Source organism: Brassica napus, chromosome A2, assembly GCF_020379485.1.
Source record: "Brassica napus cultivar Da-Ae chromosome A2, Da-Ae, whole genome shotgun sequence".
NCBI classification, from domain to species: Eukaryota; Viridiplantae; Streptophyta; class Magnoliopsida; order Brassicales; family Brassicaceae; genus Brassica; species Brassica napus.
The window spans coordinates 16,717,952-16,790,040 of record NC_063435.1 but is presented as its reverse complement, the minus strand read 5'-3'; the positions used below and the strand labels follow the sequence as shown (position 1 = coordinate 16,790,040).

The window sequence follows — 72,089 nt, the reverse complement described above, 5'->3', positions numbered from 1 at the left end:
AACCGGAGGAAAACACTATGGAATTAACACAGAGTTACCCGCATTGTCGGTACTCTCCGAGTCTAGGAGACTGTACAGTCATCCTAGTTAGCCTTCCAACCAAAGTAACTGAAAACCAATTTTTTCCGCAATCAAGAATCTATCCAATCAATAGACTTCACAAAACCAGAATAACGGGAGAGAAGGGCACTCATCCACTGAAATACCTATACACCGGTTGGTCACCACACCTTCCGAGCAAAACGATGGGCTCTGAGGAGACAACATCAAAAACCCGAGCTTCAGGACCTGCATAAGAGAAGAACGCGACATGCCAGCTTAACCAAGCAAATAGATCAAACACTTGATGGACGCATTACAAGTAAGCCTCCATCGACGAGAACGGCCCAATGACATCAGAAGTGCATAATAACCGATGACTTACTCTGAAGAAGAGAACCTACTCAAGTCTCTATTGCGTTCCGATGAGAACCCTACTGGAGAGGCGATACACTGGACGAAAACAGACCTGAAGAAGCACAAACCTCAATGCAAAGAGGCATCCAGAGCTACTCGGATTGATACGAGAGGCTGAAGACCAATGGGAGAGCAACCGCAAAGAAGAATGGGATGCTGCCATAGACGACAACACTGTAAATAAGCCACCAATGATGCTGACGAAAACTCACAAAGACCCGATAACCACACAGCTACACGAACCCCTGTGTATGAACTAGAAGCCAAAGCCACCACCTTCCTTGAACCAAAGCTCAACCTCCCTACAATGCAAGACACCAAGCACCAGGAGTAAAAGGAAGCTTTGAACTCCACCCACATCGAAGACCAAACCTTCGCAGATGAAAGTACAGAAATAACGACCACCGTTGCCGATAAGAGAACCAGAGGGCAGATATGTCCAAATACAACATGCACTACCTACTTGAGAAGCTCCTAAGCGACCTGCAAAGTAAAATGAGATCCAATCGGAGCTTCAATCCAGAATAGCCGACTTCGATCGCTAACTGCCAAGACCACCTCGCTTGTACTCTAGATCTGGTACCACCCTCCAAGGATCCAACCTCTCTGGAGAAGATCGAAAGCACCACGGTGAGGCACCAACCCACAGTACAGAGCATATCGACGAATAGGAACCAAGAGGCGATACAAATCTAAAAACAAAGAGAAGGAAGAGAGTAAGAGGCCTTCAGTGACAACGCGCGCAACTGTCGGTCACCAGAGCTAACACGCGCTCGAAGACGAAGAAATGGAGGAGAGACTATGGAGAGAAATATAGAGGAGACAGATTTTTAAGTTCCAAATTTCATGTATTGTTTGCTATACACTTGCACTGTACTTTATATAATGGTGCAAAACAAGTTTTTTTATTGTAAGTAGGTTAGTTGATTTGTCTCGTCTCAAAAATATAGCACTTGTAGCTGTATGGTCCATTCACATATATGAACCATATGGATGATATATATAGACTATTTTTAATATTATGTTTGGAAGAAAGTTTTTTAAATAAGAGTACTTTATTACACACATACAAGAAAAACTGAATGATATTGGGTCTTTGTTGCATTCTACCTTTAATCCATTCGCCTCTTCAACAGCTTCATCTCGTGAGGCAGACGTACCACTCTCCAGTAAAATGGGAATAACTTCTGATCTAACCGTTGGATTGACCTCAAACCAGTGGTATTGGAAATCTAACTCGAAGCTCTATTGTTTTTAAAAATATGGGCTCAATCCCACCAGGGGAAGGTCTCCATCTATATCTAAACATCTGACGCGCATGTGCAAGTTATGCACCTCAAAAGACTCCAAAGGTCCCAAAATCACCAAAGTTCTCCAAAACGTACCTGAACCTAAAAATACTCTAAATATACTCTAAACCCATATAATATACAATAAACAATCATATACCATGGCTAAAAATATGTAAAATGCATGGGATATCAACTCACTCAGACTTAATCTTTTGTTTGTCCTCAAGCAAAACACACAGAGTAGCATTATGAAAGAGGTTTGAAAACAGCCGAGACTCACATAATTTTGAACTCATTATCATCACCTCTACAATGTTGCAAACCACATCAGATCAATTCTAACTTTAAAGGTATATTATATATATACGATATTCTAACTTAGCAAACAAATCCTTCTAACCAGCAACTTCACTACTAAAAAGTGTAGGCTTTACTAACTCCTCTACTGATCTCATTTATTAGATATATAAAAAGTGTAGGCTTTACTTTTTGGACTATCGATTAAAAGACACATAGACTCTTACTCAAGAGAGTTTCTGAACACACATGTAATCTTATATGATCCCTTTCTTCTCTCTTTCCCTTTTCTATGAATCTTTATATCTCAATTCTAATGAACAATGATGCTGATACAGTCCATCTTATTCATCTTCTTTTTGGGTTTTTTTTCTCTATTCTTTTTTTTTCTTGACAAAGTGTAGACGAATAATGGGATCACATGAGACACTCCTACCCCTCGCTTCCAACGATGTGTGATCATTCCATTAGAGTAGAATAATGGAGTCACATGAGATACTCCTACCCCTCTAAACCGCAGGAAATGATTTCAATCTTTTTATAATTATAGATGCCGAAGAGAGAGAGAAAGAGAGAGAGAGAGAGAGAGAGAGAGAGAGAGAGAGAGAGAGAGAGAGAGAGAGAGAGAGAGAGAGAGAGAGAGAGAGAGAGAGAGAGAGAGAGAGAGAGAGGAATCAGAAACACACATACATTTACCTTTCAGACTTGCAGGAGGAATCTGATCTATTGTATACCAATCCCCAAGACAAGCAGATTAAGCTCAATTAAGTTGGAGGTCAGCTTTGGTTTCTTCAAACATTCTCAACAAGTGTGGATGATTGGCAGGTGATCCCCTTTAGTATCTCTAATACACTCTGCAGTCAATAAATCTAAGAGTGGTGCTAGAGAGTGGTTAGATAATAAGTAAAATTGAAAAATTTCATTGTCCCATTCTTGACTCAATAAAAAACTTATTGAAAACACGCATTACCGTGAATTGTTCATGCGGTACGGAACAAGGTCACGAAGACACGATGATGGGGTCGCACCCTGGAGGCCATGTAACTGCATGCATCATTAGATGTTTGATCTTGGAATATCTAATGGAGATGATGGTTATATTTATTTCCCCACTAGGCTCGGTTAGCCTTGGTAGTTTTCCCGGTTTAGTATATATATATATATATATATATGTTATAAGTATGAGTGAATGGCTGGTGTCGTGGAGAAGATGTTTAAGATAAGATTCACATCGATGGAATGATAAGGCTTCTATATGTATTTTTATTAGTTATGGAATACAATTCCACTGCATACAAATAGAGTTGATTGCTTGAGATATTATTAATATACGTTGGGGTGCGGGACTAGGCTCACTGAGTAAACTAGTTACTCATGACTCATTTGTGATGCAGGTAACCAGTAGACGGGAGACCTTACTCTAGGACGGGAAGGAAAATCATTAGCCAGCGGTAGTTTTATTATCCTTGCAAAGTCATTTTGATATATCTTATGTATAAGATTTGTGGACCGAAATCCTTGAGGTTAATTTATAACAAATTTTGAAAGATGCTTTTAAATGATATATAAAGAATGTTTTTAAAGTACAGGTTCCATATGATATTAGTCCTTGTCCGGACGAACTAACTATCGGGTATTGCTTTTTCGGGTTGAAAAGCCTAGAGTGATATCTGATAGGAGCGTTGGTGTTCTTTGGTTGTTAGTCTAAGGTGATCGGAAGTATTCTGAGAACCTCGGATCGACCATCGAGGAACATCGGCCGTGTCATTTCCGGTCATCTACGATCGGGGGTGTCACAAAGGTGGTATCAGAGCATGGTTATACGATGCTAGAATGGGACTTGTTTCAAATGTTTTTCGAGTCAAAATGAGTCGCAAGGATAACTAGGATATGTTGGGTGGTTCCTTCATTTTAGGATAGATAGTCATGGGTAGTTACCTAACAGTGATCTTTCATAACATAAGCACCGAGACAAGATTGAACGAGTGACTGTATTTACCGATGTTACTATCATCAGGATCGAGTTTGCTACCCTCATGGTGGGGTTCACTACCGTCCTGTTAGGAGTCAATAACCTCATGCCTTCCTGCCGTTCTTTTGAGTTCTAATGGGGATGCCAATTCTTTAGAGAGATATATAGGACATAGTTGACACATCAAATACCTCTCTGGGCTCGTGTGTTATCGAAGTCAAGTCTATCCAGCTTATACTGAGACGTACAAGCACCAGAGCCGTACAAGCCTGAATTGTTCAACATTTGTTTGGATCTTAGCGTTGGAGGAAGAGATGGTTCGACTGTAGTACAAGACAATGGACACACATGCACCTTTCTGTTGGCAACAATACATCCTGAATCTTATGATGGAAAAAGTAGCGGGACCACAAGATATTGAAGAAGGACTAAACCGTTCGAGGTATACTTTGCTTGAGGCAGATTTGGGATGCAACACTTAGAGGAGAATATTGACGTGGCCGTTGTTCAGAGAATTACAAGAAGGATTTGGCAGCAAGGTATTTGAAGATGAATGCTATGAGTTGTTGGTCAAGAATTACTTCAAAGAGTTGAGATCATGTTGGATAGATTTCAAGAGTTTAAGAAGTAGTATTTCTACACAAGGTATGGGACCGACTGAAGATTCAGTTTACGGAGTTGGTACAGTGAGATGTTTCCGCCAGGTGGTTCAGGTCGAGTTAATCATATACAACAATTTCAGCATCGAGATACGTGGTCGAGTGAATTGGATTCATCGATTATGGTTTGGAGAATAAGCCAAAGATCATACGGAAAATCTTTGAAAACTTAGCCAAGAATTTTGGAGTAGATAAAAGACCATGGAATTTCAAAGCTTCCAGGAGATGTTAGAGTATGACGTGAATGTTAAAGAAGCTATTATTGCTGAAGAAGTTAACCAAGTCATGGAGACCGTTTATTTTTCAACCGGTGCAGATCAAAGGTCATCAGATCAAGATTGAAGACCTTGAGCCGTTATGGTTGTGACTAGCAAGAACAAAATGGTCGTGATTGTCAAAGTGTGGAAAATTCAGGAACGTTTACATCATTCACACTTTGATGGTTCTTGTGAAGAGTTAGGATCTTAGGTTGTTACTACCACTGCATAAATAAAAGTTATTTTGACCGCAAAAAGTAATGGAGGTGAAGGCAACAATTAACAATAATATTAAAAACCCCAATAACAAAGAAAGACTAAAGGGCCCATCGCTGAGTGGTAGAGCATTCGACTGTAATTCACAAGGTCACCGTTCGAACCTTGTTAGGTCCTTTAACCATTGTTTTATGCTTTGCAATTGCATTTATCTCATTTTAAAAACAACCCCCGTGATCCGTGAGAAGGTGAACCAGATGATGACGGCTGAGTTAATGAATATTACTTCTATATAAGGTCACGGGATCTCATTTCTGATATCATTTCCTACCGACAAAAGCAGTCCTAAACACACACAAAATAATAAATATTATCTCTAAGTTGACAGTAAGAAAGTTAATAACGATAATACTGCTACTGTCCGCTGTTGGTGGTGCAACGCTAAAATTAATAAACGGAAATCAAACACATTATTGGTGACAACCTCACGGGTCATATTAACTATTTGTCCGTATGCAATGCAATACGTATATTCCTTGTATGATGATAATATTTTGTACACATACTATATTTTGTATATTAGCATATACATAATAATATACGTGTATATATAATAAACCCAACAAGAACCAACAAGCAGTCTTATCATACTCTACGTTTTGTTTCCCACTCTCTGTTTCTTCTTTTTTTCATATTTAATTTCTGTGAAGATGGGGAATTGCTCTCAAAGAGCAGCTTCCGACGCTGGTGGCTCTTCAATCATGGAAGAATATTACAGAAGTCGGAGTTGCAGGTCGTTGCAGCCAATAAAGAAGGAGGAAACTCTAGGGTACCTTGTTAGACAAGGTACACTAAGCCCTAGAAGAGTGGGGGCGACAATTCAAGTGTCACCGCAAAGAAGAAACGGAGTTTGGAAAGCAAAGGTGGTGATCGGAAGTAAACAGCTGGGAGAAATTCTTGCAGTTGAAGGCAATACACATGCCTTGATTGATCAACTTCGAATTGCCGCTGCAGAGGCTTCAGCGTCGGAGATAGTCGGAGGTAGAAACTTATCATCCCGAAAAAGCAAAGAGAGTTATTTCTGTTAGGTTTGATGATGGCACGCTGTTATTTTGTTTGTTTATGTTCTACTTTGTAAATCCTTGGAAGCAAAAGTGTATATCGTACAAAAGGTTGAGAATAAATGTACCGATTCTATACTTTACTGACCGTTTTAGGGTGGGTTCGTTATTTCTTTTTAGGACAATTTTGCTTTTGGTTTTGTTATAGAAAAATATGGTTTTGTTGGAATTGGTTAACCGATATGGATACTCCTACAAAAAACAGTGGCTCGTTTGCCAGGTCCTCTGACAAATATATTACGACCAATTCTAAAAAGGAAAGAGAGAAAAACCAGTTGCATATGAGGATAACATTCCCATTACAGAGATTTAGCAGACACTGACACATGTTTTAGAAAGGAGAATTAATCACATGTTGTTCAGAGGGGATATCCATATACTGACGGCATTTTCGATGGAATTTGTTTAGAAAGTGAATGCACCACAAAAGATTTGTCATTTTATATGATAATTAATTTTATGGAAGGTAGCGTTCACAAGGAATTTGGTACGTCGCAATATGCGATGTGATAACTACTGTCCAAGATGTGGTCAGCCAGAAGAAACTATTACTCATACGATCTTCGAATGCCTACTGGTCTTACAAGCATGTGCATTATCATTAACACCGCCAAGTTCTCAAATTTTTCCTATCTCGAGTATCTAATCAAACATGGACTATCTATTTTGCAGGATGAATAGTATTATAGAACCAGCAGAGGATATAGACCCTTATCCTTGGATTATCTGGTACATTTGGAAGACAATGAACGACAAGCTATTTAGAGGTATTGACAGGAACCCATTGGAACTAGTTAGATATGCAGAGAGTGAATGTCAAGCCTGGTACAATGCAAATGATACTATATATGATCCTCCATAGGCACAAATTATTGAAGAAAGCTTGGGTAATATTTGTATAGTGGACCTCCACAAATCAATTCAGTGGAATTGGATTGGTTTAGAAGGATAGCATGGGAAAGATCCAACTCATGGGGACACGAAACTTGAGGAGGCGTGAGACATCACTACACTCAGAACTAGAAGAGTTAAGATGGGCAATAGAGAGCATGTTACAGCATTCGACCTGTCAGAGATTTGGGACATATTGCAAGGATCTGATTACAATGATAATGGACCTACAAGCTTGACCAAACTTCTCGACTGAGCTGGAGATCATTAAAATTCTCCATATGTTTTTTTCTGGATTTCAAGACCAGCTACTTCCCAAAGGTGCAAAATGAAATTGTTGATTCGCTAGCTAAGAATGCCCATTTTTTTCATAGATCTCTTTGTTTTATTATTTTTTCTATCACGGTTTGGTTACCTTGACCACCTCAAATTTCAGTAATAGAATGGCCGTTTGTTGCCAAAAAAAAAAATTCCGAAAGTTGATCATTGCTTATCTTTAACTTTTATACTATAAAACATAAGTCAATTGATAATTATGTGAACTAACATGTGTCCTTTAGATATTTTTTAATTGTTTTGTTTTTATTTCTAAATGAGAGTTAAAAGTTAAAGTTAAAAGTGAAATTTATCTACAACAACTACTTATCTATCTCCATAACTACTTTTAGTCCCAACTCTTTTGCTCATCGTGTGAAACTGTATATAAGGTAAGAATTTTTTACATCAATATGCACTTTACCACTTTTCAATTACATCTTAGACCACAATACACTTGCAAGACACTTTCTCATGGAACCTACAGAGAGAATATATACATATTTGCTCTTCTCATCTTTCTTAGACAAGATGAAAGAGAAAGTATGTTTCTTTATTATTATTTACTCTACTAGTTAATATTTTGTTTTTGTATATTTTTAAATTAAAAATACATATAGCAAATTTTGTTGATATAATAAATTATATTTTTTATTCTCTATAATTTGATATCTACTTTGATATATATTTTTGTTATATTTTAAAAGATATACTTGTACATGTATTCAATGATTGTGTTATGGATGAGTGATATGTGGATGTTTGAAAAACATGGATAACTACATCCCCTAGACTATATTTGCGAAGTGATTTTGCCACATGTGCTCTCTACAACCATTTTTACAAAAACAATGATGACATGGCTAACAAGATTGATGACATGACTTATAGTTAATATGACATAGACAATCACATTTATTACTGACATATATTTTTGGTAAACTTTATAGAATATGACAATAACTAATACATATGTTGATTTATATTTTTGGTAAACTTCTTAAAATATGGTAATAATTCATAAATCATCACTAAAATAAATATATTGAAATATGCATTATAAATTTTGAATACATTATTTAATTGTATTTTTATAATTATACAATTTTTATTACTAATATTTTCAAAATTTTCTACATCTTTTTAAAAATATTGATAAATTGTTAATCGTAATTTCATTAGTTTCTTTTAGATATCTACAAATTTTATAAATATTATTTAGTTATAATTTTTATTAACTATACAATTTTTATATGATTTTTTTAGTAATTTTATACAAGTTAATTTAATACATTTAACCGAAATAAATAGATAAATTGTTTATCTAAGATTCGAATTTTAAATAAATTACATATATATTATTAAATGTAATATAAAATAAACAAAATTATGTTTTTTTGCTTAATTTATGCTTAAATAATCAACTTTATACTAAATACTAGTCAAAAATAATAAAATATATGATATTAATATATTTCATTTTAAATATACTTTAACTTTTAAAAATTTATCACTGCACATGGTGCAGGAAAACACCTAGTGTGTAATATAAGCATGGAACGACACATGTGGATGGGTGTGGGAAGATAAGCGTGGACATGTAAACATGGACGGGTAAACATCGATGGGTAAACATCGATGGGTAAACATCGATGGGTAAACATGGTCGGCTATTTGTGGACAAGTAAAATTATGATTAAAATTCAAAATTCAGCATACTACATATCTCATGGTGGAGGACTGTGACAAGCTCAAACCACCGCAGCTTCACAGAGCTCATCCACGACGATGTTGAGCTCAGAATCCATGGTGTGGCTCACCGGGAAGAGGAGCTGACTCGTTTTGACCGGGGGTTTTCGAGGAGAAGATGACTCGTTTTAACTTTTTGGTTTGTCTAGTTTTGTTTTCATCACTCAAGCTTTTTTTTTTCTCGACATGTACGTTGTAGTTATTGGTTTGAACTTATTAGTTTGTTCATCCTTGAAATTGTGGAAACATTGGCATCCATAGCACAGTCTTTCAATATGTTACATTTTAATATCTATGTTTAGTGTTTGGGTTACTACTTTATCCACTATATCAAGCTTCATGGTTATATTAGCGTCTATATCCACAACATAATCAAAATCTTCTCGTCCCCGTCCCCACAGACAAACATTACCGTTGGAGTTGTGTCCTTAAGTTCAACTATTATGGAGGTTTGCTCTGATGAAACTTCTGGAATTTTTAAATTCATTTCCATCCACGTATCATCCGTCCACACATTAAATATCTATTAAGGACAAAGTTGTCAACGGTTTATTGCTGGCTCACAACAAAATATCTTACATGTATGAAATTAGACCTGGGCATTCGGGGTCCCAAACGGGTTTCGGTTTTATCCAATCGGATTTTGGCTTTTCGGATTTATCAAAATCAGTCCCATTCGGATTATATTAAAGTTCGGTTCGGGACCGGTTCGGATCGGGGTTAGTAAATCTTCAAAGAACCGGTACAACCCAATATACTTTCGGGTTCGGGTCCCAATCAGTTTTTTGGTTTTAAAATACCTGATTTTTACCTATTTTTCAACCAAAACATGAGTAAAATCTGTTCTTTAGTTTTAAAATACCTTATTTGTACTTATTTTGTAACCAAAACTTAAGTAAAAATCGATTCAAAAATAAGGAACATCAACCGTGATCATTCAAAATCAAACAAAAAGTAAACATATTTACTGATAAAAAGAAAACCAAATAAATAAAAGCATAAAATGAAAACCAAGTTCTCATGAAATGAGAAACATTGTTTAACGAAAACAAAATCTAAATATAAATACTTCAAAATTCAACGGTCATCTTCAACCATCAACCTTCATGTAATAGAACCATCAAACTTCATGCAATTGAACCACCAACCTTCATGTAATAGATAAGTATTTTAGATGTTCAATATTTCTTAGTGTATTTTGGATACATATTAAGAATTGAGATCATGTTTGGTACAAGATCTTTTCGAGGTTTTGAATGTTTCGGGTTCTATCGGATATCGATTTAGATTCGGATTCGGTTCGGATATTACCCATAACCCGAAATACCACAAAACAAGATCCATTCGGTATTTACATCGGGTTCGGATCAGTTCGGATTTATTTTCATCGGATCGGAATCGGTTCAAATTTTTGGATTCGGTTTATTTGTCCAGCCCTATATGAAATGACTCTTGAGTGTAAAGAAAAGTCAAAAAATGACCTAAAGAGTAATCAACTCATAAATATAACAATTTCTTCTCCAAAAAAAAAAAAACCCAAGCTAATATCTAGAATCTTCCTTATTATTACTTGTGCTCTGATAACTGAGTTCCGAAAAAAACAAAAATTTAAGTATCCAATAATTTCATTCTCATACTTATTATTACTTGAGCTCTGATAACTGAGTTCACCGGGAAAATACAAAACCCGGAATGTGTTTGTATCAGTAATACCTGATTTTTGTTTTTATTGTTTGGGGGGTACGGAACAAGAACAATTTTATTGGATGTCAAAAAAAAAAGAGAAAGAGGGATTTAGTTATCGCCATAGATCCACTTCTCAGCGTTATTGGTGTAAGAGACAAGTTCTTGAGGCTTAAACCACAAATTGATCTCATCCTTTGCAGTCTCTGGTCCATCACTTCCATGGATTATGTTCCTGAACCAAATTCACATTTCAAATACAAAACCAAATTTCGATAATGTACTAATACAAATACCAACAAAAAACAGACATACCTCCCAACAACAACAGCAAGATCTCCTCGGATTGTGCCAGGCTCAGATTTCTGAGGATCGGTGGCTCCAATCAGTTTACGTCCGTATCTGATCACACCTTCTCCTTCCCATACCTACAACAAATCAATATCATGTTAGTCTATTTCTTCTCGAGTTTGCAATCAAATTCCAAAAGCTGAGGAGGAGAAAGAGTTTCTCTTACCATGGCGATAACAGGCCCAGAGCTAAGGAAGTCACACAAGCCATTGAAGAATGGTCTTTCCTTGAGATCATGGTAATGCTTCTGCGCGAAATCTTTGGAAGGAACAACAACCTTGATACCAACAAGCTTGAATCCCTTGCGTTCAAATCGAGAAATGATCTCTGATATCTGTTGGTTCACGAGATTAAATTTGCACACATATGAATAACAAACTACACATACACATGAGAGATACCAATTCAAGACTAACAAGAAACCGATACTTTTATTAAGAAAAAAAAAAGATTACCAGTCCTCGCTGGACTCCATCAGGCTTGATCGCAATGAAAGTGCGTTCCATCTGATTGGGACAGAAACGTTCAGAGATATATAGGAGAGGAAAAATACAAAAAAAAAAAATTGATGAGTATAATTACCTCAGCAGCAAAAACCTCCTGATCTTGAACCATGAAGGCTATAACAGAAACAACATATGTCAATAAGTTTCATCATGAACTAATAGAGTGCCAAAGTGTTCGTTAAACCTGCAGCAGGAAGAGCCAAGAGTCCAGTGATCCAACTCTTTGAAGAACCTGATGATCTGGCAAAGTTAGATGCATAGAGAGGCATCTTTCCAGATGCAGTAACCGCAGCCGCCGCACCAATGGCTCGTCCTTCTGAGAAATTAACATATAATAAGACAACATTAGATCTTCAAGTCCAATTTGGCCTAAGTATGAGATCAACAGAGCACAGTTCTCTAAATCCATCAGATCGAACAAATCTCTGAATCCATTTTCCCCAGATTAGCTTAGCAGATTGATAAATCTAAAGGGGCCTCATGAGAAATTAACACTATGATTTATATCCGTTTTCTCAAATCCATAAACGAAATGAATCGGGAATCAAGCAAAACGGTTCTGAACAAGAAGGGTTGATCAGTAAATAGATCGAGGGAATCTAAGAGTAGGCAGAACAAAAGTGCGATTTAAGAAACAACATCTCTAGAGATTTCACTTACTAACAAAGCGTATCTTCAAATAAACTAACGGAGAGAGAAAATGAAACGTACCGGAGAAGAAACGAGCATTCTTAGCTGAAGAGAGAAGAGACCTTGCTGCTTTCGAAGCAGATCTGCAGATTTGGGAGCTCATTTTTTCTTCTTTGTTGGGAGAGAGAGAGTGATAAAACCCGGAAGTGAAACTGAGAGAAGACTCGGGAAATGTGAACGTGATGAGATTTGTTTGGTGGATCTTATAGCCACGTGATTCGGGTCAACCAATCGGGTCAGAAACCCTACCCAAGACAAACATTGGTTTTTATCACGTGTTTTCAGAAAATTAAAAACAAGTGTTGTTGATTGTTATCCAATTCATTAACACCAAAAGGGACTTTCAAAGAATAGCCATCATGAAGCTCCTAAGAGATCAGCGGAAGATCAAGCTCCCCAACCAAGAAATCAGATACAGTAGAGACCCGGACCGGCTCAATACTGTTAGGATTCATAGGACAAAAAAAAAATTTGTACTCTCTAAAATTTATATAGAGATAATGTTTAAAATATTTTTAAAATTTAATCAGTAATATTTTGTACATTTTGTAATGAAAATAAAACTAAATACATATCAAATAATTTTGGGCCCTTTTCAATTTTATTTATTATATTTATAATAATTTATATATATAAAAATATAGATTTATAAAAAATTGGGCCCCTTAATCTATATTATTAAAGTTGAAGTACACATTGATATTGTTTGGCAATATGGATAGTAGTTAAAAAAATAGTACTGTTTGGAAACATGGATAGCAGTAAGTTAGAAAAAAAAATAATGAGCTTATGCTACTAAAAAATTGGAAATCAATTACATTATATTAAAAAGTAATGGGTCTATGTTGCTTGATATATATATTTAAATCAAAATAATAATTTAAAATTGATTTATATCAAAAATTCTATCAAAAATAAACATATATTCAAAATTTGATTTTTACTAACATATTTTCCAATAACTATTATAAAAATGTTTTCAATATATATAAGAAAAATATAATACAAAGCCCAATTTCAAACACCGACTTAAATTATGGTTTTTATATTTCACATTAAATTTTAAAATATAATTTATGTGATTATTTATATGATTGTACGTATAAAATATTATTAATTATAAGAAAAATTATTTGATGGTACGTATAAAATACGATTAATTATATGATAACACATATTTTGTAACCTATGATGACACATATAGGATATATATATAATAGTGATTAGGAGTGGGCATTCAAGTTCGTGTTTCGGGTCTTTTTGGGATTTCGTGTTCATTTCAGATCTTTGATGATTTAGTTCGGATTTGGATACTCAATTTAAATAGGTTTGGTTTAAATATTTGGATAGAAAATTAATAATTATTTAAGTATTTTTGGAGTTTTGAGTATATTTTAACTATTTAAGATATTTACGTTTGATTATTTGTATATATTTTCAAGCATTTAAGCAAACTTAAAAGTATCATATATATTCTGAATGTTTTTATATATATAAAATCTAAAAATAATTAATATATATAAGTATATATATCTATTTTGGATACCCAAAATACTTCGATTCGGATCAGGTTAGATTTCAGTTCTTCAAATACTAAAATTTTGAATAATTCGGATATTTAATCAATTCCGGTTCGGATTTAGTACTAATTGGGATCGGTTTAATTCTTCGAATTCGAGTTTTTTGTCCAACCCTAAATAGTGACATAAAAATCAAATAACATCATATTTAAAAAAAAAATACACCCGCACGGGCGTGCAGGTCAAAATCTAGTTATTATTATACGGAGGACATGTGTTTGGACGTGGAGCGGTCATACCACTTGTCCCCCTAGTGAGTCGGTCCTGGTAGAGACATCTAGTTCAGCACAGAGATCGATCGCCTTAGCCCGAAGGAAATATAGCTTATCAGATGCTAACAAATTATTGTTCATGATCTCGTTAATGAGATGGATGTTGACGTAACTTCTCGGAAATGGGCGTCACAATCAACTGCAACTTTTTTCTTCTTCCATTTCTCCTTTAAAGAATTAAGTACATCGAGGTAGCTAACAACAAATATCTGCTTAGCTTTGTAAAAACTCAAACGCAGATCCTTGACGTGTTTAGCCGTTGTAATCTCGATCTGTTTTTCTAATGAAGAATCTTTTTGAAGGCTGCCCTCCTCTCGTTTATGATCACCTGAAGTCAAGCTTGGAGGGAAGCGGCTCGGTTTCCAAGCTTCCCAGCAGTGGCTAGTTGGGCTGTTATGTTCTTGTTCCTGAGCCAACTTCAGACTGAGCTTCAGCTGCCGAACATCTTTCCTAATTTTGTTTATCTCATTAGAACATGAGATGTCTCTCAAGCGTTGTTCTAACGTCGCTGCGAACTTGTTGTTATCCTCCATAGCCTGAAAGATAGTTTCTTACAATAAAAGATAGAAATAGAAGTGTACCTATACCAACCAAATGACGTGTTCACATACCTTAGCATGGGCGACTACCATCCTTACGTAGGCATTGCACTTTGTCATATTTCAAAGAGACGGAATCTGACAGCCTGTCGGCTTGAAATGTCTCACTAGATGCGTGAGAACTGCCATTGGAAAAAAATTTTCATGGCGTTGTCATTCAACGATCTTGGTCTTGACTCCAACCCCGCGTCTTGGCCTTTTTCGGGGGACATCTTGCCGATCAGAACCCTAGGATTAGCCTATTTTACATGGACAACACCGGCTGGAGCGGCACAACTGCAACTGCTAGGTTTAGTGTTACCAGTAGTCGTCTGGGAAATATTCGTTTTTTCCCTTAAAATTTTTGCTCAAGTGTTGGTAACATCACCCAAAGGAATCATGCCTGATCCTTCTACTCCGTTTTTGCTTCGGAGCCTATCAGACTCGCGGGAGCTAGGACATCGTTTGCAATGGATTGCATAAATCAAAGAGAAATATAACGAATAAATATGATGGCTATCAAATTTATATCCAAATACACTGGATCTCCGGAGGATCAAACCGAATATATGGGCATAATATTTCGCAAAAATAAAGGCAGATCGGAGCTATTCCCGCAGGAAGAAAATATTTGATAATTCAAAAGAGATTTTGTTCTTAAACGAGCAACCGACAAAACCATTAAGAACAGGGAGAAATGTTGGGCCCAAATCTCAATGTAATGTCAAAACTATCTCCTACTCCAATAAAATCTACAATGTAATGTCAAAACTTCTTGTATCCAAGTTGAAATCATTTGTTCAGTCACATATGCCAACTTCTTGTATCCAAGTTGAGAATTACAAGTTTTGACATTCTGTAATACTCGTTGCACCAGAGAATTTTGATATTAAAGTGAGTATAGTGGAGTTTGTGGCAGTTGGCATATGTGACTGAACAAATAATTTCCGAATAGTCGTTGTTGGGGTCAAAAACGGTTACGACAAATTTAACATCCAAAACATCCGAGGAAGAAAGTAAGAATTTCTCCGCAGAGTACTTTTCGAAAATAGACTCTTTCTTACGAAAAAGCTTTACGGAAGAAAGAATCGAGATGCCCGACGAAGGCTCGAAACAGGTCGCTACGTAGCGACCGAGCGATCGTCCCATTAGAACATGAGATGTCTCTCAATTAGGTTTAGCCGTCTTAGGGTTGCTAGAACTGGGAATCTCGCCGACAGCTCTCGAGCCGAGGCTTATACCTTGTTGTAACGCTCATACGCAGATTCGGAATAAGATCTACTTTGCTCTCTCTTTTCGATTTCTTATTTTTATCGTTGTTATTCTCGTGTTCTGATTGCTTGACGTGTGGTAATTAACAGATATCCGGGTCCTCTGGGAAATTAGGGTTTTCCTAGTTCCCTTATTTAAACGGAAATCGACAGTGTGAATTTCGGTTCCCACAGTTTGGCGCTAGAAGGAGGGGGACTTACGGATCAATCTAACCCGCAAAAGCCACTCAACGATCAGGAACGATATGCGAGATTCGACGTGCGCGAACGTCATCTCATTCAAGGGGGGAGAAACGATCGATCTAGCCAAACCTCGAAACGATCTCCTTGTTATCGAGTTGACGATTCGAGATATCGACGTCGCTAGAGTACTAATCGATACCGGAAGCTCGGCCGATATCATCTTCAAAGACACTCTTGAAAAGATGGGGGTCAGTCAATCCGAAATCGCGAAATACCCAAGCCCATTGCTAGGACTTTCGGGGGAAACGACCATGGCCTATGGATCGATTAGACTCATTGTCAAAGCCGGAACCGTGACGAACATCACAGAGTTTCTAGTCGTTGACCGCCCCGCATCTTACAACGTTATCATGGGGACGCCATGGCTAAACACCATGCGCGCAATCCCATCAACCTACCATCTTTGCCTCAAGTTTCCGACCCCTAACAGAGTCGAGGTAATCTGGGGAAATCCAAGAGTTTCACAGGTTTGTTTCGCCGCGGAACTAAAACGAAAGAGACCGATCCTCGAAGTTACTCCTAAGAAAGCGGAGAAAAAGACCTCCAGCAAAGATACGCAAAGTCAGGATTCATCGGAATTCTTCTGGCAGTCTCGCAGCATCGCAGCTCTAGATGAAAAACGCGAGCCAACATGCGAACCCGTGGTAACGATCGGTCTCGACGAAGCCTTCCCAGAACGCTGCGTCGAGATTGGAGCCAATCTCCACGAGCCTTTAAGGACAGAACTCATAACCTGTCTTAAAAAGAACCTTAATACTTTCACATGGGCTGCGGAAGATATGCCAGGAATCGACATTAACATAACATGTCACAAGCTGAATATCGACCCGACATTCAAACCCGTCAAACAGAAAAGACGGAAGCTGGGACCCGAACGTGCTACCGCAGTAAACGATGAGGTCGAAAAACTGCTTAAAGTTGGGTCGATAACAGAAGTAAGATACCCGGACTGGCTCGCCAACCCCGTAGTAGTCAAAAACAAAAACGGGAAGTGGCGAGTTTGCGTAGATTTTACCGACCTAAACAAGGCATGTCCAAAGGATAGCTTCCCTCTACCACATATCGATCGATTGGTAGAAGCAACAGCGGGCAACGAACTCTTATCCTTCATGGATGCCTTCTCAGGTTATAATCAAATTAGGATGAATCCCGACGATCGTGAGAAGACTGCGTTCATTACCGATCGCGGAACTTATTGCTACAAGGTAATGCCCTTCGGCCTCAAAAACGCTGGAGCAACTTACCAGCGACTCGTGAACCGAATGTTTTCCAAACAACTCGGAAAAACGTTGGAAGTTTATATTGACGACATGCTCGTCAAATCCCTCAGAGCAAGAGATCACGTGTCACATCTCGAAGAATGCTTTGCACAACTAAATTCCCATAACATGAAGCTCAACCCGACGAAATGTAGATTCGCCATGGCATCAGGAGAATTCCTCGGCTACTTGGTCACCAACCGCGGCATCGAAGCAAATCCAAAACAGATCAACGCACTAATCGAGATGGCTTCACCAAAGAACAAGCGGGAGGTCCAGAGACTGACCGGCAGAATCGCAGCACTTAACCGATTTATTTCACGATCAACAGATAAATGCCTGCCCTTCTACGACGTCCTGCGAGGAAATAAAAAATTTGAATGGACGGAAGAGTGTGATCACGCCTTCCAACAGCTGAAGCGTTATTTAGCTACTCCTCCAGTCCTCGCAAAACCCGTGGAAGGGGAGCCTTTATTCTTGTACATCGCGGTGTCGGCAACGGCCGTAAGCGGAGTCCTGATCAGGGAAGAACGCGGAGAGCAGAAACCTATTTTCTACATAAGCAAAACCTTGCTGGATGCCGAATCTAGGTATCCGTTGATGGAAAAATTGGCATGCGCGGTCGTGACATCGGCCCGAAAACTAAGACCATATTTCCAATCCCACACGATTGTCATCCTCACGACTTTTCCCTTACGGACAATTCTGCATAGCCCAAGTCAATCAGGTCGATTGGCTAAGTGGGCGGTCGAGTTGAGCGAGTATGACATCGAATACCGACCAAGGACGAGCGCAAAATCACAAGTGCTTGCAGACTTCTTGGTCGAACTTCCAACGGGAACAATAACCAATGAGGAACCAAATTCCACCTGGCTCCTCCACATCGACGGATCCTCATCCAAGCAAGGATCGGGTATCGGGATCCGTCTCACATCTCCAACGAGCGAGATCTTGGAACAATCGTTCAGACTGGAATTCCATGCCTCAAACAACGAGGCCGAATACGAAGCATTGATCGCAGGTCTACGTTTGGCTCACGGCTTAAAAATACGTAATCTCCACGCTTACTGCGACTCCCAGTTAGTGGCCAGTCAATTCAGCGGAGAATATGAAGCCAGAGACGAACGGATGGACGCGTACCTCAAACTGGTCCAAGGTCTAGCTCAAGACTTCGACTGTTTCGCCCTTACCCGGATCCCCCGTTCCGAGAATGTCCAGGCGGACGCCCTCGCGGCCTTAGCATCAAGTTCCGATCCAGGACTCAAAAGGGTAATTCCGGTCGAATTCATCAAACATCCGAGTATCGGACCACCAGTCGTTGTCAATCTCATAGAGGGTCAAGACGACGAGGAAGAAGAGATTACAATACCACCACCATCGGAGCAATCTGATTACGGCTGCGATACCTCATGGCTTCAGACGATTCGAGACTACATTATCGACGGGCAACTGTCCGCCGAAAAATGGGCAACTCGCAAGATCCAAACACAGGCCGCACGCTACGTAACAGTGGACGGCGAAATCTACAAATGGAGATTCTCCGGACCACTCCTGACGTGCCTGGAAGGAGAAAAGGCGAGGAAAGTAATGGAGGAAATACATTCCGTCTCATGCGGCAACCATTCCGGCGGAAGATCACTAGCCGTGAAAATCAAACGCCACAGATACTATTGGCCAACTATGATCGGAGATTGCGAGAAATTCGCACGAAAATGCGAAAAATGCCAAAGGCATACGCCAACTATCCGACAACCGGCCGAAGTTCTTTCTTCCATCACATCGCCTTATCCTTTTATGCGCTGGGCATGGATATTGTCGGACCTCTGCATAATTCAAAGCAAAAGCGTTTCCTTCTAGTCCTTACCAATTTTTTCTCAAAATGGGTAGAGGCGGACTCGTACGCAAGTATAAAAGACGTCCAAGTCGAGAATTTCGTATGGAGAAACATCATCTGTAGGCATGGAGTTCCTTACGAAATCGTAACCGATAACGGGTCTCAATTCATTTCCACCCGATTCGAGGCATTCTGCGAAAAGTGGAAGATACGACTCAACAAGTCAACTCCCAGATATCCGCAGTGCAACGGACATGCTGAAACAATCAACAAGATCATTCTCGACGGACTGAAGAAACGCTTGGAGGCCAAAAAAGGTAGATGGGCCGACGAACTCGAGGGAGTCCTCTGGTCTCACCGTACCACCCCAAGGCGAGCAACGGGAGAAACTCCATTTGCCCTGGTATACGGCACGGAATGCATGATTCCTGCAGAAGTAGAATTTCCCGGTGTTCGAAGAAGGTTCTTACCTGAACGAGAGGAACTCAACAATGCTATGCTCTTGGACGACCTCGACCTCATTAACGAACGCCGGGATCGAGCGCTCATCCGAATTCAAAACTACCAGCACGCCGCTGCGAGATACTATTTCCAACGTACGGAATCGTAGGTTCAATCAGGGAGATCTGGTCCTTCGCAAAGTCTTCCAAAACACCGCTGAACGAAACGCGGGAAAACTCGGAGCAAACTGGGAAGGTCCCTATAAAATCGAAAAAGTCGTCCGACCGGGTTCTTACGAAATAGCCAACATGCAGGGCATAAAAATCACTAGAACCTGGAATGCGATGCATCTCAAAAAATACTATCACTAAACAAACCAACTCGCAATCACTGAACTACGAGACGGCTTGATCTCTGCAAGGAGTACGTAGGCAGTTTGCCGAAAGGCAAATTCAGCTGTCCCCCCTCATTAAAAAAGGGGGGGGAGTGGGTACGTATACTCATATACTCCCAAAAAATCGAAAAACTTCTTACCACACTTTTGGTGTTTTCGACTTATCAAAACATCCTCACCCGCGAAATCGCAACAAGGTCTTCGGAAATCAGTCGGCCGTTTGGGAGAATCAACCTTTAGCATCGCGAGACGTCGCAAAAGATGCCTCAAAGTTGGTTTCTTCCGAGCAAACGAAATATCCGCAAAAAGACACACACATGCACACATTAACATTTATTTTGCGCAAAATAATCAAAACAACAGCACACGCCACCAAGTCCGATGCTGATCACATCGAACTCATAAACGTCCTAAACAGACATAGACATCTCACGGAGATGACTCTCTTACATCCGACACAAGGATAATAGCGCTATAAAAGAAATCCGAAATTTTGGTCTAGCACTTCCGGTCTCCGGAGAGATGCTCGATTCGTATCAAACAAGTCGTGTAAGCCGAGAACTTTTCGCGGACTTTACATCGATACGAATCAGGAAGAAATCGCGACAGGAAAAACGATAGCCGGTTAGTCACCGCACAATCCTTAAACCGAAAGTAAACCTAGGTCTTGCCCTAAACCCAGCGCACTGGTCTCTAACATCTCAAAGGCATGATATCGAAAGATAGGAGATTCTTAAACCACGCCTCTATGTTTACGTTCGATACCTTCAGCACCCCCGCAGAGTTCACATCTCGCGGAAGAACTCTCGAAACAGGTCTCGAATAAAACATTTCACAATTGAAGAAGGATATGAGACGACAACTCATCACCTTCCTCCCCACTATTCACAAATTCGCACTAAAAGCGTTATCCGATTATCGTACCATAAAAATAAAGCCGCGGAGCGGCAGGGATTCAAAGCCACACACGGCCAGTCCCAAAATACAAACAAGGCCATTCAAGGCCAAAACATAAAAACATAAAAAAATCTCTCGCAAGAGATCTAACCCAAGTCACCCTCAGAACTTACGCCCCCTCTTCACCCGCTGCCTCGTCCGAGCCTGGAGCCGCGTCGCTTCCGTTCTCTCCGACCATCGGGTCTTTCCCCTCTGGGTCTTCTGAACACGTCGGAAGGAAGCACGCGGATTTCAGGTCGGCCAGGATGAGACCGAAATCTCCATCCTCGGCCGCCATATCTCCCTTGCAGCCGGACACCCGGGCCTCTTCGGCCTCCAAGGTCGAGGGAGTCTCACTTTGGAACGACCGAACTACGGCCATCCCGTCCTCAATCGTCGCCAAAGCGAAATCCCTGCTCCGGATACCCTCGAGGGAACCCAGGGAAGCAGAAATCTTCGCCAAGCGAGCTTGAAACTCCGCACGAAGAGCATCCGTAGCCTCTTGGATCCCGCGGCGCGCTAGTCCCGCGTCACTCTCGATCTGACGCTGGAGTCGGCGCACCTCCGTGGATTTGACCTTCCTGGCCTTTTTTTCCTTAAGCAAGGAACTCGCCGTCTTCCCAAGGTCCCTCTCAAGCTCTCCTATCGCAACCTCGAGCTTCGACACTTTCGCAGAGTGAGAGTCCTCGACAGCCGTCAACATAGCCTCGGTTTCGGACCATCTGCCCTGAAGCCCCACCAACTCCCCGGAAAGGCGACTGGTCTCGGAACCACATTCGCTGATCATCCCATCGATCAACGATATGAACTGCGAACGGTAAAAATTCTTAAGACTAAGTCCGTGAAAAGAATGCACGAAAGACGATCGAGAATTCAAACAAGAAACAAACCTTTCCGCGAAGTCCCGATGCTAGGCTCGATCCACCTCGCTGCGAAGTCTCCCCATCACCGCTCTTGGCAAGTTTCCTCTTCCGATTCTTAGGCTGAGTACCCAGGACAGCGCTAGGAGCACGCAATGCCAGGACGATTTCTTTTCTGGCTGGAGGCGGAGGCATAGAGTCAGCGGCTTTCTCTCTGTCCTCGACGAGGATCGGAGTCGTAGAAGATCCCGCAGGTAGGGCTTGAGGGAGAAGAGCCGCGACGTCGGTCCCATGACACGGGGCAACGACCTGCGCGGAAGAAGACGGAAACTCGGAGCCAGTTTGAGCCAATCCTTTCTCGGCTTGACGACGAACTAGTTTCTCTCGGAAAGAAAGATGACCGGCAACACAAGCCGGCGCTTCCGCCGGAGAAGTTGGAACCGGAGCCGGAGAAGTGGCCTCACCCATCTCGACGTCGGAATCCTTCTTATCACCTTGGGAGGAAGACATGTTGAGAGAAAAGTTATGAAACTAGAGAGGTTTTGAAGAAATGAAGAAGGGAAGGTGTGAATAAAATGAATGACAAGAGCTCACTACTTATAGAAGTATGGGTTCGGAATGTCGTCTCGACAACTTTTTTCCGCGGAATTTTAAATGTAAATTTCGTCTAATACACTTAACCTTGTCAAAATCACCTATCCACCCGCTAGATTCACGACTCTAAACAGGCTGGGGGGCTAACTGTTGGGGTCAAAAATGGTTACGACAAATTTAACATCCAAAACATCCGAGGAAGAAAGTAAGAATCTCTCCGCAGAGTACTTTTCGAAAATAGACTCTTTCTTACGAAAAAGCTTTAGGGAAGAAAGAATCGAGATGCCTGACGAAGGCTCAAAACAGGTCGCTACGTAGCGACCGAGCGGGACGATACGTAGCGACCGAGCTCGAGCCAAAGCTCGGTCGCTACGTAGCGAACGAGCACTCGTCTCGCTCGGTCGCTACGTAGCGACCGGGCTCGAGCCAAAGTTCGGTCGCTGTGTAGCGATTGAACCTTTCCGAACATCGATACGATACCAGTCCTTGAATTCTCGTCAAACCTTCGAATGCTATCTCCCGAAGACCGTAGCGAGCTCAGTCTATGTTTCCCGCTATTCTAATTCATCGATCAAACTTCGCGGATTAGAAACCGCGGAAAACTCGTAGTAAACGTGTCGAGTCGGAAGACGGCCCAAAGGGACCTAAAACACGACTCGAGGCCCATCCTACGATTTTTCCTAACCAAAAGCCCGTAAACCACAACATGGTTCACGCTTGGCCCACGAGGAAGGATAAATGTCAAGTCTCCGCGGATAAATACGGAAGTTTCGAAGATAATTGTGAAGATCGGGAAAAATGGAATATCTCCATTTTTATGCTATGACGGCTTAAGGGCAGAAGAGTAAAAGCGTAAACCGACCTTGGAGCTAGTATATAAGGAGTCCTAGGCGAAGAGCAAGGAGAAAAAAAAACTTTTTCAGAGAAAACTTAGCACTTAGAGCAATTTAGGCAATTTTCCGTTTTTGTTATTTCGAGCTGCGACTCAATTAGGTTTAGCCGTCTTAGGGTTGCTAGAACTAGGAATCTCGCCGACAGCTCTCGAGCCCAGGCTTATACCTTGTTGTAACGCTCATACGCAGATTCGGAATAAGATCTACTTTGCTCTCTCTTTTCGATTTCTTATTTTTATCGTTGTTAATCTCGTGTTCTGATTGCTTGACGTGTGGTAATTAACAGATATCCGGGTCCTCTGGGAAATTAGAGTTTTCCTAGTTCCCTTATTTAAACGGAAATCGACAGTGTGAATTTCGGTTCCCACAGTCGTTGTCACCTCTGCACTAGTGGAAGTCCATGAAGCACTGTAGAATTGATATGTAAGGCCGTCTGGTCCTTGAATTTTGTTCGGGTTTAATTTGAATAATGTTCTCATGATTTTGTCATATGTTGGAATTGTGCTTAGCCGAGAGAAAACATCATCCGGACAATTGAAAACCGTAAAGAATTGGACGAGTTCCATAAGATTTGAGACAGCCTCCGAAAAATAAGGCCCCTAAATTGATTGGAAATAACTTACAGCCAGATTCGCAACTTCTATAGGAGTATCCACAGTGACTCCATTAAGATCCAAGACTTTTAGCTAATGAATTCTAGACTTCTGGTAGAAAACGCTTCCTCAGTAGAACTAAGGAAGGAGAGTTTTTCTCTGCAGATTCTTTCAGCTGAGAAAGCCTTTTCAGAGGGACCAGTAAGATACTGAACTTGAAGATATTTTAGTAGCCGAGTAGACTCATTAACCCGTTTCTGAATATTTGAGAAGTCATAGAGTTTGGAGTGATCTTTTAAAGGCATTTTTCTTCTTACTTCATAGGGAGAGAGAGAGAGACCAAGAATCATGAAGAGAACAATCCCAGCCTGCTAGTAATTGAAGAATTTAAATGGATTTGTTCCCGCAATAGGTAAAAGGCATTGTAGGTTCACAAGTGTCGGGATGGTCTGATATCAAAGGCGCTAAGAAGTTAACCAATGACAAGAAAAAGTCTTGAAGCCAATGCTCATTGCTGAAAATCCTATCAAGTTTTTGGGCAATAGGGTATTCGGTTGCTTATTAGTCCATGAAATCTCAGATCCCTTGTGTCCAGATTATCAAGGCAAGCCTTGAACTCAATCATTTTGAAGGTAATTTGGTTGAATGAAGAAAAAGAATGTTCAGCACAATGAACGATTTCGTTGAAATCCCCATCAATAATCTAGGGAGACATCTGCAAGGAGAGGGAATGGAAAGCATCAGCCAAATTATTCCATATATCATTTCTTTCCTCGCTTGAGTTAGAAGCATCATTGCTATAAAAGTAAACAAAAAGTAGAATCCGGGTGCTCAACACCATATGTAGTAGCCTGCTTTGATTTCAGGAGTACAATGACACAAAGAGGGGTTTTACAGATAAAGGATGATGCTCTCATCCTCGTATTCTGAAAGATTAGAAGTATATGACCATCTAGGGCAGATAAAGGTCATAATATGATTCATATTAGATTCTTTGACATGAGATTCTAAAATTATGCCAAAACTTAGCTCTATTTAAATTTAGAAAGTTACAAAAATCAGAATATTTAAATTTATCGTTAAAACTTCTGAAATTCTAAAAAAGAGGTTTTTGACATAGAGAATTAAGATTGTTCCTTCCCATCTTGCAGGAAAGACTCCATCATAGGGGTAATACCAATAGCCTTAAGAGAATTAAGAATCAATGATCTTGAAGAGGAGAATCCAGGATGAGTTGACGCTATAGCCAAGTCATGGGAGCCCGTGAAGAGAATTTCAAAAGAAGGGATCCAGAGAGACTTATATACCATGAATTTTACCCATTTTTAGCCATAGTATATAGGTTTTTTCAAATAAATTATAGTTTTTGGGAGTCTTTTTAGTATGTTTTCAGGTTTAGGTACGTTTTGGAGGAAAGTGGTGATTTTGGGGTTTTTTGGAGCATTTTGAGTGCAGAACTGCACAAACGTGTCAGATGTTTAGATATGTATGGATATCTTCCCACAGCGAGATTCAGCTGATCGTTTGACACAAAATAGAGGTTTGCGTTAGCTTTCCAATGCCACCGGTTTGAGGTCAATCCAACGGTTAAATCAAAATTTATGTCCGTTTTACTGAAGAGTGGTGAGTCTGTCTCGCGAGAGAGCATTGTCGAAGAAATGAAGGAACGTCGATCGACGGTGCACCCTTCGTGTCCATCAACGGTGATTCCATAACACGGGCTGAGTATATTTCAAGACTGACTTAAGACCAGAAGTAACCACAAATTACCAGAATACCATGGGCGACCTAAAACCCTATTTATGTGTTTTCTAAGCCATTATTGACGGCTACACTTTATTTAAGCTTTATTCTATTCTATTGTTTCTCTTAGGTTAGGAAAGAAGGGAGAAGCTCCTTCAGAGTCTTCCTGGAACTCTTTTGGTTTTATATCAATTTCTATTTCATCTATTCAGTTTATGATTTATGTGCCAACTTCATATATGAATAGATCCACCTGTTAGGTTTAGGGTTCAGATAGTCATGAGGGATTAGCCCAAAATATAGAATTGATAAGTATTAAGATATCCATAAATTAAGCTGTTCTTAATGCATGTGTTCTAGAATAGCTAACTAGGACTTTGCCTATAGATATTAGGGTTCAAGCGGCAGCTTGGTTCTCTGTCTGAAATAGTTTAGATTGTGCTAGGATTGTTAGAAACAAGCGGAAGCTGATTTAGTTAAACCTAGTGAACACGTCAAACCCGTGCGTAATGCTTCCTGGAAAGTTCATCGATCGACAACTCATTAGTCGTATCGATCGACGGGCTGAAAGGTGTATCGATCGACAATCCTTAGTTGATATCGATCGACACTTTATCAAGACCAACAAGCGACAACTAAGGTCTTAGATCCGACAATAGATAGTGTTTGAGTTCTAGAACATTCTTACTGTTTGAGTTCTAGAATATCCAACCTTAGAATTTATACCATTATAATCATGATTGCCTGAATAGAAACCCTAAGCCTATCAAACCATCTTTCCATCAAACAACTCATCAATTTACTGAACAACTATGTTGTTCACTCTGTTCTGCTATTTATTGTTTTATAATCTATTAGTCTAGCTTAATCAATAACTATTTAGATCTAGTGTGTGCCCTATCTTCATGTGAATTTGATCCCTAATTGCTACAACTCGACCTCTTATTTGAGAGAGTACAAATCATTCTTTAGGGTAATTTGAATGATATCAAATTTGGTGCCATTGCTGGTGAGATTTGATCACCTTTAGATCTTATATAGTTAGATTTAGTCTAGATTTTACTATTGTTCAAAAAACTCATAAAAAAATTTTCTTCTATTTCAGGTACATATCTTAGTACTAGAACCAATGGGGAGAGGATTTTTGGGTTCTTCAAAGAAGGAGTCTGCTGATTCACGCATGATTTGTAAGTCTACGAGGGAAGCATTGATCAACACCCTCCAAGCAGCAGCGATCGACTGCGTGAACCAAGCATCGAACGACACTATTCATCCTGTGTTGGATAACATTCTTCATCTCCGTACTGTTCATCTAGGTACTGTTTACAGCCTGCTCCAAAGAGGGTAAAGAGGATGTTGTGACAATAGAGAGATGAAGCCTATTGCCAACATTCTGTGGAGAAGTCCACAGCCTGCTCCAAAGAAGTCCACAACCTTCAAGCTTGGACCTTCCCTATACTCGGTCTCAAGCTTGAGGGGGAGTGTTGGTGAGCTTGCATGATAAGAGAAGGAGCTGATAAGCTCAGCAAGTGAGGGATTCAAGTGGTGTGTGAAGAGAAGCCACTCCCCACCAAATCAAAAGGAGCTAGGCATGTCTTACCTGATGGAGATGGCAAGAAGCCACGAGAGAAGGGAAGACTCAGGCCGGTCCAGTCACTCCTCACCAAAACAAAAGGGAAGTTTCCCCGTACTCAATTTCAATTCATCACTTTCAATCATATCTAGTAATCCGTTAGTAATACTAGTTTTACTAGACGGCAACATATCTAGTAATATATAACGAATACTAGTCTTACTAAGACGGTCTATAAGCATGAATTGATTGAGTTATGTTCTTTGATAAGTACTGATACACTTGTGAAATAATGTATCAGGTACCTTACTTGGAGACTCAATGGAGGGGATCAGGTCGTTCCGAGCCTTTCAAGATGGCATGAAGTCCGGTGAAAGGGGGAGACACTAAGCTGGTTCTATATAAGAGTCCAAGAAGGTGTTGTGAAGTGTGTGCAAGCCTTGAAGTGTTGCTGCACCTGTTTAGGCCGTGATCCAGAGCTTCTTGTGTCCAACCACACTGGTTCTAAGGCACAAGAGCTCAATGGCCAATCCCTAGGCCTTGTTGGCTCTACTCTTTTTCCCTCATAAAGGTTTTGTCCCAAAGGGTTTTCCTTGGTGAGGTTTTTAATGAGGGAGTTCTTCAAGGTTCCAAGCTTGACTTAGGATCACCTAGAGTCAAGCTTGAGGGGGAGTGTTGACTTGAAGAAAGAAATGGAGCCAAAGGAGAAGTATGGAGTAGTTTGGGTCTGATACAAAGATAGGGACATGATTAAGAGATTGTCTATCAAGGCTTCATGAAGGTTTAGAGAAGTCTAGAAGTGTCATGAAGCCTGTGCAAAGATAGGGTTTAAGTCCAGGAGAGACTTAAACATCATTTGGAGAAGCTTGGATAATATGTGCAGAGTTAGGGCGAGGTATGGACAGGCGGTCCGTACCATCGACCGTACAAAGCAGCAATGGCCGTACTAAGCTTATCTAGTGCAAGCTTAGGGCGTGGCTAACTTGGAGTAATAAGACCGTTGGGGAGTTCAGATGATAAGGGAATATGCCATAGGATCTGTGTGGTCCAAGACAGGCTGGAAAGGGAAAGGCACTTTCACTTTACAGCCCTATCCACACAAGAATCCATCATGTCCCTTGGTTCAAACTGAAGCGATCCCATCCATTCAAGCCAGCCTGTCCGAGCTGTATCTTCAGCAAATAAGGAGACATCACTCAGATTACATTGACCAGTCCAAGACTACATCCTAGGCGTCCATATTCTCAAGCAAGATCAACCATTAGATTTAGGTTTATGATTTGCATCTTGTAAGAGCATATATAAGCCATGTAATGGCGATTTATATCTCCCAAGGGAGTAAGGGGGATTTTCCCTCTCCACTTCATGAATGATAAACTTGTTCTTGAATCTGAAACACTAATCTCTAATCTCTTATTCTCCCAATCTCTCAGTATCTTAATCTTTGTTCATAAGTCTCTTATTCTCTCATAAACACTCTCATCAATCTCTCTTTCTAAATCACCTAGAGCAAGCTCTCATCTTTCTCCATTGGAGTTTATACACACACACATTCAACCAGAGAAGAGAACTCTACAAATCTCATATACATTAGATCGGATTCCTCCTGCAAGTCTGGAAAGTAAAAGTCAGTGTGTAGCTAGTTCCCCTCTCTCTCCCCTTCATTTAAAAAAAAAATTAGAACATGACTTGGTGGCTACAACTATTAAAGTTTGATTCATAAAAAATATAAAAAGAGATAAAGGTCAAAAAGAAAAAGAAGTAAACATAATCTGATGGCTACAACCATTAGAGTTTGATTCATAGAAACATGTCCAAATATCTCAGTTAATTGAAAAAATAAAATGATACCCATTAAAGAAGGGAGACATTGACTGAGAGAAGTGAGAAGAGAGAGAGAAACTGAACTAGAAAAGACTACATGTGTGTTCAGAAACTTGCTTGAGTAAGAGTCTACGTGTCTTTTGATCGATACTTCCACCAAGGTAAAGCCTACACTTTTTTATATTTGTACTAAATGAAATCAGTAGAGGGGAGAGTCAGACGGTATTAGCTAAGTTTTTGGTTAGATGGATTTGGTTTCTAAGCTAGGATATGGTATATAGAATACCTCTAAAGTTAGAATTGATTTGATGTGGCTTGTAACATTGTATAGGTGATGATAGTGAGTTCTTGAATTGTGTGAATCCCTGCTGTTTTTTAACTTCTTTCATAAAGACTACTCTTTGTTTTGCTTAAGGACAAGCAAAATGATAAGTCTGGGAGAGTTGATATACCATGGATTTTTATCCATTTTTAGCCATGATATATAGGTGTTTTAGGAACTATTTACTATGTTTTGGAGTATTTTAGCACATTTACAAGTTTAAGAGTGTTTTGGAGAAAATTGATGATTTGGGTGCATTTTAGAGATAAAATGAGAGGAAGCTCGTAGCTGACCATCGAACTTGTCAGAAGGTCGATGATCAGAGACAAACATCAATCAATGCACATCCTGTGCCGTCGATCGACAACGAAGCGCACAAAATCCAGCTAGGTTTCCAGCTGGCTTAAAATCCAAGTCAAGACATATTTACAGAAATACCCCTTGTCGACTTTTAACTTAATATTTATTTATGTGATATGCCATTGTTCTAGGCAACACACACTTTCTTACTTTCTAGTTTTTTACAGCAAACAAACCTTAGAGTTTTAGTAGATTTGGAGAGAAGATCCAAGACTCCTTCAAAGTTTTGTATTGGAACTCCAGTTTTCTTACTCTATTATATTCTATGCAGTTTTATTTATCTTTTGTTATGAATCATTTTGCTATGTCTGAGTAGTTCACCTTGTTAGGTTTAGGTTTCAAATAGGATTATGAAAGATTAGCCCCGAATATAGAATTGTTGAGTTGTTAGTGATATCCATCAATTGAGTTGATCTTATTGCTTGTGTTCTAGAGTAGCTAACTAGAACATATTAGGATAATTAGGCGCAAGCGGAACCTTGGTCTGTTACCTGAACTGATTCATATTGTGCTAGGACTGCAAGAAACAAACAGAAGTTTATCTAGGAAACCTAGTGAACATAATTCAAACCCGCTCGCTAAAGCTTGCTGGAAGGAACATCGATCGACAACCCTATTGGTGTATCCATCGATGTTCTGGAAGGAACATCGATCGACAACCCAATTATTCAATTTTCTTTCCTTATCAGTAATTGAATAATTGAAAGGCCATGATTACATGAAAACGAACCTTTGCATCCGCTTTACTACGGCATGTTCACTTTGCAATATTACCTACAGAGATCGGAATGCAATATTGAGAGGAAGAGCTTTATTGATTGAGGAGGTGGTGGGGAAGATGAACTTAAAACCACATACTGAGAGAAATTGAATCGATAAGTAACTTAGTCACTTGGAAATTGGGAGAGATGTTTCAACATCGGTTAAGCAGCGTTGTCGGATTGATTTTGTTTTTTTTTAGCTTTTGTGAAAAAAAAATGAAGCCCAGACGTGATGCAAATAAAACCCACACGTTAGCCCACTATAAATAAAACGAAAACGGGAAGTCCGGAATTAACTGAAGCCTGTCTGACATGTCCAAATGAAATGTTCTGATTGGATGAATATTTTAAGTGACGTGAACAGGCTAGAATCTCAGCATATTGGCCTTTTAGTATTGTGATCTTCATTACAATATCCTTCCAGCTTCCTTTGTTTCTCCTCTTATATAAACCCCTTGATGATAAAACGGGTCCGTTAACTATTGTTATCCGAGCTGAGTTATCTAAAATATGAACCCTCGACTCTAGATTCATAACCACAAGACGATTTGTTGTTCTCTACCTCTGAAAGTCAGGTATTATTTCATTATTTATACTCCAGCACTCAATCTCTTTGTTTCCGATTTACCATGGAATTGTACGCCTGATTAGATTTATCCAATTGTACAATTTTTCATTTCACTGAATCGGAGTCGAGAAAGTTATAAAGTAAGATGAGCAAGCTATATGGAGAGGAGCAAGCAAGAAGCTTCACTCGAGAAATTAAATTCATCTAACTGTCAGCAGAAAGAATAAGTCTGATAAGAAGAAAGAAGGTGATGATGAGATCAACAGCAGATTGAGTTTGGGAACACTTTCCTTCCAGCCTAACTTCCTGTTTCCGGTTTAGGTAATGTAAATCTTTGCTCGATTTGATTTAATATGTGGTGATGTCCTATTTTGTTGCATATGGCGACATCATCTCATTGCTTTCATCTTCTCCTCTTGAAGAATAGCATTTTTTTGTCAGATTGATTGAGCTTAGAGTCATTATTTTGTTTCCTCATGTAGTCGTATAATGATTTGTATTCTCTATTTTCGTTACATGTAATATTAAATTTCAATTTTTCAGTAATAAAGTTAAATGCAATAAACATTGGTGATTCTTTCTGAATCTCCAAAAATTTCATAATTTTCTCAGCAGATTCTTGAAAATGATCCCTAAGTCTTAGATCTGCGATGGCTACTTCATGAAATCAATTGAAGGAGACATGCTGGATTATCTTTAAACAATAAAGCATTTTTAAACCCTTTTTTCATTTTTAATATTTTTGTATTTAGCCAATATCATACCAAAAGGCTGGAAAATATGTCTCACTTATTTCAGGTACGTTCACCTGAAATTACCTGGATCCAATGAAATATGAACCTTCAAGGTGGGAGGTATGTAGATATAACAGATTTGTGGCGCATTCAACAATTAAAATCTCTTTGTAATTTGTAGGATACATTCCTTCCTACAAGGATACATGCCAAAACCAGGTACATTCCTTCCTTTTCATTTATGAAGCAATCTTTGTGCCGGGAACGAACTTGCCAAGCTCGAGATTTCCATTTTTCTTCCATCTTTGACCACTGAAGATGGGGTTAGCTACTGTCGCTTTGAAGCTGTGGGTTATGACTTCAACACTATCCAGCTGAATCAGCTGGTGAGAAGGCTTCTCTCTTGCTTTGATTCCAACAAATTCTCTGTAGAGTGTCGCTGTGAGCGCGTACAAGCCGGAAATTAGTGTATACTTGGAAGATTATGGGTTTAGAGAGAGGACATTTGAGTCTCTAGGAGAAGAGGGTAGACCAGTGATGTATCATACGTTTGAAAAGCTTGGCAAGTAGTGTGTGTCGCCTAGATCCACCTTGAAGTAGGACTGGAGCAGGCTTAGCAGCAATAACAAAGGGACACGAGGGAATCTAGCAGAATTTTATCAAAACTATTTTTGATCTTTTTGTTTTTGCCTTTCTTAAAGTAGTGAATAATGATTTCTGAACTTAAGGTATTCCGTTAACAAGCATGTGTGTTGTACAATTTCACTTTAATACAGTATATGGAATACTATGATGATTTACAGCTTTTTACATTACTTTTTTGTGTCTTTCCTTTGGTTGTCGAGGATTGAATGAAAAAAAAGACAAAATACTTGGATCATACTGCAGCAATATTAATCTTGAAGTTTAGAATCTGCACGTATCATACAAACTTGAGTTCTTTATTAAGACATGTTCTTCTTGCTGGTTGTCGTCATCTTCAAAGTCATTAGCTTCTTATCATTTGTGCAAACTGGATTATCAAATATCTTACCTCAACTCATATCTAACTAAGTAAAATTTTAAACTGTATAGTGTACTTAGGATATGGAAATTTGAATATTAATCATATTGATCAACAATATTACTTAAAAAATATAGAAGAAATATACATGTTTAACCATTAGCAAGTATGCATTCTTCTATTAATAATTTCAGAAATACTTGTTTATGGACTTGGTTGTTATGTTTGGCTTAACAACAATGTGAACTTAGGATTACTAACCAAAAAATTAAAATAGAAGCGTTGATTAGTTTTACCCTTTTTCTATTGGTATTATTACAAAAAAAAACATATTAGGTTTATGTAAAATTCAAATATATCTTGAAAAATTGCCACAAATACCACATTCATAGTATCACTTTTCATGTTTACACTAACCACTTTTACCCTCACTTTTAATGAAGAGTAAAATACAATTATACCCTTAGGGTTAACTAATCTAGACTTAGGGTTTAGAGTTGAGGGGTGGGGTAGGGTTTTTGGAATGTGAAATTTATGATTTTAATAAATATATAAATACTTAAAAATATATAAAAAATTTAAAAAAATAGTTTCAAACATAATTTTCGTTTTTCAAAAAGAAATTTAAAAACAAAATTCAAAAAAATATTTTTTATAAAAAAGTTCGAATTTGAAAAAGTATAATTCGAAAACATAATTTTCGATTTTTTTTATTTTTTTTATTTTTTTTATTTTTTTTATTTTTTGCTTTTTTTTATTTTTTATTTTTATTTAAATAATGATTTATTATATATATAAATAACAAGGGTATAAGAGTCTTTTGCCACTTAATGAAGAAGTTATTTTTGAAAATGTCTCATTAGTGGTGGTAAAAATGAAAAGTGATACCATAAAAGTGGTAAACATGTAATTTTCCCATATATCTTCTCTAAAACAAGTTAAACTTCCTAAACTCTCACTAAAGAGAAAATATTATGAGAAAAAAAATTACAAGTCAGAATTTCACTATTTTCAAAAAACATAATTTTAAATAAATGAAAATTTCCAAAAAAACAATTAAAAGTATTTATATTTACATTAGTTAACCATAAATTCTTATATTTTGTGATATATGACAAAATTACATACACTAACTTTCAAAAATAATTATGTCAAAATAAAGTTAAAACCAATTTCTCAAAACCAAAAAGGTTTAAAATCAGTTTAAAATGACTAAAAAGTACATAGAAGAAATTAACTAAATATCTAGGTTAAGTTTTTGAAAATTAACACACAATATTTTAATTAAATATTAAAATATAATAAATTTTAAATACATGAAGAAAAAATTAAATTTTAAAAGTGATGACATTCTTAAAAAACATATATGTCAATATAAAATAGAAATAAGCTTAAATATGTTTTAATCACAAAATTATAAGATAAAAATTAATGAATTTAATAAATTCTTTAGAGCTGCTTTTGATTCTCAGTAAAACGCATTTACATTTTTTTTAATTGTTACCTTCAATCTATCAATATACCATTATATTTTTTCCATCTTTATTTATAAGAATTTAGGTTAAACCATCACCAATTAATGCATTGAGAATTTTTTACAATTAAAAAAAAATCTAAATTACATCTTCCTATTCCAACACCTTCGTAAGCTTAAGAATAGTGGAAATAAGTTTCTACTGTAATATACAAACAATATTCCAAGGTTATAATTTTTTAAAATTTACCGATGACTAATATATCTGCATATGTGTAATGCAATCTATCCAAAGTACTTTTATGCAGTAAATAAAAATGGACTCGGTTCATCCTGAAATCTACTACATATATCACATTTTTATAACAAATAATTATCTACAAAAAAATAAATACCAAAAAAGGTTATTGAAAATAAATTATGGCTTCAAAGCTTAAAGAATTACTGAATCATTTTATTGGTCATCAAAATTTACAGATTTAAGTATTAAAATTATTACATATTTATAAAATTATATATTTATATGAAATAAAGGTTATTTACCTATATTTCAAAAATAATTTAAAATCAATCAAATGATCTATAAAAAATATATAATATACATAAAATAATAGAAAACATTTTTATTTTATTAAATGTAGACTATTATAAATTTTAAGATTTAAACATGATTACTAAAAGATTAATAGAAACATTTAATATGTTAACATAAATTAATGATATGTTCAACAAATAAAATATTTCGAAACAAATAAATGATATAAGATTTTAAAAACATACTTATTTTTTTAAAAAAAAAATCTAAGGTTTAAGTTATATTTAACATTAATATTATATAATGTTTATAGACAAACAAACCGCGCATAGCGCGGTAAAATCTCTAGTAAAACATAAAGAGATCACATTTGTATGGGTTAATCTATAGATGCCTACTGATGTTTTTATGGGTTTATGTTGCTATCCTATTTGATGTTTTTTTTCTTTGAGTTTATGTTGCTGGCCGATTTGGTTCGTAATTGTAAGAGTACTTTGGTTGAATTACAAGCATTGAAAAGCAACAAAGAGAGCACATGACAATATTATTTTTTTTTTATTTTTTTGCTTAAGATAATATTACATTATTACACATGGGAGGAAGACAAACTTGATAGCCAACGATTATACTCAGAGCTATGAACATTATTAACGATGACACACAAAATTACAAAGGCAAACAAAACATAGAAATCTTTTTTCGGATTGTTTTTTTTGGTAATACACCATTGCCCATTTCAAAAACCCAAGATCTTAGATGCCAAAAACGATCTCGGAAAAAAAAAGTCGTATAGAAAAAACAGGCAAAAGTAAATTTCCAAAAAGAAAATCCTTTTCTTTTAGTAGAAAAATAAAATATTTGAAAACCTTGAATAATAGGAAAATAAAATAAAATAAAGAGTACTATACTTCTTCAGGCCATTCGATGACACTCTCCAACGACGGTCTCCACCTCCTACATAATCTTTGGCGAGACTTCTCTTCCTCTGCAGCCGCAGCCGCAGCTTCTCCGGCTACTCTCTCCGCCTCGAGTTCTCTTAGAAAATCTCCAAAAGAAGCCAACGTGGCATCTCCTCCTTTAGCTGCACCGTCTGCGTTAAGCTGGAAAAGTATGAGTTTCTCTAACTCATCTCTCGTTATAACAATCTTCACTTTGCGATCTTTCCCTTTGTAATCTTTCTTCGCTATCACTTCTTCACATCGATCTTCTTCTTCAGTAACATTTGCAATCTTCTTTCCGACTAAACAGTTTCCCATTACGATCAACTTTGATGTAGTTTTAGAAATAAGGGTTTTGTTTTCTTCTTGGAGAATTATATCCAGAAGAAAAAATAAAGAAGGAAAGACAAAAGGAAACTTGGGATATGCCCAAGAAAAAAAAACCTTTCTTTCTTTTGTTTTCTGTATGCTCCGATTTGGAAGATCATGGAACCATTGTGGTATATATATAATATGGAGGACAGAGAGAGAGAGACATAGATCATTGACTCCTACAGTAAGGCTGCTAAGTTGGTTGGTTAGTTTATTTTAGGTTTGAAACGGTGAGAGAGCGGTTAGACCATTTGAAGGTATAACTGTTGAACCACAATATAATTGATGTTTCCGTTGTGGTATAAATATGGTATATTCTAGTAGGAAGTATGTACTTACACTAACCGTGGTTGCGATCAAAATAACCATTTCACTGTCACTTTAAATCATCATTAGAAACTGTTGATCTTTATATTATACATTTATACTACAAACGAAGATCTCTACCGTGGACAAATCTGACTACCTAGATCAAACAACCTTCTCTATATATAACATGTGGATCTACGAGTGGCAGAATTATCTGTACCACGTTTATGATAAAACAATGTTACATGAAATACACTATGGGTGATTTTATCTACATTATGTTAGAAATTTAATATGTTTGGATGTATAAATCTTGTGGGGAAATACATTCTCTTGGAAATCGCCACATAGTGCCTAAAGAGCTTCTCCCAATGATGCAATCAGTATCAAATCTATTTTGGTAAACTCGAATAGTAGGATAAATAAGTTATCTAATTTAAAATGTATTAGTAGTTTTTTTCAGTTAGAATAATCAAGATGATTTTATCATAATATGTTTTTCATTTGTTAGGGATATCAAATGTGATTAGAATCCCATGGCATGTGCTTAATCTATCACACATGGCTTGGTGAACCAAGACCGCTTGAATTGCAGAACCAAAATATTTTAGTTGAAATTTGTATTTGAGTAGCTTCATTTATAACTGGAACGAAATTTTTGATATAAATTGGTCAGGTTAAATATCGTTTTTTCAGCTTAGATATGCCATTTAAAAGAAGTCGTAATCATAACAAAACCTGTAATATATAATGAATCTTATTTTTTTTCGTAACTTTAATGAATCTTATTGATGTTAACTAGTAGTTGTATTTGCTAACATGGAAATATCCGAATATTATACTTTGAATCAACAACCCAGACTTTCTATATTTCGCATAAGAATGTTTACTAGTCCTGATCCTTTGGCTTTGGCGTCTGGAAATTTCTATTACTCTATTAGTATTCACGTAGATTTCAATTATTTTTCTATAAAATAACTAGTTAAAATATTGTAGAAGACAATGGACGTAAGCGCATGTTCTGTCCAATTAGTTGGGTCTTTAAACCAAACCAAAACCGTGTCAAAAAATACTGGCAAATTTAATTTATATAATTAACCAACTACCAACTAATCTTATTAATTTTTATTACTATTTTATAATTATCATCATTAGATTCTAACCCTAATGATTGTTGTTAGTTGTTGACAAAAATAATTATTCTCGTTAGTTATATTACAATTAGACGTATTTATAATTAGTCTTAGGTATAATTTGGGAAATAAAAATGATAAGCCGTATTTCAATTTAAAGTATTAACGTCAAACATTTATATATGAATATATCCAACGGAAAACAAATAAAACTGCAACCGTAGCTCAATTGCAATGTCCCTATGATTGAATTTGTTCTTATCATACAATTCATAACATAATAATTAAAAAATTAAATCATAAACTGGATAATTAGTTGTATAATTCGATTTAATAATTCGGCTAGTAAATATAATTAAACCCTTCTCATTTCGAAGAGTCGTTGCTAAATGAACCTTTACGCGTTTAACTGATTCAGTGCACCGATTATTTATAATGGATTTTTTTTTTTTTCGGAGAATGACAAAGAGATTATAATGGAAACTTCGTGGAAAGTGATTAACCCCAAAAGTATTGCGAAAGAACATGCAACTCACTATTCTTGTTTCTTTGCTAATTTTGTTAAAACATACTCATCATCTTTATAGCTTTTTATTTTGTTCACATAACATATTTTTCTAGCTTTTCATGCAAATTATACACACAAACAGATTCAGTAATGAGAAAATTAGTCTAGTCATGGGCATAAAATACCCCTGTTAGGGAACGTGTTAGGCGCCAGTCGGACGGTCGGGTTGGGCCTAGCGCATAAAGAGAAAATCAGGAATTATTTAGAAATTATGTGGGACATAATTTTTAGATTGTTTTACTATGTTATAAAACATGTTAATCTTTAATTGTGTATGACATTAATATATTTTCATGTTTAAGACTGTATAAAACTCAAATATAATATATAAACTTAATATAGTGTAACTTTCATCAAAATTATGAATATAAATTGATATTTATAAGATTTTAGATCAAAAAATAAATAAAAATAAAAAAAGATTAGGCGGCTAGGCGGTCAATTAGGCGGTCTAGGCGGAAAAAATCGGATATCCGATTTTTAAAACCGATTTTGCATAAATCAGGGTGGAAGAGTAACGCGTAGCACCCAGGCGGCCGGCTAGGTGGTCGATTTTTAGACCAGGGTAAAAATCCAACATTAAATGCCCATCTGGCAAACTTGGGCTCTCGCCTCAAAACCATCGTGTCTGGATATTTTCCCAACAATGACAGTATATACCAACATGGATTATTTGTTCCGGAAAAGAACAAAATTGAAGATCCCAAACTAGATAAAGATCCTTACCCTTGGATTATTTGGTATTAATGGAAAGTTTGTAATGGTAAACTGTTCAGAGGAATCGCACGGAACCCACTAGAGTGGATTTGACACGCAAAGAGTGAATGCCATGCATGGTTTAACACAAATTCAAAAACACCAGATTAGACTCAAACATGTCACTAAACAATGATAGTACATGTCCTAAGCTTGCAAAACATGTATTTGGTTGATGGATCATGGACTGCCGAAGCACCGTACAGTAATTATGGTTGGCAGAGCCGGGCCTGTGGGCAATCCCATTTGAATGGCGCCACCACATTGTGGGGCTTCCAATTTTCTAAAAATCATTTATGTATATATATATATATATATATATATATATATACATAAATATTCAGATATTTTCATGTAAAAGAATAAATACAAAATATCTTTATGTTGTAATAATTTAACTAAACAAATTTAAAAGTTTAAATAAAATAAGAAAATATATCTTCATTAAATTCATCTTGGACGACATCCATATAAGTCGTCGGACTAAAGTCGTCTAGAAAAAATAATATTCTTTGTTTTATTTCTCAATTGCAAAACTAACCTAAGACGACTTACATGGAAGTCATCTAGGTATAACAAAATATTGATTTTTTTAATTTTCTACTTGACGACTTATGTGTAAGTTATCCAGGAAAAGTCAAATTTCTGACACAATCTGGTCAAATGCAAAACTAACCCGTTTTCCCTAGACGACTTACATGGAAGTCGTCTCGAATTTTTTTTAACAAACAAAGATGGACTTACTGTTGTCTAAGTTAAAAATCAATTACAAAACTAAACTAAATGGACGACTTCCTAGAAGTCTTCCAGATGACCTTTGTGGATGTCGTCTGCGTCAATGTTTAATAAACATTCATTTTCTCTCAAACTATAAAGACTTTTTAATTATTTTTTTTTGTTAATTCATGTATATTAGTCAATATTGGTGCTATTGAATGAAATTTATAATTTAATTGGTGATATTTATGAGGTTACCAACATTCATGCTTAGTTAAGTTTCTAACTAATTGAGAAGACTTCTATGTTAGTTTTTGTAAATTTGTTAAGTAACTTTAAGATATGTTTATTTAATTTTCAAAAGTGTTAAGTAACTTCAAGAATATCAAGTACATGGTTTAATGTGTCTTCTCATACCATATGATAAACTTTTTACTTATATATCTAATGAAAGTGTTCTAGCTTTGAACTTATGTAATGTTTTATCTTTTGTGAATTTGACTAAGTTTTTTTGAGAATTCTTCTCCTTTAGTTGTAATAAATTTGATTATTTTTTTACGTTATTGTGTTTTGATATTGAAGTTGTATCAATAACTTCAATTATGTCAAGTAATTTTGGCAAAGATAATATTGTCGAAAATGAACATATTTACCAAACGTTTTCATTAATATCTCTTCAAATTTACAAAAAAAGTCACAACTAAAAAAGTACACATGCAAATCACAAAACAAACCACAAGCAAAAGTGTTATAGATCATTCATCTACAAAGACAAGCTTAGACTCCAATTGATATGGAAGAAGACCCTATTAGAAGACTTCGTGGAAGTCGTCTGGAAGACTTCTTTAGAGTCGTCTGGAAAACTTCCTGGAAGTCATCTGGAAGACTTCTTTGAAGTCGTCTGGAAAACTTCTAGCGCATTATATTTTAGAAGACTTCCGAGAAGACTTCCCATCCCGATCTGAAAAACATGTATATCAAACCCAGATCTGAAAAACCTGCATATCATATCAAAAAACGTTCAAATGGCTTAAAACAGCGAAAATGAGTGGAAAATTAGATATACATACTTTTATCGAACACACAAAGTACATATCCAAGTGGAAGATGATAACAATATGATTAAAACATGCAACAAAAAGATAGATTAGTGAGAAAGACATGAGATAAAAATGAAAAATTCATATAAAGTTTAGTGTTTTCAAGTCAAAGAGATTAGAGTGGGTTTGGAGAATTTTAGTTTGGGAAAAAGGTATGAGCTTTATGCAACAGGAGATCACCAAATGAAGAAAAATCAGACATAAAAAATTACCAAAACGCTCAGATCTATTATGAAAGGGCGACATGGGAGAAGACTCCGTCAGAAGACTTCCAGAAATTCGTCTGTAAATCTTCTAGCCCAAAAGTCTTACAGATCTGAAAAACCTGCATATCCAAATCCAGATATGAAAAACATTCATCTCCAAAAACGTTCAAATAGCTTAAAAACAGAGAAAATGAGTGGAAGATTAGATAGATCTACATTTATAGAACACACAAAAAAACATATCTAAAATTAATAAATCTACCTTTAAATGAGTGGAAGTTGAGAACCATGTGATGTGATGAAAAACCTGCAAAACAAAATAAACTAGTGAGAAAGACATGAGACAAAAACAATAAATTGATATAAAGTTTGGTGTTTATAAGTTCAAAGAGATTAGAGAGAGGTTGGAGAGTTTTAGAATGAGGAACATACCATTTTTGTTGTAGCCATTTGAGAAGAGTAGAGAGAATGTGTAAATTTTTCTTTATATATAGAAACAAAAATTCCAATAAGGTTAAATATTTTCGATCAGAAGATTTACTAGACGACTTACTTGTAAGTCGCTCAGAAGACTTCAATATTTTAACTAAAATATTTTTAGCGGGAGTTAGAAGACTTTGAGATAAGTTTTCTAATCGCAAGACAACTTACATGTTAGTCGTCTAAACCCTAAACATAACTCATAAACTAAATTAACTAATTAAACACTTCATAAAATTAAATTAAATTTAAAAAGTATTTACTATATACAGAAATAATCACATGTAGGTAAAAAAATTAATTTTTCAAAAAAACATTTAAGCTTTCTAAAATCCAACCCTAAGAATACATACAATACAACAACATATGTTACCAAACCCTAGACCAAAGAATATCATGATTCATTACTTTCACTAATCTATGTTTAAAACAATTCAATTTTATTAAATCTTAATTTATATCACTTAAAACTGTTTATAATTACATGATTTTGATTTTTCTTTTATCAAAATAATTTTTACAAAAATTATAAATTATTTTTAAGATCAACTATACCAGACGACTTCCGTGGATGTCATCCAGAAGACTTAACAGAATCTCAAAAGATTCAGAAGACTTAGCGGTGCTATATTCGTAAAAATGAGTTATTTTTTTTGTTTGGTTACAAGGGGCTGACAGTAATTTCACAAGACTTTTGGTTTACTTTTGCATTTGATTCAAGTTTAGGTATACTTTTGCAATCAAAATCAATTTTTGAGTCATATTTGGTAAATCTCCCAAAATTCTATTAATCTTTTAAAATCTTTACCAAATAATTTTAAATTTTATTTCCAAAAATTGATTAACTTAAGTTTTAGTTATCATAAAATATAATCAGAAAATTAATTTAAATTTAGTTTTCACTTGTAAACGAAAGTTAAAAATTAAATAAAATATTTTAGTGATAATAACAACATTAAATTATTACTTCTCAAAAACACATTTTACAAAGATTTTAAAAAGCTTTTATTGGAAAGCAGTATAAAATTTTTTTTCTATTTTAAAATAAAAACTTATTTATTAAACACATAAATCCTGACTTATTACATGTGTGATTTTTTAATATAAATTATCTTTTAGAGGTCGCAATTTAAATGCTTCTGTCATGTAACATTACAATTTATGTCAATAATTTGAACACATATATAATATTCTTATTAATGGTTAAATTTTAATTTACACGTCTTCATATACGAAACATTTAACCTCTTTACATATCATATATATACAAATTTAGACAGATGTTTCAAAAAAAAATACAAATTTAGACAGCTATTATTAGGGGTTATATATTCTGTTGAGTTAAAAACCATTCATTTTAATATTTAAAAACTATGCCAAATTTCTTTATTAATCACTATATATAAATTATACTCCAACAATAAATGGAAAAACAAAATATATATACAAAATGAATATATACATGAATGAATACATTAAACATGAACACATTTTTATCATATATATGCATACTAATGTCATAACATGAACACATTTTGATCAAGAAAAAGAATGACCTATATATGTCAAAAAGATTGATATTCCAACACTATTATATATGAAGAGAACATACATTTATCAAACTAATTTAATAGTACTTTGAAAGAAGAAGTTTTTACGAAGAAGTTTCCTCAATTTAGACATCGTTCATGTACCTCGGACAGAGAACCTACGAGAGGATAGCTTAGCACGCAGTGCTAGGAAACAACCGTCTTTCGTCGTTCACATGGATGCGGAGTTACCGATTTGGTTTACAGAGTCAATATAAGTCTGTGAATGTCTTGTTGTCAAAAAAAAATTTAATAGTACAGTATATAACATAATTCCAATAAATTTTAATCTTACCTCATATTTGATACTATTTTCAAATTTACCTTTAACTTAATTTCATTTTCATAAATATCTTGAATTTATGATTAAAAGATAAAATTAACCGGCCCAAAACTTTTTAAAATATATAAGATTTATTTATAGAAGTTTATAAACTCAACTTCACCACCTAAATAATAAATGGAGAATTTTCATGTTTACCACTTTTTTGGTACCATTATAAATGTTTACCACCACTAAAAAAATATTTTTAAAATATCTTCTTAGTTAAATGGCAAAAGACTCTTATACATTTGTTCTCTACATATATAATAAGTAATTATTTAAATAAAAATTAATAAAATAAAAATATTTTTTTTACGTTTTCGAATTATACTTTTTCAAATTCGAACTATTTTATAATTGATTTTTTGAATTATTTTTTCGACATTTTTTAATTTTTTTTTCAAAATTTCATTTTGAAAATCGAACATTATTTTTGAAACTATTTTAAAAAAAAATTATATTTTTGAAGTATTTATTTATATATTTATTCTAATCCTAAATTTCACATTCCAAAAATCCTATTCCGCCCCTCAACTCTAAACCCACGGGTTATAAATGTCTTTTACCTTTCATTAAAATTGAGGATAAAAGTGGTTAGTGTAAACATGAAAATTGGTACTATAAATATGGTATTTTGATAATTTCTCATAATAAATCCTAAACAATAATCGTTAAACCCTAAGCTCAAATGTTAGGATATCATTTATTGAGTTTTTTAAATGATATCCAAGTTAATATATTTCAAGCAATTTCTCAAATAACAATGTTATTAGAAAATTATTTTCCAATTATCACGTGATGCTCAACAAGTGGTTGAATCTCAAGAATGAGAATCTCAGGTTGCAACACGAATTGGTGCATAGCCGTGAGCAGTATGAAGATCTTGTTGAAGAATTTGCTGTTGTAAATGAGAATTATGAGTTTCTGTAGAAGGAGGTTAGCAAACTGAGGGAGGTTGCTATTGATGAATGTGAGAAAGCAATGAGGTTGGAACGTGATTTGGCTGAGAATCGCAAACAGATCAGGATGCTCAACAGTGGATCCAAAGAGTTAGATAAGATACTCTCGATGGGTCAACCAGCCAAGGCAAATTGAGGACTGGGATATCGAGGAGCTGAGAGTACTAAGGAAGTACAACAGAAGGGGCTATAACATTTCGTGTATGGGAGCACATCAAAAAATGGAGCCAAAGGAGCTTGTCAGGAAGTGCGTCGGGACGTACGACAGGGAGTAAGGCAGGAAGTTCTACAGCGTGTAGCTGTGAGTAACAAGCCGAAAGTAGTACATAAGTGCAACAACATGAAGGTCAGACAGGAGGTTCTGAAGCATGGTTGTGCAGCTGGTACAAGGAAGGAGACTGATCGGTGCATCAGCAACTATGTCAGGCCAAGCAAGAAGCAACATCGGATGTGATGTTGGTTCTGTGGAAAGTTTGGAGACAAGAAGGTGGAGTGTTTTGCTCGTGAGAAGAGTAGAAACATGGCCAAGAGGGTGAACAAGACGTTCACTAAACCCAAGAGGGTTGAAGAGGTGTTTGTAGCCAAGAGTGGCTTACTTGATGAGGTCAAGGAAGAGACATCAGAAGAAGGGTGCAGCTTTGTTAGGAGTGATCTTGAGGTTGATCAAGAAGCATAAAGTTTGGAGCCAGAACACGAAGTTGTTTGTGGCACAAAGAGGAAGGAGATCGAAGTGCGTCAGGAAGTGGTGCGAGATGATCTTCAGGGGTGTGATAGTGAAATCACTCCAAGACAATAGCAACGAGTGCAGAGGGCACTCGGTGCGGATGGGGAAGGGCTCATGGTCAAGGAGACGACACATGAAGGTAGCCAGATCCTCAACAGAAGTGGGTCAAGAGGTAGCTCGACAGGTGCGTCAGATCGTGATGCAGTACTTTTTATTCCGCTGCAGCAGGGGCTGTGTCATGATTATACATGAAGAAACAGACGGTGGGTCTGTAAGGCTTGACATCTAAGCATATGTTTTAGCTTAGTATGCAATCAAGCAGGGGGAGAATGGTGATGTTCTGGTCTTTAGTTGCATATCTCATGGGGGAGAAAAGCATGGTGTGGTGCACATCTCGTGGGGAAGAAAAGCACATTTGGTATGAAAGTTTCCAGGTGAGGAACGTGGTTGCTGAACCAGAAGAGTGTTGTGCTTGATCGGCACACAAATCTAAAAGAGGGAGATTGAAGATGTAAGATGTCTGCCCTGAAGTAGTCGTTGACGTAGTTGTTGAAGCAGACGTTGTAGTGAGTGGTGAAGACCATGTGGAGTCAAGATGCTGAGCTGGAGTCGTGTAGACTTGGAGAGCAAAGGAGTATCTTGGAGATATGGAAAGAGGAATAAACTTGAGTAGCAAGTTTATGTCTTAAAGAAAGAGAAATATGTGCATTCCAAGAAAAGGAAAGTTGCACTTATTGTTATGGAAGATGTCCATACATGTTGCCTTGGAGACTAGGATTTTGGGAACATGGAGAATAAGTATAAGATAGCTATGGGGTCGTCTGTAGACACTACAAGAAAACACAAGTTTTACGAGGGCAGTTTTCCTCGTGACTTCGTCGTAAAAGCAGTGTTACGAGGAATTAGCGAGGAAACCCGTTTCGTTGTTATACGTTTGTCGTAACGCATATATCCTCGCTAATTCGTCGTAACATAGCAAGGAAATAATTTCGTCGTAAAAGCGAAGAGGAATATTTCGTCGTAAAAGCGAAGAGGAATATTTCGTCGTAAAGACCACGTAAGGACGTCGCTAAGTTTCCTCGTAAATACCACGAAAGACTTTTCTCGTAAAACCCACGTAAATAAATACTCGTAAACTAAACGTAAATACCTTGATAGCTTTCTTCGTAAAGTAAACGTAAATACCTTGATAGCTTTCCACGTAAAGTAAACGTAAATACCTTGATAGATTTCCACGTTATTTCCTTGTAAACAATTCCTCGTAAAAACCACGTTAAGCTTCCACGTAAAGAAGCCGCAAAATTAGCTACGAATTTACTTCGTTTCGTTATTTTACAGAAATATAAAACATTATAATTAAAAAAATAATTTAAATTATTTAAATTATTAATAAAATTAAAATTCTAAAAAAATCAAAACCAAAATATTTTATATATAAATAAGTTTTGAATTCATAATACAAGAACCGAAATTAAAAAGAACTAAGGGTGGTCGTTAATCGCCTGGTAGAATTCATCACTCCTCGCCATTACATCTGCCTCGGCATGTGAGTCGTCGGTTGGTGACTCGCCTGGGATAGGATTTTGTTGTCGCATGGTCCTCAACAAAGTCTCCCATTCCGGATTTGTGGCCGCTACAACGTCCAAGAAGCCCTCGAGTCCACCCATTCGAGCTGTGAACGCAGATTGCGTCGAGCTCAACTCGTGACGCAGCTGAGTAGACTCTCTACGCAGCTCTTCGGACTCCCTACACAGCTGAGAGACTTCATCATCCCGTCGCTGAACATAAGACGATGTCGCTCTCGGAACATCGTTGACGGAACCAATCCCCAACGTTCGTCCCTTTTTTTTAGGGACAACCTTAAAAACAAAAAATAAATTTTGTTAGTAAAAATTTAAAGTTAAATTAAATGAATATTTAAGAAAAATAAAATTTTAGAAAATTGACCTCCTCGTAAAGCTTATCCACTTCAGGTGTGGATAAGGCGACGGGTAATCCATCGGTGGACTGCTGGGTCAGCTGGGTCTGGCGTTCTTCAACCCAAGCAGCCAAATCGTTGTAGATTTGCTCGGACTTGCCATCTATAAATCGGCCCGCCTTGTTCTTGTGGGTCCCGTCTCTTTGGCCTAAAAAACATTTAAGAAAGTTGTTAGAATATATATAAAAATATACTAAAAATTTAATATAATTAATTTTTTAATTACCATTTCCAAACGGACACCGGCGTGGAGTTTTTGGCCCGTAGTGTGAAGCATCGGCCGTTCCCGTGCTCATCCACTGTGTTACGGGAGTTAGAGCAAGACTGGGCGATTCTAATGGAATCAGGAAGACGCCAATATCGGATGAGGCCATCCCAGACATCCTTGGTAAGCTCAGCGGGTTTGCCACGCTCATACCCCTTCACGATCCAGTCACCCTTCCAGTTGGAGACCGTGTCCAACAAGCGAATTATCGCCTTCGCGACAAACTTCTTCCTCACCCTCTCAGTGATCCCCAAGGCCCAATTATATTTTTGCTGTTGGAAAAAATAATTTATAATTAGTTTTTCAGAAAAAAAATATATATATAAATAATGAAAAAATTTAAAGATATATAATTAATTAATAGAATTTACAGCGTAAATTTTGAACCACGTCTTTCTGACGTAGTGAGGCGTCTTTTTCCAGTTCGGATGTGCCATGGAGAAGTAACCTTTTATCGTGTCGGTTACGTCCGATGCAAGACAGTTGTCAATCCCAAACCTGGAAAATACAAATTTAAAATATAAATTATTTTTTAAAGTTATAAAAGAATTTAAAAAGAATAAAAAAATAATGAAACATACCACAAAGTTCCGTCCGGTCGGTCGGGGTCGATGACTGGTAAACCTTCTCAGCCTGGCAGACGGAGAATGTCCTCTACGGTGTACTGCGAGTAAGGAGCACTCGGAGGCACCATCAAATCGGGATGAATCTGGGCGGGCATCGGAGGTGCCATCGGAGGAGGCACAGGAGGAGGAGCCATCGGGGGAGGCACGTGAGGAACCGATGGTGCACTAGAAGAAGGAGATCCAAAGACTCTCTGAGTGTACTGAGTCTCGGGGACAGTCTCCTGACCCGAAGAACCGGGAGCTGAAGAAGACGACGGGTCTAAACGACTACCCGGCTCACCGAACATCTCTCAGTAATGGGCAGTAAGTCTACCTTTTCGAACCTGAGAAAAAAATTTAATTTTTTAAATTTTCGTGAACAATATACTTCCCAACATTATCCACCTAATCAACACTAAATAACATAAGATCCGTAAACCTATCTAAATTCCCTATACTAACCACCTAATATATCCTAAACTAATCAAACTAGAGAGGAATTAGAGAGACTTACCATTGCTGCGAAATAGGGAGGAAGTGGAGAGGAAAGAAAGAGCGAGCTCGCTCGGGGATATATATAAGATTACTTGTCCTCGTCATTTCCTCGTAAAGTTACGAGGAATTACAGAGGCCCGCGTTTTCATTTACGAGGAAATAGCGACGAAATACAAAGGCCCGCGTTTTCGTTAACGACGTTTTTACGACGAGTTACGTTACGTGGAATTAACGAGTTAACTTGTTACGAGGAATTAGCGAGCTTATATTTTCTATAAATACCCACAACTTTCCTTCTCAAACCACACACAAACTCACAAAACATATCCTATCTCAAATCACACACCTCACCAAAATGCTTTTCAAATTAGAAATATTTGAAAAAAAAAGAAGAGAAGAAGATTTTGGAACTTATGTGGACGAGACGTAAGTCTCGCCACATATAATTCCAGTATCTTTCTTTTTTTCTTTTTTTACTAGTTTTTATACTATGAGGAAGTAGCAAGTCCCGCTTTTCACCAAATTAGAAATATTTGGAAAAAAGAAACAGAAGAAGATATTAGAATTTATGTGGGCGAGACTTAAGTATTATAATTGCTGGAAGTCTTGCCACATGTAAATCTGGTATCTCTCTTCTTTTCCTTTTTTTCTAGTTTTTAGTCTACGAGGTTTTTACGACGATTTTTGTTACGAGGTGTTTACGACGAATTCATCCTACGTGGAATTAAAGAGTGCCTCCTTCGTCATTTACTTTACGGGGTATTTATGTCTATTTACCTTACGAGGTCTTTACGACGATTCCGTCCTACGTGAAATTAACGGGTTTCGCTTTCTTTTTTTTTTTTAATTTCGTCGTTATTTCCACGTTACCTAACGAGTTCTTTACGACGATTCTGTCCTACGTGGAATAAACGAGGATTACGTCGTACATTCGACGTCAACTTACGAGGAATTAACGAGTAGTACGTTTAAATCCCTAAAATCCGAAACCCCAAACCCCAAAATCCCATATTCCTTATCTTCTACTTCATATATTCCAAACCCCATCTTTTTTCCATTCCAAACCACAATTCCCACATTTACTTATTTATAAAACAAACTCCCACATTTTCTTATTCATAAAACAAACTCTCACATTACCTTATTCATAAAACAAACTACACAAAATCAACGGATACATCGACATTCTCGTCATCACTAGAAATATCATCATTTTCATTAAACTCGTCTTCTACAGCTTCGTCTGTGGCATCATCGGTAAGATCTTCGTATTTGTGATTATGCGGATCAATGAGAAGGATGTCATCAATTTCTTGTTCAGGTTCCTCGACTTCATTTATCTGTTCTTCTTGCAATGGTGGTTCTTCTCCACTGATGATTCGTCCTCGAGGTGTAACTTTGATCACTGCTAACCAATTTATACCCGAATCTCTCATCCGAGGGTATGGAAGGAAGCTAACTTGGTCTGCTTGTGAAGCTAAGATGAAAGGCTCGAATTTGTTGTACCGTCGTCCACCGTTGACATCAACTACACCAAATTTGTTAGACCGAACACCTCTGTTGACGACGGGGTCGAACCATTCACATTTGAAGATGACGCATTTCAGCTTCAGTATCCCTGGAAATTCGACTTCAATAATCTCCGTCAAGATCCCGTAGAAATCTATTTCCCTTTCACACATATTCCATAGTTACTGGTCGTCCGCTGTCTATCAGTGGTTGTAGGAAAACATCCAGGGACCTTTTTGGATGGTTCGGACCAGGTATCAATATGGTCAAGAATAGCAACTCCCGTTGCATGCACATCTCCGGTGGCAGGTTGAATGGCGTAAGAAAGACTGGCCACAATGAATATTGTCTCCCTGACATTCCGAACGGACTAAATCCATCTGTGCATAATCCGAGATACACATTCCGGCTATTGCTAGCAAAATCCGGATGTACTTTGTTGAAATGTTTCCAGGCTCTTGCATCTGATGGATGAGTCATCTCACCATCCGTCTGAGTATGCTCGGCATGCCATCTCATCTTTGCAGCAGTCTGCTCTGATTGATACAATCTTTTCAATCTGTCTGTAATTGGTAGGTACCACATCCTTTGGTATGGTACCCTATTACGTCCCCGTCCTTGCGGCTTGAATCGTGGCTTCTTGCAGAATCGACATTCTTCTAGCTTCTCATCATCTCCCCAATATATCATGCAGTTGTCGATGCAGACATCTATCATCTCCGAAGGCAACCCAAGACTATAAACCAATTTATGAATCTCATAATAAGAATCAGCAGACACATTGTCTTCCGGCAAATACTCTTTAAACAAGTCCGCCCATTCGTTCATGCAACTTTCAGGTAGATTGTGATCAGTTTTAATATTCATCATTCTAGCAGCTAACGATAATTTAGAGAGACCTTCTCTACAACCACTGTAAAGTGGTTGATTCGCCGCGTTTAACATTCCGTAAAACTTTTTTGCATCTATATTAGGTTCTTCATCTTCATCATGAGCTACGAATGCATCAGCTACCATATCATGAACCCTATCATAATCTACCATCTCCTCCTGATGGTAACTATGTTCATTATGCAAATAATGATTAACCGGTTCTTCCTGAAAATTGCTATTACTACTACTAGCTTTATTCTGATCATAATTAAGACCTTCCCCATGTTGAAACCAGATATAGTAATTTGGCGTGAAACCTCTATTTATTAAATGCTTCCAAACATTTTCACGGTTTGCCAATTTCGAATTGTTGCATTTCCGACAAGGACAGAACATCTTACCACTTTCTTGGGCGAGCGGTGTTGAATCTGCTTGGTGCATAAATGTCTCCAGCCCCGCAAGGTATTCTTTCGTCACTCTCCCGTTAGCATCTCTATGCATATACATCCAATTCCGCAACTCGTAAATAGTCCCAGAGCCAGCCATTTTTTTTTCTTTCACGTTTTTTGTTGTTGGTGTGTTTAAAATGATGTTCAAACATCCATATTTATAGGAAATTTCGAATCTGGTAGTTGTAATTTTACTATGAAATTACGACGAAAATTAATTGGATGGCCAAAAAAAAACGTGAGCCACCTACCAAGTTAGTGGATTCAAAATTTCCTCGTTAAGTACACGTAAAATATTTCGTCGTAAAGAACTCGCAAAATTTACGTCGTATTTACGAGGAAATAGTTTTTCCTCGTAAAAGCCACGTCAATTTACATTGTCTTTACGACGAATATGTTTTGTCGTGACCTTATGACGAAATAACGATGCTTTTCTTTTTCCACGTACTTTCCTCGCAAAATCAACGTACTTTTATGAGGATTATTTTTCCTCGTTAAATTTCCTCGTTAAGCTTACGTTTTCTTGTAGTGAGAGAGACATAGACATAGAGGCTGATCTTATAGAAAGAGAGAGAAGCTCTTGAAAGTGTTCTGGGTTGTGTTGAAGCAGTGGCTGAAGTACTCGACGGAAGAGAGGCACAATCGGGTAGCTTAGGAATCTTTCAGTAGCAATTGTTAGGGTGTAACAGACTGTGTAAAGCTGATTAAGCAGAACTTATAATAGAGTGTACAAGGCGATTTCTAATAAAGCTTAAGGGTTGCTTGTAGTTGTTTGTCTCTTGCTTTACTTTCTGCATTACCTATTATTGTGTCATCATGCACTTACAGAACTTTTTTAGTGCTATCATAGAATATTTTCCTTACTAAAATGACATATTAAATAAAACTTATATCTAACTTTTAAAACTAAACGTGCACCTATTTCTTTCTTTTCTAACGTGCACCTATCTCCTATATATTAAAAGAGATCTCCTATATATTAAAAGAGAAGCATTACAACATTTGAAGTAGCCATGTGTCATCACCACAATGAGTATTAAAATTCTTAGAAAATTATGCTGGTCCAGCTAAACATATAATAAGCTTTCTATTAAACTAACCACAAATTCATTATTAATGTTTTTTATTTTTTTCTTAAATAAAAATTACGGAATTATCTAATGTGGCTAAAGTATATATATGCAAATTATTGATTTTGAATAATAAAGATTTGATAAAAATTAGTGTATTATCTATCATATTTGTTTAATTTTAAATTAATAAAATAAATTAAACAACTACATTACTAAAATAAAATTTTAGATTTTTTTGTATATGTTATATTTTGATTTTTTTAAACGAATATAAATTACTAAAACTGTTAAAAGTCTCACATTCAAATTTTTGTGATTCATGGTTTAATTTTTTTTATGGTAAAATACAAATGATTACAAAATTATATAAGTAAGAAATATAATTTATTAAATATTAAGTGTACAATATATATACATATATATATATATATGTGTGTGTGTGTGTGTTTTAGTTTCGAAATTTGCTTTGAACAAATATTTTTGGTAAAAGCTAATGAACAAAAATATTGAAAACTTAATATTTAAATTTTTAACTTAGCCTTTAACTTTTTAAAATTTATGAATCACTAAAACTATTAATCACACAATAAATTTTTTGTTATCAGTGATTTAAAGTATTTGTTTTAAAAATATGCAAATGATAAAAAAATCATATGAGTAGAAAACATCATTTAGTATATATCAATACTAAAAATACACAATATATATATATATGTTAACGTCATTTAAATTTAATTATATACCATATAAAATAGAAAAAATAATTGTTTGGATTAATGAAATTTAGTTATGTGTTCACATCAATTTAATTATATATGTAATAGTTACTGGCTTTTTAATTATTCAGTATATATTTATTGTCTTATAAATATGTAAAAGAACATATAATACATCAAAATAATATATATAATATTTGTTCCGCGCAAAGCGCGGGTATTAACCTAGTTTATATTATACAACAATATCTAACTTATTAATCTAGCTTTACCATCGACAAATATTAATTTTACTACTTCATTCCACTACTTCATGACCGCCTACACCTCCAGCATCACCTCTATATATACTCACTCACCTTTACGCTGTGCCACCACCTTTACAAGCTCCACTTCCGTTACCACTAGCATGACCTCCATTACATGTTGATCATCCCTTCCGCCACTGCCTCAGCCAGCCACTGCAACTCGTCATTTGTGTGAGAAAGAAGAGACAAATTAACAGATTAGGGTTTGTAAAAGAGTAAAGTGATTTTCCGTAAAAGAGTAAGTGAGAAATTATAATTTACAGGCTAAAAGGAAAAGGTTTGCTTAGTTACTAGTATTGACCCATGATTCGCATGGGAGTATTTTATTTTCTTAGAAATATAATATAGATGGATGCACATTATTTTGAAGGTATAAATTATTTGATATGAACAAAGCAAAAAGTTACAATTTGACATTGTTGTTTCAAAGTTACAATTTGTTTAACAAACATCACGCCTCCATTTAGAGATTGCAAACATTTGATAAGATTCAAATACTTATCGAATTTACTTGATTACAGGCTATGTCCTTTACTCCTTTTGAATGATTAATATATCACCTATCACGGAAGCGTCTCTTTTGAGTAATTACAGGCTATATCCAAGTGTGTGTCGAATTTATAGGAACTGAGAAGATAAAAAACTGTGGAGGAAGGATGATCGTGTGTAGTGCAGTGCTCTTAGTGGATTTTGTTTATAGAAGCCGTTGCTACAATTTTTTTTCCTCGCCTACAGTTTTTTTTCAACATTATTTTGTTTTTAAAAAATTGTAAACATATCTTATATGTCAGAATTTAATTGGCTAAGTGACTTGTGATTTATTATACAAGAGATAAGAGGTTTTTAGGTAAGTAACAAGAGGAAAGTATGTGCCCAGCTTAAAGTATGTGAAATGTAACTAAAAGTATGTGCAATGGTAAATTTTTCACCTAGAATATATTAAAATAATATAATTCAAATCTAAATAATATCTATAAATGTAGATGTTCCGTATGCTCATGGTACTTATATTTTCGTGATCTAACAAAAAAAATATACAAAAATCATAACAATTTTTTTTACTCATAGTTCAACATGAATCCCGCCATTAGTTTGAAAACATTAGGCAAAATTTTGTCGAGAGTTTGGTGATATAAAACTTAGCGCTAACATATCATCACGAACACACCATCTTGTTTATGATTAATGAACAAGTAGAGCCGTAGAGGAATGTTACATCGAGTTACCCAGGTTATTTTATTACTCTCTTTTCTATTCATTATCCTATTGTAATTGTAAATTCCTGTGCATAACAGCGTGTTGTAACAACGAAGGAAAATAGAAGACTTAAGTGAGATATGGAGAGAATGAAAAAAACTGAACAAACTAGACAGAGATATGCCGGAAATGAGAGAAGTCTGGAACCACTTTCTTTAAAACCATCTATTGCTTCACATTCACAAAAACGCACCACCAAAAATGTACCTTTGAGCTCTATTTTTAATATAGTTTTGAATGAGTTACAAACACAAGTAGAGGACTGGTGTACACTCCTACATACAACAAGCCAAATAACAAAAGAGGTGACAACGTAACCTTAGTTCACTTCTGTTAGAGAACACAGTAAATGGCAAGTTTTTCTTTGTCCAACATCACCAATATATCAAGAGAATGAGAATTTCCGACAGTTCCATTTTCTGAAGTGAAAATATGCCACATAGTAAACACCATTTATAAATTTATTTGAGCACTTTGCAAACCCCACGTATTGTTTTTAAAATATAACAACATATCAAACATGTAATTTAATACTAAACTCAAAAATACTTATAGAAAAAATGTCTTGAAAATATTTAAAATATGATATATTAAAACAAATATACTAAGGATTCATTAATGTTTGTACACCAAGAGGTTCGGAATTCAAACCCAGAAAGATCTAAATTATGCAGATTACGAAAAAAAAAGTTACAAAAGATCTTCAACATAGTGCAGGGGTACTATCGGACATAGATATCGTAAGGTGGCTCGAAGAGTTGCAGCCAGACGTATATTCTTATAAAGTTGTAGAATTATCAGCCGTAGAATCGTCTATGTACATACTACATAGTATAATTAACTAGACGTTTAAAAAATATACTATTACTATATTTAGAAATAGAAAATGTGCGCGGACTTTGACAGTTTATAACACAGATGTCTTGTATCGGATTATGATGAGTTTGGAGTTTGGGGTTCGGTATCACAATATTGAGCCTATACTGGGCCGTAAAACTGGGATAAAAATGGGCCAATAACCAAGAAAATGGAGTTGGAGATGGTCTCCGTCACCACCGGGTTTTAAGCCGCGAACTCAGTAATGAATATTATGATTTCAAATACAGCGATCGGTAGTCACGAGGGAGAAGGGAGAGAAAGAGCACAGAGATGACGTCAGAGAAGAGATTCATCTACGAGGTGGAAGCTGCTAAGGAAGCCACCGATGGAAAACCCTCCATTGGTCCTGTCTATCGCAGTACTTTGGCCAAAGACGGATTCCCTGACCCGATCGACGGTATCCACAGCTGTTGGGATATTTTCCGGTAAGATTCCTTCCTCTTCTCTGGAACTTTTGATCCGTGATTGTTGCATTGTCATTTCTAGAAGATTCTAATTTTGTGGAATTGTACTGATCCTTGATTGTGAAAAAGGGATTGAATGGTACGTAGCTTTTTCATGTTCTGGAAACATGACTAGGCAACATATGGTTCACAATATGAATCAACAAATGATATACAAAATTTATAAGTATATTATTTAATCCTATCTCTGGGTATTTATAACAGCAAGTTGTCTTGTAGTTGTACGCAAACCTCGTTAATTTTTTTCTTTTCCATATTGCATGCAGCACGGCTGTTGAGAAATATCCAAACAACCGAATGCTTGGCCAACGTGAGATTGTGAACGAAAAGGTGTTACTTTTCTTTTGTATTTAGTTTGAATTTTAGCTTTGTGGTAATGTTTTCGAGTTGATAGACTCGCATTTCTTGTCTTCTTCTTCTCAGGCAGGAAAGTACGAGTGGAAAACATACAAAGAAGTATATGACATTGTCATTAAACTTGGGAATTCTCTTCGCAGCTGCGGGTTTGAGGAGGTTAATATTCATATATATATACAATCTTCTGTGTCATAATTGCCTGATATGTGGGAAATTTAGGGAGGAAAATGTGGTATCTATGGTGCAAATTGTCCTGAATGGATCATAAGCATGGAGGTACGTTAAAATATATAAACTTTGCTAATGTCGTGTGATTGCTTTTACTTTTAAAAGATTCAAAAGGTGTAACTTCTTCTCATGATGCAGGCCTGTAATGCACACGGCCTCTATTGTATCCCTCTATACGATACATTAGGTTCGCCTTCTCTAGCTAAAACATATTTTTTTGGTGATTCTACTATTCCGAGTCTTTCTAGCGTATTAACTGTCTGGTTTTGAACACAGGCGCTGGTGCAGTGGAGTTCATTATTTCTCACGCAGAGGTTGCAATTGCTTTTGTGGAGGAGAAGAAAATCCCTGAGGTATCTTCACTTGCGTCATGTGTTTATCTCTGTTTTTTCTGAAAAAAAGTCAATCTTCTTGTATTTTTTTTACAGCTATTCTGTGAAGTTAACTTCCTTTTTTTTGTTTCATTGTCAGCTTTTTAAGACATGTCCAAACTCTACAAAATATATGAAGAGTGAGTCATACTTATCGAATGATTTACCATTTTACCTTATATGCTTGTGTTGGTAATGATGAAATGTGTTTGATTACAAATGCAAGCTGTTGTGAGCTTTGGTGGCGTCAAACCGGAACAGAAAGAAGAAGCTGAAAAGTTGGGTTTGGTAATACATGCTTGGGATGAGTTCTTGAAGTTGGTAGGACACTTTCATTTGCATTTCTTGACTTCTTTACTTGTCTCTTTTTCAATATTTTTAATGATGATTATTCACATATAGTATGATATCTATTACATATACCAAGTTCTGATTTTGACTTTGTTTTTTTTTTGTCTATGGTAGGGTGAAGGTAAACAATATGAGCTTCCGGTTAAAAAGAAAAGTGACATATGCACGATTATGTATACTAGCGGAACCACTGGTGACCCAAAGGGAGTTCTAATTTCAAACGAGAGCATTGTTACTATAACAACTGGAGTGATGCATTTCCTACAGAGTGTGAACGAATCAGTGAGTTTCTTCATTCCCTCTGTCATCATTCTTAAGCAAAAACGGCAATCTTAAACTACATTTTTCTACAGCTAACTGAGAAGGATGTATATATTTCGTATCTTCCTCTTGCTCACGTCTTTGACCTGGCTATCGAGGAATGTATCATTCAAGTGGGTGGTTCAATTGGTTTCTGGCGCGGGGTAAGTACAGCTCAAAATTTTGATAATCTGATACTATATACCATGTATGAACTTGTTTGATATTATTCATATGTCTATGTTTTGTCCTAAGGATGTCAAGCTGTTGATTGAAGACCTTGGGGAGCTAAAGCCAAGTATTTTCTGTGCTGTTCCCCGTGTCCTAGACCGAGTATACACAGGTACTTTCGACTATTTTGGTATTGAGATATCTTCAACCACTTAAATGCTAACTAATCATGCTCCAATAGGGCTGCAGCAGAAATTATCTGTTGGCGGTTTCTTCAAGAAGAAGGTTTTCAATGTTGCATTTTCCTAGTAAGTCAGGCTTTCTCTGACTGTAACTTATAACTTGTGTTAAACGTTTCTTGATCTAACATATCGAAACCCTCCTCAGTAAATTTGGAAATATGAAGAAGGGACAGTCTCACGTCGCGGCCGCTCCATTCTGTGACAAACTTGTCTTCAACAAGGTAGCAACTTCTCAAAAAAAAAAAAAATTATCTGAAAGTGTTTTTAGGCTTCACACTAGCTAAAACTTCTTTTCGAATAATCTCTTTCTCTCTGTCAAGGTTAAACAAGGACTGGGAGGAAATGTGAGGATTATTCTATCTGGAGCAGCTCCTCTTGCTAGTCACATAGAGTCATTTCTTAGAGTTGTGGCATGTTGTCATGTTCTACAAGGATATGGTAACTTTTTCGACCTAAAAGAGCTTCCGTTAGGTAAAAATATATTTTCTCTTATGATTGTTACCTTGGTGTAGGTCTAACTGAGAGCTGTGCTGGAACATTTGTCACGTTCCCAGACGACCTGGACATGCTTGGTACAGTTGGTCCACCTGTGCCAAACGTAGATATACGCCTGGAATCTGTACCGGACATGGAATATGATGCTCTTGGAAGTACCCCGCGGGGCGAAATCTGCATCCGTGGGAAAACCCTTTTTTCTGGGTACCACAAACGTGAAGACCTCACAAAAGAGGTTCTTATTGATGGATGGTTTCACACAGGTTTTTAAACTATTTGTTATCATTGCCAAAATGTAGTTTTTCTTCATTTGCTTATATTTTCTTACAATATCTAATATATATATGTCACCAGGTGATGTTGGTGAGTGGCAACCAGATGGAAGCATGAAGATAATTGACCGGAAAAAGAACATATTCAAACTAGCTCAAGGAGAGTATGTTGCAGTTGAGAGTTTAGAAAACGTCTACGGTCAAGTAGAGGCCATTGATTCAGTAAGTCAGAACTTTAGCTCACTGATCTATTATTCTTTTTGATATTGTTCTTTGATCATCAGCAGATTTCCATCAATATGATTGTTTTATATAGGTATGGGTGTATGGGAACAGCTTTGAGTCCTTCCTTATCGCAGTTGTTAACCCGACTCAGCGAACTCTTGAAAGCTGGGCCGTAGAGAACGGAGTTGATGGAGACTTCAACTCTATCTGTCAAAATGCAAAAGCAAAAGCATTCATACTTGGAGAACTTGTTAAGGCAGGCAGAGAGAGAAAGGTTTTCTTCTTCTTCTTTTTCTTTATTTAAGCTTTTCTCTTGTCTTCTTCTGTCTTTTTAATTCTTTGCATTTGTAGTTGAAAGGTTTTGAGATCATTAGAGCTGTTCATTTGGAACCGGTGGCTTTCGACATTGAAAGAGATCTTCTTACTCCTACCTACAAAAAGAAGAGGCCTCAATTGCTCAAATACTATCAAGTAATTTTTAAATCACTTATGGTTTTGAGTTTATTAATATTGGTATTAAATCTCTTTCTTTATCGACAGAATGTGATTGATGAGATATACAAGGCTGCAAAGGAAGGTCAAGGTTCAGGACAGTAGATTCCTTCTACTATATATTCAACATTACCTTTTCTTTCTTTTCCATGATCGGGCATGCCTTTCTTCATTAAGGTTCTCTAAATAAGCTTTTGTTAATGTCTTGAGATATTACATAGCATCTTAACATGCTACTACTTTTGTTAATATTTTAGGATGTTTCATAGCATCTTGACATGCTACTTCATCTCTTACTTTATACTTTTATTTCGAAAGCCCAACTTGATTGTTTGTAGTTTTTGGTTTAGTTTTTGGTTTTTGTTTTTGTAAAAACCATTTTTTATCCAATCAAGTTTTAGCTTTTAGTTTTTGTTTTTGTAAAAACCATTTCACTTGCCAATCAAGTTTTTTTTAACAAATAGATTCCCTAAAATTTAGGGAAACTAGTTTTCCAAAATTTCAACCAATTTATGAAGAAAAGCCAAAAACCAACTTTTGTGGGTTTTCAATGTAAAAACGAATTTTGTTTATTTTATATAAAATACTATATTTTAATTAATTAATAATTAAGAGGTTGATTGTTTGTGGTTTTTGCTTTAGTTTTTGGTTTTTGTTTTTGCAAAAACCATTTTTCATCCAATCAAGTTTTAGTTTTTAGTTTTTGTTTTTGTAGAAACCATTTGATTTGCCAATCAAGATTTCTAATAAATAGATTCCCTAAAATTTAGGGAAACTAGTTTTTGAAAAGTTTAACCAATTTGTGAATAAAAACCAAAAACCAACTTTTGTGAGCTTTTAAAAGGAAAAACGAATTTTGATTTTTTTTTGGATAGAAACTACAACATTTAATTAATTAATAATTAATAAATAACATTTTCATAAAGATAAATAATCATACAATTTTCAGTACATTAGCTATAATTTAAACAATAATGTGATATAACTTATTTGTGTTTAATATCTGTAAAATAAATTTATATAGTTTATAAATAATATTAATTAATATTAAAACTTAGTTATTAATTTCTCTATATAAAATAATAGAATAATTTTAATAATTACTAGTCATATTAAAAATAACTAAAATTATAAAAACATAATATGTTTTAGTAATACAATATATTGTATTAGTCATGAAAAATAAAAATAGCCATTCAATTTTAAGAAAATATAAATAATTTATATGAGAAATTTTATAATTAGTTTCAAAATTTTAAGTATTTTTTTTATATAATTTATAATATTAAAAAAAATATTGCTATATAAGTTCATAAAATTAAAAATAATTTATATAAGAAAAATTTCTAAGTAGTTTCAAACTTTTAAATATTTTTATTTTTTTGCAATTTATATAAATTTTATGATAAATATTTTATTATAATATAATTTTTAATAAAGCTATAATAATTAAAATATGTTATTATATTTTAATTTAAAATAATTATCACAATATTTTGATAATTTTAATTGTAAATATAAATACTTATTTCTATTTTGTTGTATTATTTCAAAGTAACTCATTAATTAATTTTTACAAAAATAAAAAAATACTGCAAAAGCAAAAGCCAAAATCTAAATCTAAAAACCAAAAACCAAAAACCAAAAGCTGAAAACCAAAAACCAAAATCTAAAAACCAAAAACTAAAATCTAAAAACCAAAAACTAAAACTAAAAACTACTAAAACAATCATCATAAAGATAAAATTCCCATACAATTTGTTTACCATTTAACATTAATGTAAAATAATTTATGTGTTTCATATATGTAAATAAATATTGATAATTTCAGTATTTGATGTAACTAATTAATTATTAATATCTATAAATAAAGTATTGAATAATTTTATTATACATACTAAACAACAACTAAAAATTAGAAAATTTAAAATATTTTATTAATACAATATATTATATTAATTTGAGAAATAGCCATTCAAGTTCTAAAAAAGAAAAAAATATTTGATGTAATAAAATTTATAAATAGTTTCAAAATTTTAAAATATTTTAATTTTTTTTAATTTATAGATATTTTATTAGTATTTAAGTATAACACTTAAAAATAAAATAATTTAAAACATGGTAATGTTTTTATTTTAAATAACAGCCATTGTATTTTGATTAATTTTAATGGTAATTTAAAAAAAATATTATTTTAAGACAATGTGTTGCTTATTTTATAAAATTTTAGTTTTAAAATATTAAAAATTTAAATAATTTATAATATTTATATTTCTAAATTTTATGTATTTTTATTTTTATATAATTTATAATATTTATATAAGAAAAACTATTGATATTCAAGTTTTAAAAATTAAAATAATTTATATAAGAAAAGTTTCTAAGTAGTTTCAAAATTTAATATTTTTGGTGTAATTTATATATATTTTATGATTTATATTTCACTATAATATATTTTGATAAAAATATAATAATTAAAATATGTTATTTTAATTTATTTTAAAATAATAATACAGTATTTTGATAAATTTTCATTGTAAAATCTAAATATTTATTGCTATTTTGTTGTATTATTTTAAAGGAATGTATTAATTAATTTTTGAAAAATAAAAAAATTACAGCAAAACCAAAAACCAAAATCCAAAAGCTGAAAACCAAAAACCAAAAACCAAAAGCTGAAAACCAAAAACCAAAATCTAAAAACCAAAAACTACTGAAACAATCATCACCTAAATATTAACAAAAGCAGCATGGCAAACTGAAATTTTCTTAAATAGCATGTCAAACTGAATTTATACTTCCCAAAGTCAAGTGACATGGGATGATTGGTTGAGATGTAACAAGTGACTTTAGCTTTAACTTTTATCAACAATCATAAAAACCACCAATCATGTTTTATATCAATACTATTAAAAGGGAAGGAGTATTAAAAAATCTACCTATGAAAGTTGTTTGGACCCTTTCATTTAACTCATTATTTTTTTGGTCTTACCTTAAATTTAGACTAACAATATGTTACCATATATTTCTCTAACAATAATTTATTTAATTCCTTTATTTATTCAAATCCCACTCCTAAATTCTAATCATTACTATTACTATATTTACCATTTTGATTTTTATTCGTAAAATCATTGAAACTAATGTTTTATATTATCACTTTTATCATATAATATATGATTTAAAGCAAGAGAAGTTACACGACATATATGTGTACATTTTAACTTCCTCTTTCCTTTATAATAAAGTAATCATATCATATATAAAATTTCCCACTAAAATCTCATATCATATACTAAACTTTCAAAAGTCTATAGTTTGATAGATATTTTCATATTTAAAAATGAGTTTTCTGAATATTCATGTTACCTTCAAAAATGTAGAAATTCATTGGTTCTGTTAAAGCTAACCCGACTTCACGATATCAGTATTGATTATTCACGATTTTGAAAATTATTGGTTTAGATATTATACTTTTATATACTTTTCACTTAAAAATGAATCAAAACTACTAAAAGAGAAGAAGTTTTTAAAAATATAATATAAAAAGTTTTTGGAGTCATGTATAACTATTTATTATTTTTTGGTGATACCATTAATCATTCTAACCATACAATATTTTAAATATTTTTAACAGATCCTAATATTATTTCTTATGATACTTTTTCTCAGAAAAATATTTCATCAACCATGTTTTTGTACAATAATGTACTTGAAACTCCAAACAAATACCCAAAAAATTCAAATACCTAAAAATTCAAAATCTGACATGATGAACTGAAAAATATCCAAAATTTTATTCAAATAACCAAATTTTATTTTAATTTGTAAATTTACCTGAAATCAAAAACTATAATCATAAACCAAAAACTTAGAAAAATATCCATAATACCGGAAACATATTTGAAATATCCAAATATACCTAATAACCACAACATATTTATGATCGGGTCTAAGGTAGGACCCAGACTCAAACAAAGACCTACGGGTTCAAAAAAAACCCAATAGGGTATCTTCTCAGGACCTGAACTAAACCTATATTTTCGGGTCGGTTCATTTTTTAATCCGGATATAATTCTCATGCCTAAAAGAAACTTACGTAAAAGTGTACATATAAAATCTCAAATAAACTAATTCATAGATTATATAACTGTTAAAATTTATATTTTTCGATACAATAAGACTTTGTATTATAATATAATCCAATAAATCCGCGCTTTTCAAGCGCGGGTCAAAATCTAGTTAGTTTTTAAAGCTACAACCAAAAAATTAAAATTACAGCCAAAAAACAAAAAAAATAGCTGTAAAATTCTTATTTTCTAAAGTCTCATCTTTTTGTCTGTAGAAAATTTTAAAGTTACATCTCTTAAAACTAAATAAAAAAATCCAACAGACTAAATTCTGAAGTAAATTTTCTACTGTTACAGTCTAACCAAATGATTTGTTAGTTGTTACTGTAGGATAGTGGATGGATAAGTAAACGGAATTGACGCCAACAACGAATTTAGTGGGAGAGGATTTTCTTTATTTACATATATGAGCTTGTTACTAGTAAACATACTATAATAAATGTTTGACGCTTGAAAAATTGGCTAAAACCTCCAAAGTGATTCGAAGTCCATTATCTTATGGTTTTGGTTTTTAATATTATTTCCTTTTTTTTACGGTAATATTACTTCCTATTTATTGACTAGTTTTGGGCTTTTTTTCGAAAGACGTTTATGTTATCTTTATCTTTTTAAGGTTTGTTCTAACAGATGTATATAAACAGAGCTTTGTTTTCTTTGTTTGATACGTTTGAGTTTATAATATAGAGTTTTTGTTTTGAATATCTTGTTCGATTTGATTCAATTCATCAAATAGGAAGTTGGTCTCAAGAAACTATCGAAAGAAACTCTCGATCGATCCAAGAGCAGGTCTCGAAGAACCCTAAAGTTCATAGATAGACCGTTCACCCAATCGTACGCTGCGCCATGTTGGTATCAGAGTTCTGCTACGAGTTCTGCTACGCTACAAAACTTTCTCAACCGCTACGATGGTCCAGAAAATTCGTAATCAGCAATATTAAGCTAACGATGATATTCCAGCTACTCAACAGTCCGTTAACGGCTTACAGCAACAAGTCAACAACCTTGTCGCTGCCGTTACGGCCTTAACAACTCAACAACACGCCACCACACTTCACCCCCGTCGCAACAACCAACCCTCTGATCATGAAGATTCGGACGAGGATGATAACTCATTCGCCCCCCTTCGACAACAGAATCCACGCCGTCGCAACCATGATTCAGATTCAGATGACGATAACACTAATTCGGCTTGGAGATCCTATTTCACACTTGCTTTTCCTGAATTCAATGGTTCAACCGTCCCTGAAGAACTGTTGGTATGGTTTGTAACTGTGGAAGAGATACTAGAGTTTAATCAAATCCCGCATGATCAATGTGTTCCTCTCATTGCCATCCCTTTCGGAGAAAGAGCAGCCGCATGGTAATATCAAGTCAAGACAACCCCTGCCCGCCTCAGCCACGCTGAAATCACTTCATGGAATCAATTGAAACAGGAGATGCAACAAAACTTTCTCCCGTATAACTACGACGAACTGATGTTTCAGAAATTCCAGAACTTACGACAAGGATCACGAACGGTTGATGAATACGCAACAGAATTCTTCAAGATGATCAATCGCTTCAAAATCCGGGATACCGAGCAACAACTGATCATGTGTTTTATTTGAGGGCTCCGACAACAAATTCAATATACATTGAATTTATTCCAAACCCAATCGATTTCAGAAGCTCACCAGCAAGCTATTACCATTGAGACACAGATTCGTGGTGGCTTCTCGGCTTGGGGATCCAATAGACAACTCCGTGCCAAAACAAACACTACCTCCTCAAGCATAACGAACGACTCGACAGTGACAAAGACAGAGATGGCTCTGTTACAATCGGCTGAAGAGTTGGGTGATGGCACCAATGATACCGGTAAAAACAAGGCAAAATTTTATTTTCCATATTGTAAAGGCTGGATTTGGTGTGACAACAACATTGTTGGTGAGAGTGGCGGCTGGTATCGCCGTTTTGCTGTCAAGATGACCGGACAGTTCATAACCGTCTAAGAGAGCCTGGATCTGAAAGCTCCATATGAAATAGTTGCTTGATGTGATCTTAGTAACATTAGACATGTTAACGTTAAGGATTGTTTGAGGATTGATCTCCACGGTATCAGCAGAAGTGAGAGACATAGTTTTGAAGAAATGGAAAAGAGGAGAAGAAGAAGAGGAATAAAGAGTGGCAGCTAGATTTTTAATAATGTTTGATACTATGTAAAAGTAATATGTTTCTTATATTCAAAGATGTGTACACAAGACAATATATATAGAGAAAGAGACTCAGGTTATGACTAAATACAAAATATTTCATAAGGAGATGAATAATGCAGAGAATATCGTTCTAATAATGACATGATATGTTATCCTTAATAATTCGAAGTCCAGTTAAGTCATTGATCTAGATCTGAATAGTTAGTTAAGATACTGATCTAGTATATTCTTGAAATTTTAAGATATTTGGATTATCTAATCTATTAATTTAGGGTCCTATTTTATCTACTATAAACAAGTCATAGTAAGACCACTTAAGAAATTAGTTAATATGACATATTATATTATTTAAATTAATGATAAAACAACTATAAATGAATTTTAATATAAAAAAAATCTGTTGAGAAAAAATCTAACAAAATCTTATTAAAAATTTAAGTAGTTTTATAAAATAATACATTAATTAATTTCATAACTAATAATATAATATTATTACTAAGAACGTTAGTTAAAATTTTACTCTAAAACAAGAAAAAAAAAATTCTATACTATTTTTTTATAAATTTATAATTATGTACTGTATTATATAAAAATATAAGTGATTAATGAATTAAATATGACAAAATTATATTAAATAGGTAAATTAACAAAATAAGTTTTAAAAAATTGTTTCATTAGATAAATTATCACTCATCATTAAAATGGTTTAAAATTCATAAACTATATAATATTTTTACTCAAAAATAAATTTATTAACATACGTTAAATTTTTATATCTACGACTATACAATATCTTTTATTTATTTTGAAACTCTCAACAATATATTGTTTAATAAAATTTATATACAAAAAATATAATGGTATATAATATGGATAATTTGAAAAGTTCCCTATTTGTGATTTGAAATTTGAAAAATATACCTTATTTTTTCTGAAAATTATACTTTCCTATATATGAAAAGACATTTTACCCTAATTTAATATAAAACTAAAAACTAAATTTGAAATTAATTATGTTTTTAAATAATCATATATTTGAAATAAACACATGTCACTGATTTAAGATAACAAATTGATAATTTCTGAAAGAATTTAAAATCTACATAACAGAATACACAAGTACGTTGTAAGCAAAAATTATAGTCATCATAATACACATAACCTTTCTAGCATTATATATTAGTTCAATAATTTATAATTTAATTTTTATTGTCGTACCTAAGTTTAATTTGTAAAACAAAAAAAAAAAGTCAAGACTCCAAAGAAGTTAATAAGATTTTTATATAATCATTTTTAGATAGAATTTTTCCACTATGTTCTTGTGGCGTTTCATGAAGACTGTTTGTTTATGTTGTTTTTTCTGAAATACGATACCAACAGTTATTGAGTGCTAGTTTTTATAGATATTAGTTTAATAAATGTTTTCCAATATATTTACGTAGATCACACTATAAATACATGAACAAACTGATATCATATTTGGAAATTGGAAATTGTATTGTTATGATGAATCATTCGTACGAAGAATGTTTCCGTACTTTCTAAATGTTGTAAGAAAATGTTATGCTCCATATTCAGGTCGTTTCTCAGTTCAACCTTAAATGTAAGTGTGTGGACTCGGTTAAGAAAACCTTTAATTTAATATTTTTATAATAAAGCAAAACTAGTTTTAGTAAAATATGATTTTCCCATCAATTTATAATCTAAATGCAATGAAACTGCTTGCAAATCAATCATCAGATATAGAATTTAAGATAATTGTAGTCTTTGACGTTGGACTTGGTCAGCAAAAACCTTTCTGTACGATCTCGTAATTTCATAAATTTTCAAAGAATGTTAACTTTTTTGTTTGTTTTAAGAATGTCAACTATTAATGCTCATAATCCTGTTTCTTTTGAAAATTAGGAATTTCCGTTACATCCCTTAAACTCTATTACCTATATATCATGTGCATGCAGTTCGATATTATAATGTCAAAATAGGTATACCATCCTGATGTATTTAGTTTTATCCAAATAAAACAATTCTTATATTTTTTAATAAACTAGAGTTCTACTCTTTAGTAGTTAAAAACAACTAACGAACAAAATTTATGAAAGAGCAAATCTCTTAGAAAATCTCCAGAAATATATTTATTTAAAGGTTTAGCAAAACTTGAAATTTAAGGTTTGATAGTGTTTCTATCCAAGATCAGAACTTTATATTAAACCTAAAATATTTTAAGTTTTACATTTTAGTTCTTAAAACTGATAAAAACTTATTAAAATATAATATTTTAAATAATATATATATATATATATTCTACAAAACTATATTTTATAAAACTATTCATAAAATTATTCAATCTAAAGATGAAAGAACCATAAAAAGAATCCAATAACAATAAACAGCTTTCGATTAAGCCAAAATTATATGGACAATATTTTGGAGATTTGAATGATTTAAATCAAATTTTCATAAATTTAAGCACTTTAATATTTTAAATTTATATAAAATAATTAAACTGTAAAATTATGAAAATTTTATAAGATATAAAATTATAAGAACTAAAACGGATTTGAAAAGGTTGATAAAATTATTTAGAAGAAAGTTAAGTGTAGAAAGTTAAAAAATAAATATATGAACTTCAAAGAATAGGTTTTAAACTTTTTTTTTTTTACAACAAAAGGCTAAGAAATTAAAAGGATCCCTGATCCGAGAGCCCCCTCGGGAGAACGAAATCAACATAAACCATAGTAGATAGCGAAGTCCTAGCACCTCGTGCCAGCTCGTCTGCCAGTGTATTTTGCGCCCTTGGAATATGTTGGATAGAAAAGTTGAGAAAGAATTCCTTACATCGTAGAAACTTTAAAACATTAAACTTGATGTTTCAGTGTTCAAAATCTTGAAATTTAAAGTTTTAAGGGTTTTGGAGCACACAAAACTTTATATTTTAGTTTATAAAGTTTCTTTAGTGATGCTCTTAGATAGTACAAACACATTTACAAAAGAGCATATTTAAAAAAAAAATCATTAATAATGTTTAATTAAAAGAGAAAATGACTAAATTACTCCACATTCTAAAATCTTACTCTAACTCAGTCTTCAATTATAAACCTTAAAATCTAATTACTAAATTTAAAATTTAATATAAAATAAAATAAAATTAACTTTTAATTAGTGCTATTTTGAGATTATTTTTCCCTTGTGTATTATTTTTGATACTATTATATGGTATTTCTCTTTATTAAAATGTAAACCGGATTATATTTTGAGTTTCAGGTTAAAATCTCCAAATTACAAAAGAAAATGTACAATCAACTTATAGTAATAGTTTGTATTTACACTTATATGTCATAATTTAGATTCAAGTCCAATAAGATACATGTGTGCAGTGTGAATATATATATATGTGAGATCAGATTCGTACTTGCTAAATATACAACAACAAACAACAGAAAAATAAAGTGTGATACAAGAACTTGTAGGTGTTACAAAAATATAAAACAAGTATCTAACAATTCTAATTAATACTGAAAAGAACCTTAACTACGTCAACAAAGACATAGTTTGAAAGGGTACATTGAAAGGTACATTTACTTATATATGCACTTTATAATAATTATTTACTAAACCACTGGAATTATAGAATTAATTAACTTGGTTAAACTAAAATAAATCAGAATTTGAATTAGTCAGCATTTGACCTTCACCAATCATAACCATTATATACACACACACTCTGGAACTACTGTACATACTTGTTGACGAAGACCAATGACTATTCCAAGCTTTGAATTGGTCAAATGTTCAAACACATTCTTCACTCAATTCAGATCTAAAGCCTTTAAATTTCAAAAGAAAACGATCTTCATCTAACCACAACCCCAAAAGCTTACCTTTTTCTCCTCCTCAATCCTATAAATTCTTAATCTAAACCTTACCATAAGAAGCTAAAAGATAACCGTGTTTTATAAACATTACATTTCCTCCCCTTCTGTGTCAAGAAATCCTATATAAGGTACTGCTATTAACTATTTTTTCCGGTGATCGCTTCACCGGTAAGTATCCGGCAAGGGCTTCTTTGATCGGAAACATTGGCACCGACCAAATTACACTTTTGGTGAGATAATATGGATATGTCGAACTGGGAGCAGAAGAATTTGCTAAGTGAGCTGGTTCATGGGCTGAAGGCGGCAAAGCATCTCCAAGCTGAGCTCGGAACAGCTTCTTCTCCGCCACCACCATGGTTGTCTTCTTCTTCCTTATGTTTGACGACGGAGATGAGAGAAACCCTCCTACATCAGATCGTTTCTTCCTACGAGAAAGCTATTTTGATGCTAAACGGTTCCAACGTAGTACACAGTCAGACGGCGGAGATGGTAAATCTTGCGGCGAATCCTGTAGCTAACAACGGTAAAGTTCCAGAATCTCCGACTTCGATTAACGGAAGTCCGAGAAGTGAAGAGTTTATTGATGTTGGAGGATCGAAAGATTACAACTTGAGCTCTAAAAAGAGGTACAATTTTGAACCTGAGCATAATAGAAGAAAGAAAATAAGAGTTACAAGAATTACGAAACTTAATAAATAAATTCCATAATTTAATTAGAGATATGAAAAGTTAATTGAAATATTGCAGGAAGATGTTGCCAAAGTGGACAGAGCAAGTGAGAATTAGCCCAGAGAGAGGCTTAGAAGGACCTCATGAGGATGTCTTCAGCTGGAGAAAATATGGCCAGAAGGACATTTTAGGCGCCAAGTATCCAAGGTATCATCATCATCTTACGTCATCATTCATGTTATACATTTCATCAGCATCATGTAATGAAATTAAATCAGATACTCTGCTGTGTTTGTGTTGCAGGAGTTATTACAGATGTACATTTCGTAACACACAGAATTGTTGGGCCACGAAACAGGTCCAGAGATCGGACGATGATCCTACGATCTTCGATTTGACATACAAAGGAAAACACACTTGCTCACAGGGAATCCCACCTCGGGATAAGCCAGACACTACACCAAACACAACACTCATAAATTACCAAAATGACCTTCTCGCCAATCTCAGGACCAATCTTTCTGTCCGTACTACCAACGGGATCGAGAGCGACGGTTTCTCATTCCCAGTTACGCCACCTTTTTACTCGTACGAGTCCGATTTCGGCAACGGCGGTGGAACGTTCTGCGACATGGGAAATTATTCTCGTCCGTCGGATTTTACGGGATTGATCTCCACTAATACCTCTACAGGAAGTTCTCCAATTTTCGACGTGGATTTTCAGTTTGATCCAACGGCCGAGATTAACACTGGTCTCCACACATTTCTCCATGATTCGGTTTAACTTCAATTAGGGATTAAAATATTCTTTGAGATTATTAATATAGTTCAAAATAAGGATTATTACTGTTTGACAAAAGTAAAACATTTTCAACTATTTTTATTACACTAATGTATATCTAATTTTGTATCAAATTTTGGTTTAGTAATTGAGTAATTCGGTAACTATTTGGGATTGGATCAAGTTATTGAACATGTAAGAGCAACTAAGAGAAAGTGAGAATTCTCAAAATGATGAGAAGAAACAAACCCTAAAAAATTTAAACAGCAGAGTCATTTTAATTTGCAGATGTTAAATATGAGCAAACTTTAACATCTCTCATTTCTCTGCCCCTGAGTAAGTTAGTAGTATTCCTCAAATACGCAGGCTTATTGTACTCTTCCACTTTTTTCTTGTACGCTTCCATTAACTCCGCAACTTCTCCACTATAAACTTGCTTCTTTTCTTCATTGAGTTCCTGTCAGAATATTTAACCATAAAGTAACACATTAGTTTCATAATTAACAAACATTTACCATTAAAATTGGCATACACTTCGTTATATATATACACCTTCCAATTCAAGGAACTGTGTGCGGTAAGAATTGAGTTGTTGATCTCAGGATGCGCTTTTGACTAACTCTTTCTTGTATATGTGCCGTGAAAATTACTTTTACAAAACCACTAATAACACATTTCAGACTCGAAAATCATATTCAAATCTATTTGTTTTGTGTATTTCCAAGTTTAGTACCACTGTATCAGAAGAAAAAGAATGAAGAAGCAGGCTTCTTTGGTTTGTTAGGATTAAC

The 72,089-nt window shown here is 35.0% G+C and overlaps 5 protein-coding genes across 6 annotated transcripts; 3 read left to right on the top strand and 2 right to left on the bottom strand.

Annotated features, from left to right (window-relative positions):
* The first annotated feature begins 4,276 nt into the window (after positions 1 to 4,276).
* Positions 4,277 to 6,384, top strand: LOC106400522. Its single transcript, XM_048758440.1, has one exon. The coding sequence runs from the start codon at positions 5,860 to 5,862 to the stop codon at positions 6,235 to 6,237; it is 378 nt and encodes a 125-aa protein (XP_048614397.1). The 5' UTR covers positions 4,277 to 5,859; the 3' UTR covers positions 6,238 to 6,384.
* Positions 6,385 to 10,832: 4,448 nt separating this feature from the next.
* Positions 10,833 to 12,730, bottom strand: LOC106401894 (nucleoside diphosphate kinase III, chloroplastic/mitochondrial). The gene is made up of 7 exons (XM_013842504.3): positions 12,477 to 12,730; positions 11,950 to 12,081; positions 11,842 to 11,879; positions 11,715 to 11,765; positions 11,426 to 11,593; positions 11,224 to 11,336; positions 10,833 to 11,143 (listed from the first exon to the last, which is right to left on the bottom strand). Exons 1-7 carry the CDS (start codon positions 12,556 to 12,558, stop codon positions 11,020 to 11,022), a joined length of 708 nt encoding a protein of 235 aa, XP_013697958.2. The 5' UTR covers positions 12,559 to 12,730; the 3' UTR covers positions 10,833 to 11,019.
* Positions 12,731 to 33,926: 21,196 nt separating this feature from the next.
* Positions 33,927 to 37,928, bottom strand: LOC106398735. Its single transcript, XM_048756943.1, has one exon. It carries the CDS (start codon positions 36,354 to 36,356, stop codon positions 36,003 to 36,005), a length of 354 nt encoding a protein of 117 aa, XP_048612900.1. The 5' UTR covers positions 36,357 to 37,928; the 3' UTR covers positions 33,927 to 36,002.
* Positions 37,929 to 55,778: 17,850 nt separating this feature from the next.
* On the top strand, positions 55,779 to 60,564 carry LOC106398733 (long chain acyl-CoA synthetase 5). Of its 2 annotated transcripts, none has more exons than XM_048756942.1 (19): positions 55,779 to 56,108; positions 56,414 to 56,477; positions 56,571 to 56,660; positions 56,724 to 56,780; positions 56,871 to 56,919; positions 57,009 to 57,085; positions 57,204 to 57,243; positions 57,330 to 57,424; positions 57,569 to 57,736; positions 57,808 to 57,918; positions 58,010 to 58,097; positions 58,167 to 58,233; positions 58,313 to 58,388; positions 58,488 to 58,605; positions 58,680 to 58,925; positions 59,017 to 59,156; positions 59,251 to 59,433; positions 59,518 to 59,630; positions 59,700 to 60,564. In XM_048756942.1, exons 1-19 carry the CDS (start codon positions 55,954 to 55,956, stop codon positions 59,704 to 59,706), a joined length of 1,944 nt encoding a protein of 647 aa, XP_048612899.1. In that variant the 5' UTR covers positions 55,779 to 55,953; the 3' UTR covers positions 59,707 to 60,564. The 2 variants fall into 2 exon arrangements, with proteins under 2 accessions (XP_048612899.1, XP_013694697.2); XM_013839243.3 differs by having other exon boundaries at positions 55,791 to 56,108; positions 59,511 to 59,630; positions 59,700 to 60,558.
* Positions 60,565 to 69,825: 9,261 nt separating this feature from the next.
* LOC106399319 (probable WRKY transcription factor 41) lies at positions 69,826 to 71,465 on the top strand. The gene is made up of 3 exons (XM_013839793.3): positions 69,826 to 70,474; positions 70,596 to 70,724; positions 70,821 to 71,465. The coding sequence occupies exons 1-3, from the start codon at positions 70,089 to 70,091 to the stop codon at positions 71,299 to 71,301; spliced, it is 996 nt and encodes a 331-aa protein (XP_013695247.2). The 5' UTR covers positions 69,826 to 70,088; the 3' UTR covers positions 71,302 to 71,465.
* The last annotated feature ends 624 nt before the right edge of the window (positions 71,466 to 72,089 follow it).

Excerpts from the sequence above, each read along its gene's own strand:
- LOC106399319 (XM_013839793.3), top strand. The coding sequence starts at position 70,089 with ATGGATATGTCGAACTGGGAGCAGAAGAATTTGCTAAGTGAGCTGGTT. Across the intron at positions 70,475-70,595 it reads AACTTGAGCTCTAAAAAGAG|GAAGATGTTGCCAAAGTGGA; the intron begins GTACAATTTTGA and ends GAAATATTGCAG. Across the intron at positions 70,725-70,820 it reads TTAGGCGCCAAGTATCCAAG|GAGTTATTACAGATGTACAT; the intron begins GTATCATCATCA and ends TTTGTGTTGCAG.
- LOC106401894 (XM_013842504.3), bottom strand. The coding sequence starts at position 12,558 with ATGAGCTCCCAAATCTGCAGATCTGCTTCGAAAGCAGCAAGGTCTCTT. Across the intron at positions 12,082-12,476 it reads GAATGCTCGTTTCTTCTCCG|AAGGACGAGCCATTGGTGCG; the intron begins GTACGTTTCATT and ends TTAATTTCTCAG. Across the intron at positions 11,144-11,223 it reads CTTGCTGTTGTTGTTGGGAG|GAACATAATCCATGGAAGTG; the intron begins GTATGTCTGTTT and ends AATTTGGTTCAG.
- LOC106398733 (XM_013839243.3), top strand. The coding sequence starts at position 55,954 with ATGACGTCAGAGAAGAGATTCATCTACGAGGTGGAAGCTGCTAAGGAA. Across the intron at positions 58,234-58,312 it reads TTCAATGTTGCATTTTCCTA|TAAATTTGGAAATATGAAGA; the intron begins GTAAGTCAGGCT and ends AACCCTCCTCAG. Across the intron at positions 58,389-58,487 it reads ACAAACTTGTCTTCAACAAG|GTTAAACAAGGACTGGGAGG; the intron begins GTAGCAACTTCT and ends CTCTCTGTCAAG.
- LOC106400522 (XM_048758440.1), top strand. The coding sequence starts at position 5,860 with ATGGGGAATTGCTCTCAAAGAGCAGCTTCCGACGCTGGTGGCTCTTCA.
- LOC106398735 (XM_048756943.1), bottom strand. The coding sequence starts at position 36,356 with ATGGGAAACTGTTTAGTCGGAAAGAAGATTGCAAATGTTACTGAAGAA.